The sequence below is a fragment of the Eucyclogobius newberryi genome, unplaced genomic scaffold (genome assembly GCF_026437365.1).
Source record: "Eucyclogobius newberryi isolate DKJ021-1_F unplaced genomic scaffold, fEucNew1.0.hap1 SCAF_2, whole genome shotgun sequence".
NCBI classification, from domain to species: Eukaryota; Metazoa; Chordata; class Actinopteri; order Gobiiformes; family Gobiidae; genus Eucyclogobius; species Eucyclogobius newberryi.
The window spans coordinates 16728817-16790023 of NW_027315834.1; the positions used below are offsets into that span (position 1 = coordinate 16728817).

Genomic DNA, 61207 nt, shown 5'->3' on the forward strand with positions numbered 1-61207 from the left:
GGATACAGTACCAGATTCTACAGAGCTATGGAAACAGAACCAGGCTAAGTGTGGAGTTAGAGATGGTGGAAACGGGCTCTTTCAAATGTGAGTGTGGTGCTTTTTTTCTGCATGTTTGCCCCTTTTCCCCAGAACAACAAATATTTCACTTCTTGGGAATCGTTTTAATCTTGGGAATAAAACGATAACACAACACTTAATAGAAATCAATTAGTGAGTCCTCAGGGAGCTGTGTGGGCTGCTGGTCAGAGTCATTCCCACCAACTACATCGCACACGCAGATAATCAAACACACACACCACTAATTGAATCAACTCGATAGATCGCAATTATCTTCTTTCTGTGTTCCTGCCCTAGACATTTTGTCATTTTATCATTTAACCTCCTCGATGACTTGATGTTTTAAGATTGATACGGCTGAACAACACAATAAAAAAAAAAGAGTGAATGCAGAAGAATGCAGCGCCATTATATTAATATTAAACTGACAGCATTACTTGGTATTATAATGCTAATACTAAAACTTTTTTAAAACAAAATAATAAAACAATAATAATAATATAATAATAATGATAATAATAATACATTTTATTTTTTCAAGAAAATCTCAAAGTGGACTTAATTACTAGTCTGCAAAAATATCATTAATAGTATTGCTAAAAAAAATACTAAAAGAGAAAGTATTTCCTATAGCATGTGTCACTAAAAGCAATGATTTATTTTTCACATCTCCTTCCCCAGTAGATTGCATTGCTGGTTTGCCTGGGGGAATTACTAAACCAACTGAGCTTCCTTCCTTTTCATGTTACAAAGACATACAGGAACGTTGCACACAAATAGTACAAAAAATATTGCAAACATGATTGAAATTGCTGTTGGGTTTGTAGTACTCGTACAGAGTAAATAAATCAGTCCATTACATTGACGTGTTTGCATAAAACACACACAATGACACTATGGGATTTCGGTTCAAGCTGACACAATAATCCTGCTTTAGATGCCGTGACGCGACAGCTGTACCGTTTTCATTCAACAGCAAAAGGTGATACTATAAGAGGCTTTAAAAAAAAACAGCTGCTTAAATGTGTTCACGATTACGGATATAACCTTTCTTATGTATTCTCTCAACTCAACATTATTTCCAGAGCACTTTGAAAACAACACAGTCAACCAAAAGTGTTATATACTTTGGGGCATTTATGGGATTTATTGTTATTATCACTGAAACATTTACAATGCCCTGCAGTTGATTTAACAGTAGAAGTGTTGATTGTAATTGTAGTGTTGAATCATACCAATGAAGAGGATGGGGAAGGTGATGAAGAGCAGAAAGACATGAGGAACCAGGTTGAGAGCATCTACGAAGCAGCCGTTGTTGAGCACACCATCGTCCACATTGTAGGCATTTATAATCTCCTCGTTGCCACAAAATGCCAGGGCCATTCCACTGTAACAGCTCGCCCCACACAACTATGGAAACAAAAGGCTGCATGTGTATTCCTACTGCTAGTGACCTACAATGCAGAACATTTATACTTTGGCTTGAAATTAGTTTGCTTTCACCGTTGCCTTTAAATGGGTGACATTTACAGAACCTATGTAAGGAAGTGTCAGCTGTCTTGGAGTCACTGGACAGACAGAACACACAAACAGGTCGGAGGTAAATACTGGATTAATGTTATTACTACTGATACGTAACTAGTTTTTGTTACTGCAGGAATCTATACACCAAAAAAGCCGGGGTGTAACAAAACAAGTCGACACTATGTAGTATGATGATACACTCATTTATGCAAACACCAAAAGAAAAAAAAAGTTTTATTTCGGTAACTAAGTAAGTAAAATTAGGTTGAAAGTCATATATTTAACATATAAAAACATATATGAATAACATAAAACTCACTAAGCATGTCACATTTGCCACTTCTATGTACAGTAAATGCCTCACCTCCAATGATTTCCAGTTGTCCTCACGCGTAACTGTGCATTCCAAAGCTCTGGGAAATAAAAATAAAAAATAAACAAAATATTTACATAAAATAACAAGTCCTGTGTTCAAGTCGACGGGCTTGGTTTGATTATTTTTAGCTCTGCAAGTACTTCAGCTGCTCCGTTCACTGCTGCCTGTCAAACCCTGGCGTTAAGTCACAAACCATAAGCGTCGCTGTGCCCGCTCCGTGTTTCAAAATAAAAGCAAGAGAACGACGCGCGGATCAGCCACACTTTGGAGTTTTAGCCGTAATACTGACTGAACTTTATCTTAGTTTAAATCGTATTCATTGTTGTGTTGTATCTGTGGTTGAATTTGTATTTATTTATTCTTATTTTGCACTCTTTCGGGCCCAGAGAGAGGTTTTATTGCATGAGTAAAAACTCGTTCATTCCGGTTTTGTTCCGTATAAATAAAATTCACTTGACACATTATTTTCTCTCTGATATTAGATTTCTTAACTTAAAGCAGTTTACTGATACTGGGATGATTTTGGTGGATTTTCTACGGGTTTGTCACACATTTTTGGCACGTCTTGTGCACTTTAAATAAAATATTGCCACGGCAGTTCTCACGTGCGCGCCAGTCTATAAAGTGTCTTTCGACAACGGCAAAATCGAATCTAAATTTGTATTTTATTCCCACCAACAACAAAGCACATACAGAAGGCATGGGACAATACATGCCATTGCGCTTGGGTGGACCCTCTGTATCCCCCCGTGGTAAAAAGTCTCTGTAAGACCTTGGCCGGCTAAGATGATGCACAGATCGTTTACCATTTGATTTCCCAATGTGTATAAAATACTACCCCCGTGCATAAACTACACCATTTATAGTGTAATGTAATGTAATAACTGTCTTTCAGAATTCGGTGAAAAAACGGTGATTAAAAGTATGTGTTGTTTTTACAAAATTAAACTGATTTGTTTTTGATCTGTCCGCATGGGGATCAGTAAATTCTATTCATCGCTGTAGCTTGCTGATAAAAAAAAATAAACACAATTAAATGAAGAAACCATAAAATCGAGATTACGTTGTCAGGTTGTGTCCAATAGATTCTAGTTTGACCTACATGGCACTGGCCAGAGCGCAGAAGACGTCCTGACGCTGCACCGCCGGAGATGCGTCTAGATTCGGCCAACACAAAAGCCTCTGCACTTACACTGACCGGCGGCCTGGATCCCCGGGATGTCTTGTTCTGCTGCTCGTCCCTGCGTCTCTCCATTGTCCACGGCGAGCTGGGTCCCAGAGGAAGGGCGATGTGCCCAAACGCAGGCCTAATACGCCGCCTTAGTGAGAGCAGTGATGCGGGGAAGATGCCACGGACGCAGAAGCAGACGCGCAGCACGAGCGGTCTATGTTTCTATATTTGTGCGTGTATAACAGCGTCATTTTTGATGTAGGTCGTTGCCCACTGCGTGATGTTTCGTGCTGTTGTTGCTTATATAAATGTTGACTGCATAATGATGACATTTATGAATGAAAACATTGGAGCCACTGGATTATGGGCACATTCATATACATGATGTGGCCGTGTTTGTCTAAATGATTATGTTTGTATCGTTTATAAATGCATGTGCATTCCTTAACAATTGTAGGGCTATAGAGGGCGCTATTTACTAAGCTATAAATCACACTGGAACAGTCCAGTGATGAGTAAAGAAATTAAACTGCCTTTATTTTCTTAAAGACAGTTTAGGAAATTAAACTGTTATACATGACCAAGAGTTTGGTCATGTATTAAGGATCATCAAGAGGCTTTAACTGAGCCAGTTCTTTGGACATCAGTAATATGTTTGAGAGGGAAAGGCTGCTGCGTGAGGAGATGATCATAGATAAACAGACATGAGTTGTTCATTTGAAACAAATTTAGGATATAAGATTATGTAGGCCAAAGTGTTCCCAAGACACTGTAAAGGAAATGTGGTGACTTTGGGGTCTCTCTGTGCACACTAGCTCCCTCTTTATCTGTACACACATATTATGCACTCACAGTAGACACAGGTATTATTGTAATAACAATGATATGATGCCAACAACATTTATAAATATTTTGTCATGATGGATTGTGGCTTACGACACACAGACAGTGACCACACGTGCTGTTATTCTGCTCTTCATCATTGATGTTGTAAGTGACCTGTAGTGTATTTGTTCTCACAGTGGCGTTGGTGCTGAGCGTGAGAAAGCCTGACCCTGAGGGATGACTGTGACCTGAGCACAGGAAGTGGACGGGACCCCTCCACTGAGCAGTTCTTTGTAAGCACCATCAATTTACATGTGCACTGTATGTGACACTGGATCATGTTTTGTGATTTTATGCCCAGAGTCACTTGTTGGGCTCTATGAAGTGGAAATAATGACATTTTGTATCATATTTTCTGCCCTGACATCACCAACACAATAGATAAAAAAGTTAAATTTACAGTTGTCTATGTATATGTTTTAACATGGCATTTTATGGTGTTACACATAAACGTTTAGAGTTATCATTCGATATTCCCTTTTAATTAATAAAAAAATATTGTTTGGTTTGCTTTAGTCTTAATTTGAAGGGACATCATCATAAAGAATGATCTTTAAATTGAACAGTTAATTTTGTGTACAAATTAAGCCTATTTTCATAGCAGATTTTTAAAAAAAAATATTTTTGATTTTATACAGGTTGTGTTATCATTGTTCATTGTTTTATGCTGCACCGAATCACCAAAGCAAGTTCCTATGTTTGTGAATTCTGTCCATTAGCATTGGAAATAAACCTTTTCTTATTCTGATTCTGAGGAAGATGTTCTGCACCAGATTGCAGTCCCTGATTTACAGGAATATATCAAATTGTATTAGCTCAGAAATAGGAACCAAACACACACATCACACATGCACACTATACAACATTCAGTCAGTATTAAAAAACAAACAAACATTAGTTATATTTGTCATTTAAAACAGCCTATACCGTCATATGAATTGCACTGTTGTATTGTCCTAAAAAATAAAAAAAAGAAGCTTCATAATGCATGAAACACTGAAGTACACACACAGTGCACGTCATAATGCAAAAAAATAAGGTGCTTATCACGGTCTAATATTAGGGGGACAGTTTGATTATTCCACACACATTTTTAGCTCTACCGTAAACATTGCATAGTTTGTTTGACTTAATATTTTAGGCTGTTTGTGAATGAAATGCTGAGATTTTATTTATATTTCCAAAAAGAAAGAAATTAGGTGAAAAAAGGAGTAACACACAAACAGGTCTCTGCTGCCTCCTTTTGGAAGTTGCCAACGTTTTTTTTTTTGTGCCTTCTCCCCCCCCCTTTTTTTTTTCCCCCTGAGACTGACATTCAACAAGTCCAGGATCAAACCATATGTCAAAGTGAGATGTTAATAAACTCCACAGACTTTAGTGGAGTTGGAGGATCTGGCGGTGTCATCTTTCCTCCTTATGCCCCAGAGATGAAAGTGTCTCTTTTGACAGATGAAGGTTTCGAGATAGACAGCAAAGATAAGTGCAGCGGGAATCCTTACTTTCAGCTGCTTTCTATGGGATTGTTCTGCGTACTGAATGAAATGAAAGGATACGAATGTCATTTCTGCAGATTAAAGAAACTCGGTTGAACGTTTAATCATGATCAAAACCAGATGTGACAAAGTCTTCTCAGGGGACAGAGAAGAACCACTATTAAGGGAGTTGAAGTGGACCCTGGAAGAATGATGACAGTCGCACTCCTCTGAGATGGAAGAGACACAAAGACACATTACATCCTGTATTTAAACATAATGGCCAAATTACAAAGGGGATTAAATTGACAATTAATCTATATATCGAATCAAAATAATTGATTCAAAATTAAGATAAAATATTTCAAAATACGCATAACAGTGTGTAAGTTGCTTAAAATTAACCTATCCAATTACCCATAAATGGTAAAAGTTCGAATGTAGTTTTAGAAATAATATTTACTGTATAAAAGCTAGACACTAGAGGGCGCTACTGTTATAGCTTTACCTACAGCAACCTCATTCACAATTAACTCCAGCTCTTTCCCTAAACCCAAATTTGTGTTGTTTTGTAAGTGTTAATGTGAATTTGTAAGTCTGTGTTTCAGTCATGTAAATAAATTGTCTTAAAAACATGCACACACATTTATGAAAAAGTACTGTTACATTTTGGGCTATAACCAACTGAAACTAACGCATACATGTGATGAAACAACTATTAGTACATTTACTTGTATTTGTACTTTTCTTGCATTTTTGTTGAGAATAATTATTACTTTGACTCCATTTGAAAGATCAATAAAGAATAATTCTTTCTACTCCAGAGTACGTCCCGTTTAAAGCCTCACGATGCTCACTCCAGAGACTTGATTAAGTCTATTCATCTTGTCTTCTTTAGTAGAAACGTGTCATACATACATTTCTTACTTATTTTCTGAAGAGAAGAAACAACAAGACTTGATTTGTGCAGATGTGCTGTTACACTCACAGTGCCACTGACAGTTTGAGGTGACTTGGCTTAAATCTTTATTGTGTGGACAATAAAGGAATATCTTATCTTATCTTATCTTATCTTAATAATATGTGCAGTTCTAATGAGCAGTGGGGAAGCTTTTGTTCATAAATATAAGGCTAATAGAGGCAAGGCAAGTTTATTTGTAGAGCACATTTCATGCACAAGGCAATAGAAAGTGCTTCATACAATAGGAAAAAAATGCATTCAAATCACAAAGAAATTACAGAAATCACAAAACAGTTTAAGACATGAAAACTGTTTTGTGATTTCTGTAAAGAGTGCTAAGAAAATCCTTTCAGTCATGTGCACAGCTAAACAAAACAGTTTTTAGCTCAGATTTGAACATTGTCAGAGAGTAGAAGCCTGTCTCACATCTTCAGGAAGAATGGTCCATGTTTAGTCCTGACTCTGGGCACCAACAGGAGGTCGGTCCATGTTTAGTCCTGACTCGGCACCAGCAGGAGGCCGGTCCCTGAGGTCCTCAGAGTCCGAGATGGTTCATATGGCACTAACATGTCTGAGATGTACTTTGGTGCTAGGCCATGGAGAGACTTGTACACAAGCAGAGCTGCTTTAAAGTATATTCTCTGAGCCACAGGAGCCGGTGCAGAGACCTGAGAACAGGACTAATGATGGTACTTCCTGGTTCTAGTCAGGACCCGAGCAGCAGCGTTCTGGATGTACTGCAGCTGTTTTACAGCTCGTTTGGAGAGACCAGTGAGCGGCCGTTACAGTAGTCTAATCTACTGGAGACAAACGCATGGATAAGTCTCTCTAAATCTGGTTTGGACACTATATTTTTTTATTATGGCAATGTTTTTTAGATGGTAAAAAGCTAAGAGGACCAGGACCAGGACGTTTAGATGCTAATCAGGTGCTCAGGGTGGGTGAGCCAGGGTCTCACAAAGACAAAGGGGATACTAATAGCCCACTAAAGGGCTGAATAGATTAGCTCGGTAGTTACAAGGTGTGAGTTTCTGTTGAAACAAACAACTCGTTCCACTTCAGGAAGGCTCCTCCCAATGGGCTTGACTTACCACAGAATAGTACAAATATTGGAGTTCTCGACCTAAATTCTCTTATTGACAAGGACTCTTGGATGAGAGTCGAAATGTCTAATTTTTTTAAGTCCAGATGACTACAACTGAAGCTTTTTCTACAATGGAACACGCTTGGACGAATGAGGGATTACACCGACATGGTAAAAAGCTGCTGATGTTATTGATTTGACATGGCTGTTAAAGTTCAAGTCTGAGTCCATTATTACCCCCAGATTTCTAACTTAAATTGTAGGTTTTAAAGCAAGACTCTGGAGGTGACCGCTAACACTTTCTCTTTGTTTCTGTGGCTAAATACAATGTGTTCTGATCTGTTGGATGCAGTGACAGAGTGAATCCACTGGTCCGTTTTCACCTGCCGACAGTGAAACATAGATCTGAGTGTCGTCTGCATAATTGTGATATGACACATTTTTGCTGCGTATCAACTGACCTAACGGCAGCATGTAGAGGTTGATCAGAAGGGGACCCAGGACTGACCCTTGGGGCACCCCATAGGTCAGGGTCATGTGGTCTTAGACACAGTTACCAATTTCAACAAAGTACTTCCTGTCTTCCAGATAGGACCTTAACCAGTTTAGAGCAGTGCCAGTGATGCTCACCTCTAGTCTCTGTAAGAGGATCCCATGAACGACAGTGTCAAATGCAGCACTCAGATCTAACAGAATTAAGATTGAGGCTTTGCCCGTGTCAGTGTTCAGGCGGATGTAATTTGTGACCTTGACAATAGCAGTCTCAGTGCTGTGATGAGGTCTACAACCTAAAATCTGTGAGCTGTTGGTAAACAACCTTTTCAAGGACTTTGCCCCAAAATGGCAGATTAGAGATGGTCAGGTAATTACTCAGTACTGCGGCATCAATACTGCTCTTCTTTAGGAGAGGCTTTATGACCGCAGTTTTCAAAGACATTGGGAATGTTCCAGATTGAAGTGACATGCTAACTATGTGAGTGTGTGCAAGTAAACTGTTCAGCACAGACTTTAGAAATCTGGTGAGTAACACATCGAGGCAGCATGTAGATGAACTCAGACTGGTGATGATCTCATGGACAGTTTTGTCAGTTACAGGTGCAAAGTGATTTAGCTCAAAGTGTCTACGTGGTTTTAGGGTTTTAATTTGCATTGTGGGATTTATAGCATTTTTAATGCTCTGAACATTGTCATTAAAGAATAATGCAAACTCGTTACACTTGGATGTGGAAATTAGTTCTAACAACAGCTGAGCTGGAGGGTTTGTTCATCTGTTATTTGTGGCAAACAGGACATGCAAGTTGTTACTGCAGCTTCTAATTATTTCAGAAAAATATATTTCCCTAGTTTTACATAAAATTAGGTTGTACATGTACAACCTCTCTCTGTAAATCTCTTTTTAAACCTGGTGCCTCGACTTGCGCCATTTCCGTTCGGCCCAACTAGCCAATTAGCCTTCATAGGGGCAATGGTGTCAGAACATTTAATAATAAAATATATGAAATTCTTAATTAAATATGTCTCTTGTCTTTTTCACTTAATTTATTCTATAGTTTTACAGGCTGGACTGAGTAGACCAAAAGACAATCATCATCTTGTATTTTTAAGTAAACGATCTGTAAAAAAAACAAAAAGTACTTTCAATACCTAAGAAATTACTTTTTTTTTTTTTTTTAACTTATTTTGTGAATCTGTGCTTTTACTCAACTCATACAATCTGTTTAACATGTGTCAAATCAACTCAACTCTAAACAAAATTAACATGTGAGATGAGTTTGTCTCTTATCTGGCTTCCCCTGCTGCCTCAGTCCTTTGCGGTTTGTGGAGGTGTGTTTTTTTAAAGTCCTTTTTCCCCCTTGCTTTGATTTATGGCTTCAATATGATTATGTGGCACAACAGAAAGGATGAACGCTGCGGCCACGTCTGTAACACTATACACATGGTTGTTTTGTGAGGAAGCAGTGATCAGCTCAGCACACATCTCGTTTTTCACCAAAGTCCCTGCAGCCTCGGGCACCAGCAGGACACTTTGAACCCACAGGACACAGTGTTCCGGTCAGCAAACATCAAGGGCAAAACGCAGACCAGAATGGGAAAGAAACTACCTCTGTTCAAGACAATTTAAACAATGCCTTCGTAAATAATCCATTGCACAGACGTTAAAAGTGCAGAGGAGGGGTTAGACTTGCACATGTAGTTCTAACACAATTGTATTTAAGATTTTAGTTGGACCATTTTCATGAGTTTTAGGGCTAATTTTACTTCCCGATTGGACATGAGCACCAGCAGTGACGCATAGATTGCCAAAGTAGTAGCAGAAGTAGTAGTGGTAATTTCTGCAACCAGAGTGTAATGTTTGGGATGCAGATTTGGTTTTGTCCTGTCTTAGTCCTGGTTTAGTCCAGTTTTATGATGCGTTCACACATTCGCCACATCTAAATCAGGGCGAAATGCAAAACTAAACCAGGACTAAACAAAGACTGGGACAGGAGCAAACCAGGTCCACATCAGGACTAATGTGGCTTAGTTCTGGGTTTAGTCCTAGTTTAGTTCCAATGTTTATGTGGTGATTGACAACCCATATTAATTCCTTTTTGTAACTCAACTCTACCCCCTGTATTTGTATTTATTCATTCATTTTTTACTTTTCCCTTCCTATTTGTCTTTGCAAACGTGTAACAGATGTGATTGTGATGAAAAACTAAGATAGCTAAGAATTTACCACAGGAACTATACCACAGAATACTTACAGAAAACGCACTTTAACTCGCTTCACCTTGGCGTACATAGTCGAGAGAATTAACCCAACATGACAAGAAAGATCCTTGAGCTACATGTATCAACTCTGAGATTTAAGTGTTGTTTCTCAAGTTGTTTCATCTTAGATTTTAAATCAAAGGAGCTGCTTCTTTCTTGTTTTTCATCATTATTATTTTATATATTAACTTCATGCAACATTTTCATTTATCATTATTTGTTTGTTTTGCAAGAGCCCCACTTCCACAACCATTCATGTATAGACTGTGACCTCTTGAGGGCCTTGGATTCAACATACACACAATATAGTCTGGCTTCAGGGTTCATTAGTTTACTTTAATTATACTAACTAATGATTTTCTTATGAAACTGTTGTACTGATGTAATTTATGTTAACAGAACTGAGAACTTTTCATCACAAACAACCACTCCCTTGTGTGATTAAAAAAAGGAATGTTTTGTTTGTTTATAAAGAGCCGCTTTAAATGGAACCTATCAATTCTTGTTATTTGAACAATCAAAAGACCCTGGGTGGTGTCTCTGTGAATACATTTCCACACTCATTTTCATAACAGGATATATTGGGAAGCCAATGAAAACTCATGCACCTGTCATCCATCTTGTTAAATATGAACAAATCGCCCAGTGTTTACAAGCGGCACAGGACCTTGGGTCAGAGTTGTGGGGATGCGCTGCTTCTTCAGGCAGAATACTAAACAAGGCACTGCAGTGGCCCTGCAAAAGCATGGAAAGGAATCAACATTTAGTTGAAAAAGTTTAAGAAAACTAATCTTCAGACAGGCCCAATATTACAAAAAGGAAAGAAAGAGTTGACCTCTCGGAGTAAAATTGTACGGCCCCTGCACTCACATGTTCCAGTTCAAAAATAAATGTTACTACAAAGGGAGGAGGTTAGTGTCATCAAAATGGTTTAGCCGACAAATGCCAGGAAGCCCAGAAGGTTTGCAGATCAATCCCAGCTCCAGCCGGTGGGTACTGTTGTCGTGGCCTCGACTATGTTTGCGATGTTTTTTCCGTTTTACGTACGGTATGTTAATGATAATATGGTCCAGTTTTTTTTAGATGGCCTTTTTCCCTGATACCTCTGCCTTTTTCAGAGGTATCCATTGACTGTGTACATGGCTGGAGTTTTGAGGCCCAAATACACAGTTCTCAAATCCAGTTGGATGATGATGTCAAAAACTGTTTGTGGCACTTTATTGATCTCGATCCAATATTTCTGAGAAACAGCAGAAAAGTCCCAAAACACATGATAATGGTTTGCTCCCTGGCTGCCACATTTTTAGATTTAACCTGTGAATAATGTGCACTTTGACATGGTGTTGTGAAGAAACATGACGCATTTTTCCAACACAAGAAGGAGACAAGAAAATGTGGACACAACGGCTGATTGCAACCCAGCAGTGTGTCTACAGGCCTCGTCTATGATCATCGCATTAAATATTCATTCATCCATCCTTCTTCTTTCGCTTATCCGGGGCTGCGGGGACAGCAGTCTAATTCCTTCTCCCCAGACACTTCTTTCAACTCCTCCGGGGGGATCCCGAGGCGTTCCCAGGCCAGCCGAAAAACATAGTCCCTCCAGCGTTTCTGTGGGACATGCCCGAAACACCTCCCCAGGGAGGCGCCCAGGAGTGTAGGCCGACACAACAGTGAGAGACCTGTCCCCAACCCGAAGGCATTGGGACGCGACCCTCTCGTTCACTGGGGTGAACTCCAACACGTGGCGGCTGGGCTGTGGGGCTACACGCAAGCCCACACCAGCCCGCCGCCTCTCCCCGCGGGCAACATCCGAGAAGTGGAGCCTCGAGATGGGTTCCAGAGCCCAAACTGTGGCGGTGAAGCCAACTATATCTAGTCTATACCGCTCAACCTCCTGCACAAGCTCAGGCTCTCCCCCCCCCATGCGTCCGGAGATCTGGTCGACTGCCACCCAGATCTCGCTGAACCTAAATATTCATAGTAATAGCGAGACTTAATCGAAACATCTACATCCGGTCATGTTGGTGGGGGCACATTACATAGCATAAGTTCATACACTGGCACAGCTTTAAGACCATTTCTCTCTCTCACACACACACACACACACACACACATACACACACACACACACAAACACACACACACACACACACACACACTAGTCAGGCTGGCAGTAATCAGAGAGCAGTGTTTTTTACTCCGCAGTGTAATTCATCAAAATGACGGCTGCCAATGAGCCTCAGTCAGCCAGAGAGCCCCGTCTAATCAATCATCAATCTACCTGCTCGTTGTTTCCCAGTCCTCGGCACTCACCGCCACCATATTTTCACAACTTTCGGTCCCTGCTCCATCACATCTGAAGGTGGCCCTGCAGGAGTCATTGCACAGAGCAAGTCATAGACCTGGGTTAGGGGTTCAACTCTGCAGCAAGGCCTTGGTCAAATTTGCTGCGTGTATATTAATGAATGTGTTGTGCTGATGGATCATGTGAAAAGGCATTTGCATTACACAGATTTTAAGCAATGAATGGGGAAAAAAAACAACTACACATTCACTTATTTATGTGTTTTTTTGTAAGATGATTTAATTTTGGGTCTTTTACATCCGTCAAGAATTTTAAGATTAATTTTATAGAATGTATTAATTTTTTTTCATTTTATTTATTTATACAGGGAAAACCCAATGAGGAAAGTCTGTGTGTTTTGTTCCACAGGAGCAAAGTTGAATGAAAGCCTTTTTTCCTGTCTCTGTGTTGATACAATAGGATTGTTAAATAAAAATGTCCTGAGACCTCAAACGGTGAATACCTGAACTGATGTGCAATGAACTTGATAAATAATCAGGCAAAATGCCAACTAGAGCCTTATACACTTTGTTTTCCACTGCAAATAACCAAAGAAAGAATAAAGATGACACCAAAACGGTCGGTTGACTCATTGTGCTAAACACCTTGGCCGTGTAGTTAGTATGTTAAGTATTGATGTGAGTGAGAAATGCCATTAGTTAGTAAATGGATCTGAGGAATGGCTCAATGTGTAGTATGTACAATTACCAAACATCAATGCCATATTCTCTATGATTACCTCGGATCAATACCGCCTCTTCGTGTCCTGCTTTGGATAAAACGCATGTGTAAATGAGTCAGTCGGGCTATTTATTACCTGGGCTTGGTTCTTTCTCCGGTTTACAATCTTTTATATCCCTGACCTGTTTCAAACTTTGCAAAAGCTTCCTGTTTCCCCAAAGCGCATAGAACAATAATACTGATGTTCTTTCAAGCTTGGCTGTTCTAAGAAGGATCATTGCCTACCCTTTTTATTACTTTGATTTTTTTTTTTTATTCACAAAGCTTTTATTCAGTTTCTTTTCTAAGCTTCATTATGGAGGCTATAAGAGGGAAGATTTATACCACGTGAAATGCAGCAGTGGGTGTAAGAAAAGTGCATTTTTAAACCATGTTATCAGATAATATCATCTCCATCGTGCCAGATTCTGTATAGTGGTGTGCTTAATATGTGTGGCAGTCTCATATTCCGTCTCTTTCTGGATCAATGTTGACCTTACATCTATGACAGCCGGTGCATTTGGGCGGGAGTAAATTCTCCTGAACTTGCGTCTTATCATCGAGCCATAGGAAAGGTCAGCTTTGTACTTTGTCTTTTCTGACAAGTGACTATGCAAATTTCTGTCCCTCGCACATATTTCTGTTTCCTCCAGGCTTCGGAAGCGTCAAGTTGCATCATAAATAGAGAATATGAGTTGGTGATTTGTTTACCATTTGGTGCTCGACCTTTAACATTCTCTGCATCATAACAGGAATGTAGATGTCAAATTATACCTCTTAGCACGCAGAGTTCTGTATAATGTGTTCACGTCCTTGAAAGTGCAGGGGGGCTTCTTCTACAACTCTGTGGGAGATTTATTTTTTTGACGTTTGAGACGTTTTTTGACGTTTGAGACGTTTTTGAAACATCGAAAGCACCGAAACTTACTATACATATTTGTTTGGGGTTAGCTCCACAAAATGTCATATGTCAAATACAGCTTCTTACTTAATTTCCTTTCAACTGACAACAAGCACATCTTTTTGGGTTGAATAATGGCACCACTTTCTGGGTCTATTGTGAAAAGAAAATTATTTATCTTTTCCTCATTTATGCTGACAAAGAAGACATTGAACCTTAAACTCTAAACCAGATCAACAAACAAACACATAGAATCTGACAGTTAAATAACAGATTCTACCTGAGAATTCTGACCAGATCAGTTTTAAACTATAGTGTTTAAACTATTGTTGACAGTTTGCTGTTGATACTATAGTCTAGTACATTTGAGTGGCACACACAATAACCTAACCAGTATTGTGGGTCAAGGTTACAGCTTATTTAAACAGGTTGAAAGTAGTCAGGCTATGAATTGCTCCCCAGATAAGAGAATGTGACAGGTGATTGACATGTTATTAGTGCCGAACAGCAAACACCTAACACTGGACTTCTCAGACCCCTTGAGTGGCTTGAGAACCTCAGCTATTGTGTGAGTTCAGAAGAAAAGTTGGAACAATTCTATGGAAGATTTGCCCTTGGCCCCAAAACTTGAGTGACATGGGTCATTTTGTGATCTGAGTTCATCCAGGCCCGGTGCGCATGTAAACCCGGTGCACATGTAAACCCGGTGCACATGTGAACCCGGTGCACATGTGAACCCGGTGCACATGTAAACCCGGTGCACATTGTGAACCCGGTGCAAATGTAAACCCGGTGCACATGTGAACCCGGTGCAAATGTAAACCCGGTGCGCATGTGAACCCGGTGCACATGTGAACCCGGTGCGCATGTGAACCCGGTGCGCATGTGAACCCGGTGCGCATGTGAACCCGGTGCGCATGTGAACCCGGTGCGCATGTAAACCCGGTGCACATGTGAACCCGGTGCACATGTGAACCCGGTGCACATGTGAACCCGGTGCAAATGTAAACCCGGTGCACATGTGAACCCGGTGCACATGTGAACCCGGTGCAAATGTAAACCCGGTGCACATGTGAACCCGGTGCAAATGTAAACCCGGTGCACATGTGAACCCGGTGCAAATGTAAACCCGGTGCGCATGTGAACCCGGTGCAAATGTAAAACCGGTGCGCATGTGAACCCAGTGCACATGTGAACCCGGTGCACATGTGAACCCGGTGCAAATGTAAACCCGGTGCACATGTGAACCCGGTGCAAATGTAAACCCAGTGCAAATGTAAACCCGGTGGACATCTAAACCCGGTGCACATGTGAACCCGGTGCAAATGTAAACCCAGTGCAAATGTAAACCCGGTGCACACGTGAACCTGGTGCAAATGTAAACCCGGTGCACATGTGAACCCGGTGGACATCTAAACCCGGTGCACATGTGAACCCGGTGCACACGTAAACCCGGTGCACACGTAAACCCAGTGCAAATGTAAACCCGGTGCACACGTGAACCTGGTGCAAATGTAAACCCGGTGCACATGTGAACCCGGTGGACATCTAAACCCGGTGCGCATGTGAACCTGGTGCGCATGTGAACCCGGTGCGCATGTGAACCCGGTGCAAATGTAAACCCGGTGCACACGTGAACCTGGTGCAAATGTAAACCCGGTGCACATGTGAACCCGGTGGACATCTAAACCCGGTGCACATGTGAACCCGGTGCACACGTAAACCCGGTGCACACGTAAACCCAGTGCAAATGTAAACCCGGTGCACACGTGAACCTGGTGCAAATGTAAACCCGGTGCACATGTGAACCCGGTGGACATCTAAACCCGGTGCGCATGTGAACCTGGTGCGCATGTGAACCCGATGCGCATGTGAACCCGGTGCACATGTGAACCCGGTGCACATGTGAACCCGGTGCACATGTGAACCCGGTGCACATATAAACCCGGTGCACATGTGAACCCGGTGCACACGTAAACCCGGTGCACACGTGAACCCGGTGCGCATGTGAACCCGGTGCGCATGTGAAACTACACGTGCCATATTGTGTGTATCATTGGTGTTAGTGATGCTGTTGTGGTGTTTTGGGCCTTGATGTGCAGCAGAAGTATTCAAATAGCTTATTACAGGTGAGCAGAGAAAGTGAGTGAGAGAGAGCAATGTCCAACGTGAATGATTTATGAGAATGTAAATGAGACTGTTGAATGGCTGAAGGACAGTGCAGCACACAGTCCAAATCCACACACTCAAGCAATATTCCTTGGAGTCAAGGCTGCCAATCTGAAAGTCATTTTACCCTCAGATACATTTCAACCAGTCAAAGGCTCATGATGGACATTTACCTTAGAGAAGAGGGCTGAAGCTGCATTTAAAGCAAGTCATTTGTCTAGGTAAAACAATAGATTCATCAAGTGAATTCATCAAGTTGAAATCCTTTTTTCCTGTCTGTGTCGATACAAAGGGGCTGTGAGATAAAAATGTCCTGAGACCTCAAACAGTGAATACCTGAACTCATGTGCAATAAACTTGATAAATAATCAGGCAAAATGCCAACTAGAGCCTTATACACAAGCAAAAGGCAGAAACAAAACTACTCTTTTAGTTTTAGTTCTTAAGGAAAGATACATTTGAATAGGATTTTTTTTTTGGAGATATCTACTAAAAACTTCTTCTGCAGTTTACTCATATGAATGCATTAGTTTTTCCATCATGTAATGATTTAATGTAAAAAAAAAAAAAAAAGATAGTATTTTATGTGTAAAAATGGACAAAGCGCATATGTGAGGCATATAAATCTGAATAATTGATAGAGCCAGGTTTAAATGCATTTCTTAACATTTCATTTCATTTGTTGACACATAGCCACACAAAAATTACAGAGGGGATATTGTACCGGTATTATTTAGTATTTGAATAAAACGTTTGCCTGCAGTTTCTCGACTCAGATGAAATCTAGGCTTTAACCAGTCTGTACTGATTCATGTAAAAGTGTATTTCATACAAACACTAGAGGTACAGTGTGAGGCACAGTGTGGCAACTCAACTGAGAACATAAATCTCTGACTTTAAGGAAAGCAAACTTTATTGAATAGTTGAATACATGAAATCAAATATTAAAGTTATTTGCAGTAAATCATCAAATAAACAATTTTATGAGATCTAAGGACATGTGCTTATGATGTGATGGGCGCTACAAATTACAGTTGAATTTATTTAAATTCACATGCATGACAATAATGGACACTTTATACTAAAGAAGATCAGAGAAGGGGATGGCATGCAGCTATAGGAATGTGTTATCTTTTGGTGGGTGACCAGACTTTTTGGTATGTGAGAGGTCGGCACACATGGGGTTAGAGGTAAGGGGTCAACTTTGAAGAGGGGCAAAGACCTAATCCCTGATGGTTCATGGACAGAATATCTGTTAAAAAAAATAAAGTTTTCAGAATTGGAAAATTATGCATACAACAATGCCATTCTCCAGTAGTTCGGTTCTTAGGTTTAGATCACTTGCACGTGCACAAGCAGATTCACTCAGACAAGCAAAGTCTTCAAAAAGATGATGCAGTTTAATACAGAAATACATGGCTTGTATGTTGTAACAACACAGATGTCTTGAAAGCTTTGATAAATGAACATACAACATCTGGAATGTCATTATAGAACCTTCAGGGATTCACTTCATTTGACTGGGCAAACCCCAGAAAAAGCCTTTTGACCTCAAGGCCAACACACACGAGCTTTAACATCTTATCTTTTGACTCAAAGCACTTGCATTTGTTTAATGTTCTGATGCTTACTGTACTATCCAGAAGCCGTATGAAACAAAAGGTTAGGCCCCTCAATGGCCCAGTGTCAAGGATTACTTTTCGGACAAATTCTTCCTTAACAAAGCCCCCATTGTGCTCCAGCAAGTGCACGCTTAACTAGGCTTGACAGGAGACCACTTCACCACATGCTTTTAGATTTGAATGCACTTGAAGAGATTAAAGTTGAATTGTGGTATAGAAAATAAAATATAGGCCCATCACAATAACGCCCCCAATCACTATCCTACAAAAAACGTGTTTGTTTTATTATAAATATTGATGCAGCTACATATGTCCTTTTAAGTCTTGCGTTTGGCACAATCAGTCTCATATTCATAAGAGAAAATGAATGACAAACCAATTACTCATTTCTTTTGGAAAAGCTTCTTTGTCGATTTTCAACGTGAACCCGTGGGACTCTTTGCTTAGATGTCAAGTAAGAAAGCTTATGATTGTGTCTTTCAAAATAAAATGCAATAATGGTCTTGACAACAATACAATGGTCTTGACAACAATACAATGGAAAGTCCCTGCTCTTGTAAAAGGACTGCATGTGGATTGTGAACAGTCTGGTAGAAAGACGGGGGTTTTACAGCTTGTTTAGCTAAACTGTCATCTTTTATTGACAGTAGAGGGTGTAGTCTGTCCACGCACCTGCTGTGGGCGACACACCTGCTCTTTTCAACTGCATGTTGTAAAAAGTGTTTTCAAAATATACATGAATTCATTCAAACTAGGCTCTAAACGTCACGAAATGAAATGCCAGACACAGAGACAAAGATCTACACTTCTACACAAAAAGTATGGTCAACTGTAGCAGACGTTGAAGTGTCCAGAACTTTCCGTCGACCATTAAACAAGGCCATTTTTTTGTAGGTAGATAAAATGTATGTAATGTTTCTGAAACTTAAAGGCATGCCTGTAAATTGTAGCGTATGTATTTTTTTTGAACGACCAGGTCTACACTGTTTCGTAGCCTGGCGCCTCCTTTTACATTGAAAGGCAAGGCCCAGCCGGCGCTTCCTGTGCGGTGCCTAGTTCAGCTTGACGGCGCAGTGAGAGCGCAGCACGGATTGGGGCTTTTTTAAGGAGGAATCACGTCCAACTCCAGTCACTTTGGCAGCTCTCGTCCACTCCGCTCGTGCTCGCAGACCGGGGCGAGTGTTTGCGCAGGATGTTCGCACGGGATTGACAAACCCCGCACTTCAGCTCCGTACGCGGCGTGCGTAAAGCGGCTGTACCTGAGCCGGGGCTCCGGGGCGTGGGAACAAGCCAAGAAACTAAAGTAAAGCGGCTTGGCTACTTATGTGGCGAGGCGTGGGAATATTGTGCGACTAAAACTTCAGCTCCATCTGATTCCCTTGACGCGCATCGTGGACATTGATGCTCCCGGACTCCTTCGCCTTGTTATTATTATTAAAGAGACGGACATGATGTAGGTTAAAAATAATCTGGGAACTTTTCGTGGACGCTGCGGACTTTATTTCAACCACTTTGGGGGAATATTGCGAATCCTGAACACATTCCGAGAAAGGTAAGTGCTTTCCAGTTAATTCTCGACCAACACGACCATCTAATACCGTTACGCACATGTTCAGTCCTTCCCAAACAGTCCCGCAGTGGACGGGACACTTCCAGAGGCGTGAGTTCTGTTATCTTCACTTCACCGCTAACGGATCACCAACTTTGAGCGAGTCTAATGCAATCAGCCCTGATAAGTGTCGCTGACGTTGCTATTGGCGATGATAACAGTTTGAATCGATGCTTTGCCCATCGGTTCAAGTAAGAACGCACAGAAAGCCCCAGTGATCCAGTCAGAGAAAGCACTTCAAGCAAACATCCAGCTACTTTCTGTTTCCTTTTGAGGATCTGAAATATGAACCCAGATCAACTTGAATTTCCACTTATGATTCCACGTAAAGTAAAGCTTGTACAGTGCAGGCCTAATAATAATAATAATAATAATAATAATAATAATAATAATAATAATAATAATAATAATAATAATAATAATAATTCTGATTAATTTGAAATGAGGTCATGCATTCTTTGGCAACTGACCAAATCTGTCTTTACAAAACTTTGCTAAATCCAAAATGCATTTCAACGTGAATTCCTGCCCTTTGCTGGCGGCTCGTGTGGTAATTGTGGTGTCAGTTTATGGATTTGACTGCACCTTGAGCTGAGGAGCATAAAACCATTACAGCAGCATTGGCACAGATTTGTTTTGGATAGTGTTACACAAGATTTACATTTTCAGTTTTCATCTACTTGGCCCATGGTTCCACTTCTGTTCTGTAGTTCTGTAAATTAATATTATGCCAAGTATGAAGTAGTCTGAATGGAGTTTATTTTGCTACATTGTCTTAAATATTGTATTCACAGCTGATAATTGGATGAATAGATCAACAGGTTTGTTAAATGTCCGGATATTGATTTGATTGCTGTTGGTGTCTGAGGATGGCTCATGTGAAGGAACAACAGGTGCATTAGTCACATTCAGTGATATGTTTGAACACGCATTATCCACATGAAGTTCTTCTCAACAGAATCAATATCTCTTTTTGAAATAGTTGTGTATTTAATGTCTCTCGTCACTTCTTTGGAGAGTAAAGTCTGTCACTGACGACACTGGACTGTGATGACCTCCAGCTGAGCCTGATGGTTCCAAGTGGAGGTGCATCTTTAAGTGAGCCGTGCGTCTGTGAGCAGTTGGTGCATGTACAGTTGGTCTGTTCCAAACCAGTTTGAGTGGAATGCTGCTGAGCTGCTGTTCGTCATGTGCTGTTTGTTTTGCACAGAGCTGAGCCTAGAGCAGACTATTGGCTTCTACTATAAAAGACATCTTTGCACACAGGACACTCTGTAGAATGCTCTTTGTTTCTTCTATGTGAAGTTCAATAAGATCAGCGGACAATTCATCATCAGTCTTGTCACACATCTTTGTTGTGTTGTGTAGTTTGTGTTTTTCATTATGATATTTATAATAAAGTATTTAAAGGTGTAGCTGTGATTGTGGCTTTGTACAGTTTTCTCAAATTTGATGGATTCATTAATTAATTGATGTCGTTGTCTCATTCCTCAGCCTTAAACACTTAAACTCCTGTGCCTCTTTTTTCCCTCTTGCAACTTAAAAAGACAGAATCCATGGAGGGTTTTTAGAGATAAATTAATTGTCTATCAAACTGTACCAAGACGTATAAGGCCATTATGTAACCAGAGCCCCATGTCCTTAATTGTAAGTGCTCTCATTGGAACCATGTGTTTGACTCCTAAGTTCACTGCACAACTTTAACAGAATTATGGTATAGGAACAAGGGGCATATGGTATTTGCCATGTTGCAGTGATTTAAAACCGGATAAGTTGAAAAGTCAAAGGGCAAGGGTCAAAGGCAATAGTCTGAATGCCGGCGCACATGTCTTTCATACGCAAGCCACACTTTCACGTCAGCGCTTTGATCATTCATTTCATTCATTAATTCTTTCCCACTTTACTTTCTATTGGTGGAGCAATTTATCTCGTCAAAAACACTATGATTTTCTTTTGCCATTTCAAGAAAGAGCACATTTTAAGATTGAGAAAGTTGATGACTGTGAACAAATATGTTTCAAGTCTGTGTCATTGTGGATGTACGAATCTGAAAACATAGTCGTGGTACTTTTTTTTTTTAGTTTCAGCATTTGCAGACGGGGGAAAGGTCTACTCTGCTGTCAAACATACTGTCATGTAACCTGGCTCTTTCTTTTGTTTGGTAAATGGGGATTTGGTTTCAGAACTGCCTCTTAAACCCAGAGGATATTGGCTGTTTAACGGTCAAAAACCTACTTATAACCGTACAATATCTGCATCTGGATCTCTGTTTTCTCTGTAATTAATTCTTTGGGTGAGATTGTTGTGTTCCACGATTTAGAACAACATTCTTGACACGTGATTTTAATTGTTTTAGATGTGATTTAATTTTTTTTAGATGTGATGATCGTAAGCAAGTGAATCCAAAACACTGTGAACATTTATTGTCCGTGCATGCAAGATCAAGTTGACACGGATGATTCTACGCAACATAAATCATAAGCAGCAGAAGAAGAAGAATGAATAAAGTGTAGAGTTTAGTCATGACATAATGGGAAGCGCGTCGATAAAGGTATTGATGCCCTTAATTCCATGAAACAAATGAGTCCACTTAAACATTCAGTGTATTCTTGAACCTAGTGCAATGTGAACAGATTGTGTTTGTCCAGCTGCTAATGTTGTTAGCCTCATTATGCTGCAGTGTGGAGGGTCTGAGCTGTGATTAAAGGAGTCTAACGCGCTGATTAACAACTCTTGATGTTTGCATTTGAGTTTTACACAACCTCTAATTCGTTCTTTTCACTTTGAATATGCGGCCGATTTGTTGCCTCAGCGGTACCATGTCCTTAAAAACAAATTAATTGCTCTTTTCATGTTTTCCTTTTTGAGTCATTTTTCTCACTCTCAGTTACTTAGTGTGCCAAATGTTAGTTTAGTTAGTGACTTAAAGGTTGAATGGACGATTTTATTGGCCCAAATCTGAGTCTTATTTCCTCATGGCGTGGACTGCCGATTAGTCCTGCCAGTATCAATCATAAAACGCACCTAACGCTCACCTGCAGCCGCGTGCGGATCGTCCCACGTTTCCGCGTGTCTAAGCGCATTGATCTATTATAATATAGTTCCCTCAGTGTACGGGACAAAATGAAGACGGAGAAAGACTGTTCGAGCTGACTCAGAAGAAGACGGAAATCTACGGGAGACGAGAGATGCGATGCGATCCGTCGCGCTAATAAACAAACGCATGCGTGTGTTGTATCAGTCCGCACCAAACTTTTTTAAAATTGTGTTTTTCTTGCACTTTTACGCTTCCCAATCTCGCTATGACGGGAAATGGGCCTCGCATCAAATCAGATTGCGTTGTCTTTTAGATTGAAATGTCTTTTCTGAAAACTGATTTTGACACCACAACCCCGTGGACAATGCCCGTGGGTGCGCATCATTTATTTTGCGCCGCGATCACATCTGTTCACGCACATGGCTGCTTTAGCGCGCTCATCTGGTGTGCCATGTTCTGATGATGGATATTTGCAATCTGAACGAAAAGCGGTCCACAGCCATGTCCCCGCCAGTCTCCCAACTCCCCCGCTTAATTCAGGGCCACGTCAGTCAGTTGGTGCGGGGAGTAATCATCGCAAGAATAAAGGGCCGCGTCATGATTTGTAGAGAATAAAGCGTTCAAAAAAAAAAGGACCAGTGCCACAATGGCTAATGATTCAAGCCTACGTTTTCTATTTCGATTTGATTTCATACAATGCCATTAATTACTTGCTATTCTAGTTTCTTCGGGCTATTGTGAGAGCTTATTACAAGGGGCTGGAGGTTCACTATCCACAAAGGATGCACATCGAAGCACTCTCGCACTGTTTTTCACAAGATTTTCAAGAGTTTTAATGGAAAACTTTTAAGCTCAAAACGTACTATTTGTGTACAGCTTTTAATGTTACTGTCCTTAGCTTTGACATGGGAAGCAAGTCAGTTTCCCTTCTTTAATTCTTGATTTGCTTTTATATTTAAAGCCATAATTAATATGAATTAATCAAACCATAACAAGCAGGGTTGCAGCCGCTTGCATTGATCATCAATGTCATTACATCATCAATGTTTTGCTTTGTAGGACTTTTAATGGGGAAACTCACGAAAGGTAGACACTTTATTTTAGACCTTCTGTGACATAAAAGCTTGGCTGTGTAGCCATGTTTTAAATAAAGTTATTCATGTATTTTAAGAGTCGTTCAAATAGGGCTCAAGAATAAAGAGTCTCATTTCTAATCACTTGGGTCATTTTAATTGCGAGGTTTGGGGTTTGGTGTCCAGATTTTGGACATTTTTCAATTTGTTTTTGTGTCGAATTTATTATTATTACTATGACTATTATTATCATTTACTATTATTATCATTTACTATTATTATCATCATTACTATTATTATCAGTACTATTATTATTATTCAGCAAATGTATTTTGAAACTTTGTTTTTGATGAGACCAAATTAATCTAAAATCGTGAGCGCTCAATCTGAGGCGTAAAGAAGTAATATTTTTGGCTACAGCCTTCAGTTCAAAGGTTGTGTGTGTGTGTGTGTGTTGTTTATTTAGGAGGGTCAAAGAGATAAAGGTGAAGCTGACGGGGCTCACTGCTGCAGCACAGAATTCAGACAAAAACAGTTAAAAGCAATACATATTTGTCTATTATTAAATGAGCCCATCTGTATGAGATTAAGATGAATTGTTTACTTTCACGACTGTTGGTTTGAATGAACGTGTGAAGGTGTTTTTTTTGTCGCTGGATGGAAGACGGTGAGTTTTCAGATGTCTCTGGATGTGTGAATTTCCCTGCCTTGGGTCATTTTGGGGGATTTTGTTTAGGGTTTTTGAGGAGCTATGTGTAAATGTCAATGAGATAATTTATTTTGAGAAGCCACACGCAGTATCTTTGTTATTTGACATTCAAACCGTGCGTTAAGGTCACCGCGTGTCACTGCTCGGATGATGAGGTTTGTGTGGGCTATAATTAAAGCCACTTGTTTTCCACTGAACAGTATCGTGTCTGTCGTCTGGAGCTGTTTGTCAGGTGGAAGTGGCAGGGAATTGAGCCAGAAGGACGAGGCCGGACCTGCTTCATTCATTGATATTGAACGTTTTTCTGCATATCACACTTTGATAATATGGGAAATTTGTCCTCTGCACAGTGTTGTCAGAAGACCCAAAAAATAATTATCGAATTTCAATAAATATATATTTTATTTGACCGTTTTTGTCACATTTAACTTTATTTTATTTTTCGGAAAGTTCTATTTTGTAAAGCTGGTCACAAACTTGACGAATAAACGCAGTAATAAAAATAATCTCAATGTCAGTCTCAATAATACATTCTGATATTTTTTTCTCATAATATTCTTCACAGTCGAATTTGATATCGTGCCTAGTGAGGACTACCGTAGCTGGAGGGCTTTAAATATTGCGAGGAAAACATGCAAACTCTGCACACAAAAGCGCGAGCACTGGCCTCTCAGCCACTCTGCTCTTTAATATTTATGATTTTAAAGTTGAAATTTGGAGAAAAAACAAATACTTGAATGGTATATTATGTATGTACTGAAAGCGCTACGTTTAGCATGTTTAATACCCTTTAATTGAACCCATTAGCTGTGCCCATCTGCCTGTTCTTCTATAGATGTGGTCCTGAAGTGTGAGCACAGCCTGGGCGCATGACGGATGTTTTAAGCATCTCATTGGCACTGCTTAGTTGAGTTATAGACGTGTTTATTTAACAGGGAACGGCCTGTAAGTGTTGCTCTCACATATTCAGACTCCGCTCCCAACGTGATTAAGACCTTTGAACTGCGCTTGATGCCGTGTGTGGCCCGTGTAATTGACCTCTTGATTTACCACAGAAAACCTCAGACCACAGTCCTCTTTCCTCTGTTTGGTCTTATTTGTCTACTCTCTAAACTTTCTCACACATTGCACTGACTTTTGTGTTTATTGAATCCCTGTTTCTTTTGATTTCCCCCTGACTCAGAGAACAGACTAAAATGTCCCCACATTAGAGCTATGTTTTGCTTAACAGTCTTATTGGTTGAACATTAAAACAGAAAAGTTATATATTTCATAACATTATTACTGTATCATTATCGGTTGTTTAGTTTATTTAATCAATGGATTTATATAATATTGATAACAATAGACTCCATGATTCATCAAACGGTACCTTTTGGATTTATAACCCTGAATGTGACTTTTAGCTTGTTGGAGACTTTACAAATGTGAAACTTACATTAAAATTGTGTTTCTGCCATTTTAAACTAAACATTTTACCATATGACATCTCAAAATCCATCCGTTTATTCCTCCCCACACAATGCCCAGAGTGCAGGACTTGACATGACCTAGTTGGCTGTACGACCCGAGTCTCTTGCTGTTTATGTCTGGTTTGGTTTGGTCAAGCTGAACTGTCTGTTTCTCCGAGTCTAAATCCAGTTACCACGGTTAATGGACTCCAGCGCCAGGTCGTCTCACTGTTGGACAGTGCAATGTTTGTCAAGTGCTTCCCACTTGTCGCTCTTTCAAAGGCCGTCACATTTTATTTGTACAGTCTGAAGCTTTCTCTGGGACCGACTGTTGCTCATGAATAAACCAGTTTAACAAACCTGCAGATGCTGGCACAGGCACACTTACCTGGGCGTGTTTTTGTGTGATCCCAGGACACTAAACAGCTGCGCCACTTTGTTTCTCATCTTTATCATAATTCAGTCATAGGGATGTCATGATTGATTACAGGTCACAGTATAATCGTAAGGGCAAAAAAAAAAATCACTCTATTGCCCAAAAATGCCGACTAGATGTCGCACTAAGCAAAAAATGCATAATAGAGAAGAAAAAAACATATAACATAAGTATGAAAATAACAAATAATACCACATATAAGTCGCTCCAGAGTATAAGTATAAGTCGCACCCCGGCCAGAACTATGAAAAAAGGTGCAACTTATAGTCCGGAAAATACGGTAGACAAGAACCTTTTTGTCTGGTGTTTTTTTCCAATTTAACTTTATTTTGTCTTTAGAAAGTTCCATTTAATTAATCTGGTCAGAAACTTGAGAATTAGTAACATGTTAGACCATGGGATTGAACTTGATATGGTGACATCCCTTTTCAGTCGTTTAATGTTAATTCAAACTATAACCACAGTCTGTCTGTCCAGTATCTGTTATGTTGGTTTGCTTTTTTGTGTCTTCCTTGTGTTTATCTTCTAAGAACTGTAATGATTCAATTCTCTGTTCACAGTTCTTCTCTTAGCTTGCCCTTGTGTTGTGCTTGATTTCCTCTCGAGTCCTTGTGGAGTTACTTCCTTCTGGAGTGCAGTGGTCTCAGAATGATCTCATTCTCTGATTACTTTCAGAAACAAGTTCTCCACTTATGAGTCAGACTTAAGGGTTACGTGACCTTTGGAGAGGAGTCTTTGGGACCTACAGTGAAGACGATATTTCAAACATGCATCGTACGAGGGCTGGACTGTATTATTTGTGCTGAATACACGTTTACCCTTTTGTTTTATGAGCTGTTCATTAGTTAAATATTGACTTGCTCCTTCCTCATTGCCTCTTTCGTGGCCAACACCCTGCTTTCTAGTTAATTGTATCTGACACACAAACCACTACACTCACAATATTCGCCTGACATACTTTGTGTAATGTTCAGATGAATCACTATGCTTATAATAAGACGTAGTGTCTTAAACATAATCGAGCCACACCCATGGCTGATTTGCAGATGTACATTTTTTCTCCCTTCCTTCATTTTTCTGGTTTGTGTCCGTTTACCTTTCTCCTCCTCTTTGTCTTTGCAGTGAAATAAATAAGCTGTACTTCTTCTCAGGCCCATTGTTCCTCCTAATCGAAACCAAATGTCAGCTTTCAGTCTAACGCTGCTGTGCGTGTGTGCGTCTGTGCTCTTGGCCCTCGTTGGGATTTTCCTTCACTTTGATCCATGCTGCATTTTGCCTTCATGGTCATGTTTGTTTGTGTGTTTTGGAGTGCATCGAGTGTCAGTGTCGCTTAGGCCTGTCAGTTGTAATTATGGACCGATACAGATGAAAGGAGAAGGGAAGGTCGCCACATTTATCTGCTATTAAGAGCTGTCTCACTCTTGTATTTGTCACATTTGTGCTGCTATACTCGAAGTACGGTGCGTTTTAAGTATTAGCCGTCATATTTAATGATGCCGTTCAGTGTGGTTAATCATATGTTGCACTGTGTCCTTGACGGCAAATTTAAAGTTCAGTCTGGTTCTAGACTCCAAGCTGAACTTTAAAGTTGTTTTGCATCATCGTTGTTCTATAATTCTCATTCACTGTGGCTGAGCTTTCTCTGAGCGGGCGGAAACGGAGAAGTGACAAGGCAGATATTCACAGATTTGGCGTGATTATCCTATTTAGAGTCGTTTAAATTTACTTACTTCTATTTATTGAGCTTACAATAGGCTGAGTCAAGCCTCGGGTCAAAGGAATGCAGTGTTAGACAGTTGGGGGTGTGTTGTGTTTACAGCAGTTGTTAGTTACTTCCTGTTACTTCCTGTGTTGTTGGGATACCTCAGATCACTAGTATTTCCTGTTTGTCTAAAATAAGATTCATTTACTTTCCTTCCATGATATTTACCTTGAACTTGGTGCGCTTTTTTTTTTGCCTGCTTGTGTGTCTACCCTGTGTGCGGATGTTGTAGTAAATTCCTGCTCCGGTTATGAGGTGATTACTCATATGGTATCAGTTTATTTGCCCAGTAATGGAAACTGCTCGCTGCCAGGAACGCCCCTTACTTTTCTTCTAAACTTTCTCCTTTGCCCCCATCTTTAATTTCCATCTCCTCCTTCCTCACATACTTCCAGTGCGTTGTTCATTTTCTTTATAGCTTTAAAATTTCCTCTAACCACCCTGTTTATTGATTTGACTTTCACCTCACATTCATTATTTTCTTGCTTTGTCTCTTGTCGCCTCCCTCTATGACCGGATTCTTCCTGTTTTTACCCGATGACTAAGCGTCCATGCCCCACCCTGTGGAAACTTTAACTGTGAGTATAGTTTTTTTTGACAGTTAGTTGAAAGCTTGGGTTCATCAGGGAATGGGACAGGCGGAAAGAGCAGATCTGGCTGGCTACTGGCCACTGGAGTGTTTATATTTCATGCATGCTGGTTTGATTAAAGAGGAATGTAAGGTCAGCAGAGGTCGTGCTAGTGCTAGATAACGAGTGAGGAAAGGTCCTTTTAAACTAGATCCGGGCCCTCATGTTATATTGCAAAGATGCACTGAGTTTCAGACCAATTAAAAGAACACCAGTTCATTTTTAGATTAATTTGGCCTTGGATTTTTCATTTGGTTTTGGATGAGCACAAAGAGTACGCCCTGGCACCCTTCTTTCTGGGCATGTGCACGTATCGGTTTGTGTCGCATTCATTATACTTATTGCACTGATTAAATTACTCTTGCAGATTTTTATTGACTGTAGGAGTCCAATAGCCGACACATGGGCCCAAAGTCATTTGTTATGTTATTGAGCTTTTGTTGTTAATCTAATCTATTAATTTAAACATTTGTGTGTGGCGACATGAGCAGATGACGAGCCTGAATATAAATGAATATAATGACTGTTTGCAGAGCTGTTGGCTAATTAAGAATCTGAGGTCGCACAAAGGGTGTTGGTTCAAGGTCCAGTGAGCGCCCTTGTGTTTGAAGTGGAAATGCGTGTGCGGGCCTGTGGCATGTGCGCGACTCTACAGGAGGCAGACATGGCACACTGAAGCCGCATCTCATTAACAGCTGCCCGTGCTGCCAAACTGCACCACGTCAGTGCCAACAATGGAGACGCACGTTCCCAGCGCTTCAGGGAGGTTCTCAAGGACGTGACGCCTGCGCTGTCTGCCGTATGTCTCGTATCAGTGAAAACAGTGCTGAAAGGTCAATTACTTCAGGGTCAATCTTTTCTTCTGGCAGTGTGCAAAATATGTAGATTTTTTTGTGTGGGAATAATAATCTAGTGACTTTTTATATGCGTTTTGTCTATTCTACCAATTTCTTCTTTCTGTCAGACTTGCTCTGCTTTAACTAAAACGTTGAACTTCTTTATAACTCAAAAAATATGAAATCTTGAGGTTAAAATGTCTTAGAATGTAACTTTTTTTTGCAATTATCTCTTTTATGTGCCTCAAAGTGCGTGAGCATGTACTGTATTTCCCTCAATTTTAGACTTGCGCCCAACTGAGGAGAAGACTCGTGCCGGTTGAGAGATTTTTTTTTTTTATTAAAAGAGATCGTGGCAGATTACAGCGGGTCCAAAAAAGGCTGTACAAATTACAACATTTAGTCAGATTTCTCATGATAAACGGTCAAGGCTCATTCTTGTTATTAATAAAGTCCAAGTTGCTGTCCAGCGCTTGCTCTCCCAATTGCAGGGGACACAATAGCAGGGGACACAATAGCAGGGGACACAATAGCTTGCGTCCGTGTGGAAAAAAAAGGACGTGAAACGTTCATTAAAGTCAAAGTTGAAGAGTATCTGCAATGGCGTGGGTTAAATGACTATTGTGGTGTGTGATTGAGGAACACAGGCGGTTTGTAGTTTTGTGTCAAGACTGCATGGCTGATTATAATAACACGTTAAACAGTGCGATGCTGACTGCTCGTTCTCTCCAGGGTCAAAGAGGACTTCCACTGAGGCCTCACTGTAAAAAAGCAGGAACTTAAAAATCCACAGCTGTGTCCTGTCGCAAGCGTTGGGCCATAGTTAAGGATAAATCTCCAGCCTTCCCCACAGTAAAAGGATAAACCAATTCTCCTTTTCATTAAGGGAATTGGGACTGACGGGTTTTTTTCCCCATTAAATTCCCTGGTCCGACTGCTTTTCATTTGTTTGTTGAGATATTTTATTATGTGTATTATTATGCGACTTCTGTTAAAACCCAAACGGACAATTTCTCTATTCTGCACCAAGATGGTTTAAAGTTTAAAGTCATATACTGTCGATACTCCATAAAACTAGTCATTGGAGCAAGTATCGGTAAAACTAATAAGAAACATTTGACATTTTTTGAACAGTTTTAATTTGTAATGTTGAGCTTTATCAAAACTAAAATAAAATGACATAACGTAAAGAAAGTTATTAAAGCAATTGTACTCTTGATATTGAGCCTATTCCCTTGTATCAAAATCAATACTAGTTCAAATGTTTTTATCATTCGAAAATAAATGAATAGAAAAATAAATACGTTGAAAAATATCTAAATTGAAAAACATGGAACAATAAATAGAAAAATAGAAAATTGGAAATGTAAAGCATCTTTCTACTAGGTTTTTAAACAATACACAGCATATTCACAAACTATCTGCAGTGAAACATACCCAGTTGTCTTCGTCTTTTTAATCTCTCCCTGCTCTCTATATATATGTTGTATAATATATATGTTCTCTCTCCACCTTTTGCTGTCTTTTTCATCTTCATTTTCTTACTATTCTCAGTCATGTCCATCTCTGGGCTGATCGTAGATATTTGTGCACCTCACACGGAGCGTTCTGCTACACTGCCCAGGAAATTGGACCGTCTATTGGAAAGATGCAGACCTCGCATGAACCCGCGAGCATATACTCAAAGCATTTGTTTTGAAGTCTGTCTTTTCCCCCCCAGACCGTTATCTACAGAATGACTATGAGTAGCTTAAAGATAAGATGACTGTGTTCTTCTCTCAGTCTGTGGATGGCCGCTGTCTCTCATCCGCATGAGCTGCTGAAAGATAAGCCACTGTTGTTAATTACACCACGATGCTGACTGTCACATAGACTAAACTGAAGTCGTTGTGCCGGTTACTGCGCATCTGATTGCTCTTACTGTTATTCTCTTGTGATTTGGAAGCAGCCTCTGTTCAATGCCCTCAGGTCTATAATTTCCTCTGGAGTAAATTTACTAATAGGCCCTCATCTGTTTGCAGTTCTGAACTAGATTCCCCATTAACCCTAAGGTTCGCTCATTTTGTCATTTCCATTAACTTTAAAATTGATAATCTGTCTCTTTAAAAAAGCTCCTTTTCTTGATGTTTCTATATAATTTTTTTTTTGTTTAACTAGAAATCTGAAGTCTTTTGTAGTGTAATTTTTTCACAATTAATTACACAAATAGAGCTGTAGATTAGTGAGGCTATATTGCAATTTAGATGCTATCATGATGTTGTTTTGAAGATAACATGTGTGTATTGAGTATATAGTTTATAGTGAAAATATTGTACACTTTCAAATAAGGGTATGTGGTGATATTTTTGCACTTTTCTGTTGGGCTGGTGATAAACCAAAGAAATGTATATCACAATTTTGTTTTTCTTTTGGAACCAGATCACAATTTCGATTTCATCACAATACATGTAGAGGTGGGATATTTATCTAAAAATGTATGATGTTCCAGTTGTTTGTTGAACAGTTAAACATGTCGCCCAAGTAAGACTATTATGTGATATTTCTTCACTTTTGGGGTTAATTTTATGGTCAACTCGCATCATGTGCAATACTTGAACCTCAACCAAGACACTTACGGACACATTTTGCACATTCAAGAAAAAATCACTATAAAAATGTCAGATTGTCACAAGAATGAGATCACAATTACATTTTTATCACCATGTTGCCCGGCCCTACTTTTGTTAATCATTTTACAGACAGTTCATATTTGTCTGAAACCTTAACTAATGTGCTTAAAAATAATCTTAGTTGGAGTGACATAATCATTATTGTATACTCTAAAAGAATATATATATATATATATATATATATATCAGCTCTAATGTCAAGATTACTCCGTTAATCTTATTCAGGTCACAGCATAATCATAAAAACGAGTGCAGTATAATTGTATTCAGCAACAGTGAGTCATTTCTGTTTAATCTTCATCCCAAAATAGTAAAAATATGGGCATAAACTTTTTTTATCTGACTATTTATGTGACAATTACTTTTTCATTCAGAAAGTTTTAAATCATAACGCTTGCAAATATTTGAGCTTTTAGACTTGCAAATGAAGCAAAATAAAGTATTTCACTGTTTGCTCATGGTGCCAACAATGGTGAATAATCATGAACTCGTCATGTTTCGTCTCACAATAATCGTTACACAAATAATATATATATCGTGTCTCTGCATCGTGGCTCCGGTCCAGCGAAGTGCCATCATCCAGCGGCTCATGCCTCGTCGAATAAACCCATGAGTAAAGCGCGTTGGGAGAGATTAGTTTGCTCTGGGAGTGTGTGAGCTCTGAGTGCATACTTCTGTGCCGTGTCTCCTGCTCGCTGGTGTGTGTCCGTCCCTTTGCCTGTCCATACACGCACATCTCGGGGGTCAGCGGCCATGTGAACGGAAATGTCGCGTCGTATTCGTACAAACAAACCGATGTCGAAACAAGAGGGAATAAAAACATGGTGCAGATACGAGGAGGCAAAATGGGTATAAACTGGCTCGAAATTGGGATGTAAATGGATTTTTAAGAAGTAAATCGAAATGAAACATGACTGTAACTTTGTGACCTGGAAAATAGTCATTGAAGAGATTTGAAGAGAATAATTTATTGCGATTTGAGAATGAATGGTGCTGTTCCGGCAAAAACAAAATAATAGAACATTGATTTCCTTTCCAATTGTTAAAGTTTCTGAGAGGCTTAAACCTCTTATGCAAACAGAGAATTATAAATCCACTGGGCCTTTGGTGCATTTTGCTCTTTGACTATGGCTGAAATGTCTCAATTTAACAAATAAACATTTGTCTAGGGGCTACACTGTTGTACCGTTAATTAATCAGTGGCTTTGGGAGCTAGCATATTTCTAATTAATGCATTTTGCTGTTTATCGGGCTATAGGTACCTTGTTGGTAATTTTCTTGTTTTATTTAGCACTTTTTCGCTGCTTGCCTAGCTACCTTAAAGGTTGAATGGACGATTTTTTTGACCAAAATCTCAGTCTTATTTCCTCGTGGCGTGGACTGCCGATTAGTCCTGCCACGTATCAATCATAAAACGCACCTACCGCTCACCTGCAGCCGCGTGAGGCTCGTCCCCATGAGCAGCATGGTTCCGCGTGTCTAAGCGCATTGATCTATCATAATATAGTTCCCTCAGTGTACGGGACAAAATGAAGGCGGAGAAAGAGAGTTCGAGCTGACTCATAAAAGACGGAAATCTACGGGAGACGAGAGATGCGATGCGATCCGTCGCGCTAATAAACAAACGCACGTGTGTGTTGTATCAGTCCGCACGGGGGAGGACTGATACTTCCGCCTGCGTTCTCAAATCACCGAAAAATCGTCCATTGCACCTTTAATTCACGCAATCTCAATTTATTCACCTCAACTTTGAAACTTAATTGTGCACCTCTTGCATCAAACAATACTCAGTTCTAGGACTAGGGCATTTCTTGACGTCTAATTAAAATGAGAGCTAGTCATTTCAAATGGTCAATGATCAGTTCTGGGCTTTTAATTTGAGGTCTACAGCCGCTGGCACTAATTGTATGATTGGCACAGACTTCAGAGGAATCAATTTGACATTTTTTGGGTTTAATTTTACTCTATTAAAGTAAAATGATTAGTTCTATTGAGACTTTAAATGCATTTTCAACCAAATAAAGGCTGTAAAGGGAAAGAAATCCCGCACACTGTCAAACTTGCAAAATAAAAGTTTAATAGTAAAGAGGCAACGTTTCAGCGTCTAGGCCTTCGTCAGGCAAAATCAATTTTGCCTGACAGTGTGCGGGAGGATTAACTAGACTAACTAGACTAAGACTAATATCGTCTCATAATTAAAATGTGTCCTGTAAACAGAACCTATGGGGTTCAGAATGATAATTTGAAACAGTTATGACAATTAACAAACACAACCCACAGTGAAAAGACATACATAATGAGTGATGTTTTCTCTCTGCATGTATCACATATGTTCTAATGGATTCCAGAGTGATGGACTCCCTTGAAATGAGATGATGCATCTCGAGGTGCAAAATAAATAAAGAATGAATAATTAATATGTAACACTGTTGTCATATAAATTAACAATACAAAATACAATGTTTTGAAAGTCCTCAGACTATTGCCAACCAGCAGAAAAGCTTAAACCCATGAATAGATGGTTTCTAGTAGTTTCTTTTCTCAATCTAAAACACCAGTATCACATTGTGTGATGCCACAGTCATCAAAGACACAGCAATGGTAATGTTTTGGGAAATGAGGTGCGACAGAAACACTTCCTTCTTAGATGCCTCTTGGGTTTGTGAGCTCAAAAGCCCATGAGAACATAAGTTTAAATGGGTTTGAGACAGGGATTGATACTGTATTGAATAAAATACTGATGCTTTAATTGGCATAAAGGCTACTAGTTAAAGTATAAGTATGAAAAAAGATCATTTACTGAAATAGCCCCACAAACCTCCAAAGAATTAATGGTTATATTTGCTAATGTGTTTCTCGTTCTCTGGTTCCTATGGGTGTCTCTGTGCTCTATTTCTTGTCTAATTGATGGAAATCTGCCAACTTGGAAGTCTCAGAAGAGCAGTAACTTGATTCAGAGATGTCAACAAAGGGCTTGTTGTCATTGTGAAAATTGTCTGAATACGAGCTGTCCGGTCAACTGAACCCATCAAGAGGACATTTTCTTTCTGTCAACTGCTGTTTTGAGGTTCACTACACTACTTATAATATTACTGTTGCAAACGTGTAATTTCTTGTGCGCTTGTGTAGCGGATCAATTGAACTAATGGAAGCTAAAATAATAAAAAATAATTGTGCCACCATAATCATTAAAATAACAATTTAATGATTACTCCATCATCAAATCCGAATCTAATCAGTTGTGTTAATCCCCTTTGATGTTATTACATCATGACTTAAAACTGATTAGCATATTATGGTACAAGACGGTGCTGCTAATCCAGTCTATCAGGTTTGCAGGAGGCTTAATCGATGCTTTTGGACTCAGTTGTGACGAAAACATGCTCATGATTACCTTTTACTTTGGCATCTCAGATTTTATTATGTATTTTATCGATCTTTTACTTTCTATCAGTCAGGCCTCATCAGGATTTGCTAGCACGCCATCTACAACTTTACAAAAAGAGGAGATTAAAAAAAAAACGTACACAATAAAGTACAAAAAATAGCACAGGAGACGTCCAGATCTGTAACTGCGGAAATGTGGAACCAAGTGTTTTGTGAGCCTCGGGGCCAAAATAACAGGATTAATGAAATGCGACTGAAGCTAAATACGTTTTTGATGAGGGAACGATCTTCTATCGTGGTTTAAAAGCTTTAAGTAAATTTTGCATAACATGTGACGGGTCCTAATAAGGTTTTTCTTGATAAAGAAAATGTACTGTAGAATTCGAAAGCTAAGATTATAATTAAAGCTGAACATGTTTCCCATGCATTCCTAACACAACTCCATTGACTGAAAAGTGTACATTAATTGGACAAAACATTTGTTGAAACAATTATTTATATATATATATATATATATATATATATATATATATATATATATATATATATATATATATATATATATATATATATATATATATATATATATATATATATATATATATATATATATATATATATATATATATATCAACAAAAAGTGCCAAATGATTTATTGCTTTTGAGAGTATAGGTTGTGGTTCCAAAAGCAGAGGTGTGAATGAAATTGTGAGGTTTGAAAGCAAAAAATCTTATCAGAGTCGAGTAATGGTTGAGAGACTGCTGGTATTGATCAAGTGCCCCATCAGCCTGTGGAGATATACTGTGGTCATTCTCTGCAATGGGCCGCCACAAATCTTTGTTTTTGCCATCTTGTGATATCACGACAGGGTTTGAAGACATGAGACTTGTCTGTCTCTGGTCTAGTTTTATGCTCTAAAAATGTTTCTTTGTTGTAAAAAATAGATTATATTTGTTTTATGACACAAGGAATACTTTTTCAGTCAGGGTTTATCAGATTTTATTAAGATAATTTCACTTTTCATGTTTTATTTATTTATTTGACAGGGACAATGCAATCATACATAGTTACAAATAAAGCTTGCAGCCGATGTGACGCACACAAAGTTTATAGCCAGTGCTAATTTTCAACTCCCGTCCCTGGTTGGGCTTTTCTAAATCCCCCCACAGATATAAAAGGGATTAAAACACATTTCCATTATTGTAAATAAATCAGTGATGAATGTACACATCTACACAACTCATTCTTCTTCACTCATGCAAGTCACTCATACACGTTGAAATGAAATGATTCGCTCTCCTTTTATGGTGTTACTAATGTAATGTGTGTGTGATGTGCTCTCATTGCAGGATTATAATGCTTCTGGCTTATTTTAGACTAGCTACTGTATGTTTATAACATAGTTCCCACTTCCTTCTATATAGTTTATAAAAATGTTTTTATCAGTGCAATTTCATGTCACAATTAACATAATTTTGTTGATCAATGTCTGTATAGGCCTATAAATGCTGAGACAATTAACTATGGACAATGCATTGTTTAATACTAAGGAAAAGGCTTTATATACTATTTATATTTATTTACCACAATGATAAAAATATATTTTTTAGATAAAATTTGTTTTTTGTTAAGTTGTTTTTGGCCTGTAGGCTTTATTAGACTGAACAGTTTAGTATGGCATGGTGATGAGAGAAAGATTGTAGAGTGATCTGGGGGGAAATGTTGAGGTTTTTTTTCAACATATTGATCGATCTCGATTTACGATTTTATTTTATTTGATCTTTTAAAAAACAAAGTAAGATGGCTTTTAGTAAGGATTTCATGAACATAAATGCTTTTAATCTGTGGCATTTAACACAAATAATACTAAAATGTTGGCTTCCGCCCAAGCCAAAGTTGACTGAGTCTGTGGAACTCAAATAAAAAAAAACCTTCCAAGTAATTGATGATTTCACATTGATGAAGGACAGTCAGAAAAATGTCGAAGCCAGAATCAATTTCACAACACTGCGACCAGCTTCACATAAAGCGCAGCATATGTGCTATCCACCGGCCTCTGTGCGCCACCAGAATGTCATTTTGCTCCTAAAGGTTGATAATGATCTCACCACATGTCTGTATAATAGCTCTGATAGGTATGCAGACTATTGTTAAACAGTTTTGGAATTTGCAAATGCTATTTTGTTTGAGTATCAATATATATTATTCATTTTAAAACGGATTAGTGTCTGGAGAGACGCGAACATGAATTAAGTATCAAATGTATTCTGAGTTCTGAGTTTGAGGCCAAAGGGGCAGAACAGTTGGTGAGGATGTAACAAAACCCACAACAGAGGCGCACACAGAGATGAGAGGTGTCGGATGTGACCTTATCCCGCCTCCTGAACCTCGTTATGGAGAGGAGCCAGGCTTCACAATCTGTCTTTGTCTATTATTTGTGACGTTTTTGTCGGCTGGGAAAAGTTTAGTTTCAAATAAAAAAGAAGAGGAAATGTAATATGTCCCCTTGAATTTTTGTGTTTTTTTTTTTTTTTTTAAATGCTGAAAAATATTAGAAAATTCTGTCACTAATGGTGTTAATCTGAGCATCTAGAGGTCTGTGTGCCCCTGAAACTTTGCAAGAGGATGTTATACTGCGCATATTTTCCCCTTTTAATGGACTGATGGTGGTTTCTAAAAAAAGTGATTTAAAAATTCAGAAAAGGAACAAAACATCTGGATTTAAACTTGCCTTTTACGCACTTATTCCTCAGCCTTTCACATATCCATCTTAGGACTGTCAGCTAAATGGCTACAAGAGTTATCCCTTCCTTATGCCACACTTGGATGACCTTTTGACCTTTTTGTTCAGTAGTTCAACTGATCCCTCCTGCAGTTGTGACCTCACTCTCACCCCCTGATGACCTTTTTAAAGCTGGTTCTTTGTGTTGTAGATAAAGCTCAAACACAAGTTCCCCTGTAAACACACTCCAGCCATACCATTGTTAACACATAGGTCACGAAGAAGATGGCAGGCACTCACTTTCACACCATCACTACAAGTTGGTTTTACTTACTGCCTCATTCTGATACTCCAGAGATGACATCTATTTCATTAGCTTAGACTAATTTAGAGCTTGTTTTGGTCAGATGGACAGATTCTTTCAGACTTGCATTAAATTCTCTGGCCAATGCCATCAATCATTTCATGTGTTCTTATCTACACTTGGTCTGTGTATTGTGTCATCATCCCTGGTCTGGTGGTCCAACGTCTCACTAGAGCCTGGGAACCATGGAAAGTCCCGTGTCCCCTGAAGAACGTTGTGGTTATGGCCTCATGTAAGACGTCATTACAAACATGTTTGTTTTACCAGTGCAAAGGACTGGTGACCTCAACATGAACCATTTTTGTTTACTGATAATCTGAACTGATACTCAACCACACAAACGTATTTATTTACGCACACCCCTTCCACATGCCACCAAAACATTGCAAAATAACATTCCTAAACAATAAACTTAAAGGCTTAACCTGGAATAGTACTTTTATTTTATTTAAACCCAAGAACCAAAACGCAGTAAGTTGGACTTCTTGCTGAATCATTCTGATTCTCTGCTCGGGCACCGACTCTGTTATTGCCTTTTCTGTCCGAGGATTATGGGATTTTTGAGCTCTCAGTGGACTTGATGATGCGTAGCGGCAGAAACTGTGGAATCTGAAAAGCTTTCAATATGCTGCATGATGAAATGCACCAGTGTGGTCAGCCATCGTGATTTTATGAACCCCCATTTATGCAACAAGTGGGTTTGTTTGCCTGCCTGTGCCTGTGGGGGGCATCGCTCATCTAAAGGAGGGGAAGGAATACAGTAATATGTATTCAGTTTTAGATTATGATAACATGCATCTGTTGCCACTGGCTACCAAATGCAATTGGTGGCATGTAGACTTCAATTATATAACATTTTCTCACAACAAAATTATTCTCTATTTCAGTGTCCCCCCATTTGTTATTTCATAGGGCGCAATGTCACAATTGGAATGTGAAATATTGGTTTGTGGGAAACTACTGAATATTTTGTAATCAAAACAATCATAAAACTAAGGGAAAATCAATACTTCTTTTGTAAATCCCACTTGTTTCTCTCCTTCATAAACATGCCTCGTGCTCCAAAGACCAGCGGCACACTATTGAACACAGAATCAGTTTGACTACTACTGTTTCTTTTATTGACTAAATAAAATGCATAGAAAATGTGTTTTCTGGGCTGGTATTCAGAACTTGACTGTAATGAATGAAGTCTGTTTCATTTAACACTTTTAGTTAGGCCTGGCAAATGTAGTGTATTTTCCAAGTAAATTATGGGGCACATTTGTTTCCCATCTGTGCTCGGTGTGCAGTCTGGTTTCCGAGGCAGGTTGTATTGCTCCCGTCTTCAAAAGCGAGCCATAAAAACCTGTGAATGTTCATCGGATGCACTTCAGACTCCACATTGTAATTAGGTCCCATCACATTCCTGTTTGCCCAGTGCTACAGACGATGTAGGGGAGCACCACAGCCGTTTTTGTATTCTTTCCTTAGGGGGTTCTGAAGCTGCGTGTAGAATTGTGTTTACATTGTGTTTGAGCTATTGATCTTTTGTATTCTCAGCTTGTGTCTTTGCACAGATGTTTGTGCATGTTTGGGGCTCATCTTTTCACACTCTTCTCCACAAGTTTCTTTTAGTCTCAGTTGGATGTGAAAGGAAATCCCATGTCTGCGAGGCTTCCAGTGCAGGCGCTCATAATGCCACCGTAGATTAACCACAGAGTCGAAGCAGCTGTGAGCAAAAACAAAAGACGTAAACTCAGAATAGGTGGAAGGAGTACACGACTGACAATAAATCATGCACAGAAATGTCCACAAAACTTGAGAGCATTTATTATAGAATTGACCTGCTATCGACTTGAAATGTGAAGTATATACGTCAAAGAATATATTCAGGACATATTTATGCAACACATATATTACATCCAGTGCAGTAGATATTAATTGTACGATTGATGTTGTTGGTGTGTTTGTTTGTTTGTTTGTTTGTTTGTTTGTTAAGGGAATTATGAAGATGAAGGTAATTGCCTTTGGGGGGAATAATACTATTTCCTCCTGGAATTTCTCTTTGATTTAAGAAGTTACAGAGAGGCTCTCTGAATGAAGATTTTTCCGAAACTCTATGGTTCAAGTTTAATTTAATTTTGTATTTGTTTTACTTTGAGGACAGCGAATGTTAATTAATATACATCCCATCTGTCTTTTTATTTTAGTCAACTGCTTATTTTTCATGTATGCCTTACTTTTTATCATAGTTTATAATGTACTATTATTCATTGCTTTATGTGGCGGCATATTGCTGAAACAAGTGGGTTTGGGTTACAATGGCAATCTTTTTCTGATTGTGAAATACCTGTAGTAAAAAAACACTGCACTGGTCTGAGCTGAACTTGGAGCCACTGAGCCACTGGGTTTTATACTGATACTGCATTTGCTGTTTGTTATGCCCCGTTTGGAAAAGGAGAACCTTTTGTAGCAGGCCACACATATTTGGTGCCCTTCTTTCATCATTTAAGATACCTGTGTGTGACCCCATTCATTTAGACCTGTGTAATTTCCAAACAATAGTTGCAAACCTTGTTGTTTCATTCCGTTTCATCATGAACTGCAGTGTTAACTCAAAAACCTCCTTCTGTAGCAAATTCATGCAAACCATTAGAAGTGCACAGACTCGCCGCGGCTCCCTCTTCCTCTCTGCTCTCATAGCTGGCATTTCTCAGATAAGACCAAGCCAGAAAAAGTGATTTACAAGCCTCCTCTTCTCCCCTCTCTGTGCACTTGTGGGTGCATGTGTGTGCTCCCTCATGATGTTAAAAGACTTGCAGTGTAATAAAGCATCACAACATACTCTTCGATCAAAAACACATCAACCTGAAAATGGCATCACGGTGTTCAGCTCTGGCTTTTGGCCCGGCTGCGACCGTGAAGACAAGGTGTGTGTTTACTGAATAACACAGGTTTGAGTTTGCCCGTCTCGCACCTAAATCTCCCTCCTCTGGTTTTGTCAGGGCCTGTAATGTTCCCCATCCTGAGAGTATTGTGAACACTATCTGGTGTCTAGTTCACTCCCATTTCTTTACACTCCAATACCTCTCTTTGGCCTTTCGCTCTCAACCGTCATCTGATACCAGCGTCAATATTACAGGGCTGAGGATGCCAAGAATGCTCAGTAACTCCTCAACTTATTGGATTTACATCCTTGAGGGATAAAGGCAGTAATAATGATTACACATGTTTTCAAGTGTAATCCAACACCAAAGAGAAATATAATATTTGGACACACCCAGCAGTAGGGTTGTAAAAAAAGAATAAAAAATCTCATACAAATTGATACTAAAACTATATCTTGAAGCGTTTTAGAATAAGCTTGAGCTTCATCAAAACTATAAGACCACATGGAGAACCTACTATTATTTGTGTTGAAAATGACATTCTATTGTCTTAATTTTAAGGCATCAAAATCTGTATTCTTTGGTTTTGAGATATAGTTTGAAATGTTGGTATTGTTTTTTATTATTTACTCCAGCCTAATTTGTGTCGCAACACTGGAATGTCCCCATTGTGGGACAAATATCTTATCTCAAACAATATTTCAACTTGAGCATTTTTGTGATACATTTTTAAATCACATTCAGATAAGTAAAACTTTGCGCAGCTTTTCAGTTCTGAAATGTTTTATTTTACCTTTTCAGCAACAACATCATGGTTACGGTTGATGGCGCCATTGAATGCTGAAATCGTTATGAAAAACTGACTACTTTCTTTTGATCTGAGTATTTTCTCTTTTGAAAGCTGACTAATGTTTTACCTGAAAAGAATCTAATTTCAGTGTTTTCGCGGCTAATGCGATAAACTTGGAAACACGGAGGGACTTTGTTTGACAGCACAGGATGTCCTTGAGACTTAATCCACTCACGCAAACTTTAATTTACTGCTGGGTCGATTAGCAGATGGCTGGATGAATGCATAATACCAGTTGATTAAAGCATGCCCAGTAAAATAAATCCCACAACCCCTCTTACTTAAAACACTTGGTTTAGTTTGCAGAGGGAAATGTGGAGCAAAGATAATGAGAAAAGTGGACAGGGCTATGAAGAAGGGGCAAGTGCGTTGAATTCCAATGAACTGAAGCAATAATATCCTGGACTCACACAAAACCACCTTTTGGGGTGTCTTTCTGCAATTGGGTTGTAATGAATTGAAAACTACAGAAACTACTGTCCTAAACCTGTATTTAACAAGGCAGCAGAAACGAAACCAAACGATGACTGAATTGAGACTATTCAATCAGGACTACTTCATAATCCAGGACTGTTAGGGCTTGGTACCGTTTAAATGTACTAGAAGAACATCACAAAAGTTACAGTGGTAAATTTCCCCTCTCTCCAGTTTTAATGTCAAGTGGTGCTGAGCGAGCACGTTACAGAGTTTCTTTGCAGTGTGATCACAAATGAATGATGACTGCTACATGGTCTTTACTCAAAGTAATGGTACTCAATGTAAATTATGAACATTTTAATTATTTCGTTTTCCAGATAATGATTAATGCCGGATAAGGTACCAAAAAAATAAATACCATTCAGGATATCAGAGTTCTTCACATGGATCAATCTGGGAAGGCTCTCACCGAAAGCCGTTGAGACGTTACAAATACATCATGCTGATTGGTCGAAGCGTCACAACAGCGGAAGAAGCGGAATAATCTAAATTGTGTTAAATCCAGTGTTCAGAAAAGCATAGTCCTATTTCTCATCCACAACTGCACAACGTGTCATTTTGTGCACGTTTTTGAAAAACAAAGCAGTCCGTACTTCTCCCAAAATAGTATGAAGTACGGCCGTCATATTTGTATTTTGTTGTTTTGACTTCCGCCCAAACCACAATGCTGCTCTGTGATTGGTTCCAGTCCTGCCTGTGGGCCCACGTGATTGGCCTGTTTAAGTGCGTATGATGCATATTTTCTTATTTTGACTTTATTTGGTGTATATTGCATTTTCTTTTTCTCGTTGTGTGCACTTTGAATTGCCTTGTGTACAAATTGTGCTCTACAAATAAACTTTCCTTGCCTGCATTTACACAATTAATTTTTTGACACTCATTCATCCATCCATCCATTTTTTTCCGCTTATCCTAAAGATTAATTCAACAAAATATAGTCGCTCTTATATATTTTTATTTGTCAAAAAAAAAAAAACGCGTGACATCAGATGAGTTTTTGCTCAGTGTTTGCTGGGTAATTTCCTAGTGTGGTGTCATCAATTATAAACAGAAAGTTAAATGTATAAACCTAAAAAATGACCTTTTCTGTGATAAATCAAATCAAATCAATTTATTTTTGTAAGGCCCAAAATCACAACAACAGTTGCCTCTGAGGGCCACAGGGAGAAATGAATCAACAATGTCTGTGGTGGCGATGAAGTCAGACAATGTCTGTGGTGGCGAGGGACGATGTCCCAGGGTCCTCTGTCCTTAGACTCTCCTTCTCGGCCAGGAAAAACTACAAAAAAAACCTCTTTGGGAAAAAAGCGTAGAAACCTGGAGGAGTTCCAGTGAAGGAGAGATCCGACTCTCACAGACGGACAGACGGACACAAGGAGACTGGACCCACTCTTCAGGCAGAAGAGGGACCGTCTGAGTCGAGCTGGACCCACTCTTCAGGCAGAAGAGGGACCGTCTGAGTCGAGCTGGACCCACTCTTCAGGCAGAAGAGGGACCGTCGGAGGCGAGCTGGACCCACTCTTCAGGCAGATGAGGGACCGTCGGAGGCGAGCTGGACCCACTCTTCAGGCAGATGAGGGACCGTCGGAGGCGAGCTGGACCCACTCTTCAGGCAGATGAGGGACCGTCGGAGGCGAGCTGGACCCACTCTTCAGGCAGATGAGGGACCGTCGGAAGTGAGCTGGACCCACTCTTCAGGCAGATGAGGGACCGTCCACACAGGGCAGGGACCACTTCACCAGGGGAGGGGCATCTGGGTCCACAGGTCCTCAGGAGTGAGAGAAAGAAAAGAAGGCGGTGAACAGTTTGCAAGTGGAATCAAAAAATAAATATTGTTTGATAGCATAAGTAGTCAGAAGAAGAAGAGGATAGTGCTCAAGCTGTCATACTTCCCCCAGCATAGTTACTCCTAGGGCAGCGTAGCTGAAGCTGTGGGTTTATGTTTCTGTTCCTAACTAGTCTGACCATAAGCGATTTCGAAGAGGAACGTTTTAAGCCTGGACTTAAATGAAGAGACTGTGTCAGCATATTTAACATGGGTCGGGAGCTGATTCCATAACACAGGAGCTTGGTAGCTAAACGCTCTACCTCCTACAGTACTTTTAGAGACTCTTGGCACCACCAGAAGGCCAGCATTCTGAGAGCGAAGAGCTCTGTTTGGATGATATGGTTCTATAGCATCTTTGAGGTAGGATGGGGCCATGTCATTTATGGCTTTGTAGGTCAAGAGTAGAATTTTGAATTTGATTCTAAACTCGACGGGGAGCCAGTGAAGAGACTTCAGCACCGGCGTAATGTGCTCTCTTCTTTTTGTTCCTGTTAGTAATCTTGCTGCTGCATTTTGAACCAGTTGAAAGCTTTTTATGGAGCTTTTAGGACACGCTGCAAGCAGGGAGTTACAGTAGTCTAATCTAGTCGTTACAAATGCATGGATAAGTTTTTTGGCATCGCTTTTAGGCAGGATTCTTCTGATTTTGGCTATGTTGCGCAAATGGAAATAGGCTGTTTTACAAGCTTGATTTATATGAGCTTTAAATGAGAGCTCCTGGTCAAATAAGACTCCAAGGTTTCTTACAGTAGAACTGGAGGCTACACTGACATTGTCCAGTGTGACTATCTGCTCAGATAGAGCGTCTCGTAGATGCTTAGGGCCAAGCACAATGACCTCGGTTTTTTCAGGGTTAAGAAGCAGGTAGTTTAGTGTCATCCAGGTTTTTATCTCCTTCACACAAGTACTAAGTCTGTCTACTTGATCGCTCTGATCAGGTTTCATTGATAAATACAGCTGAGTGTCGTCTGCATAGCAGTGGAAGTTAATGTCATGCTTTCTGATAATGTTGCCTAATGGTAGCATATAAAGAGTAAACAGAATTGGACCGAGTACCGAACCCTGTGGCACACCGTAAATTACTTTAGAGCATGGTGAGGAGCTCTGGTTTACATTAACAAATTGGAACCTATCAGATAAATAGGATTTAAACCAGCTGAGGGCTGTTCCTCCAACACCTACATCACATTCTAACCTCTGCAGTAGAATGTTGTGGTCGATGGTGTCAAACGCTGCGCTGAGGTCCAACAGGACCAGGACTGAGACCAGTCCATCCTCAGCGGCTAATAACAAATCATTTGTGACTTTAACTAGTGCAGTTTCAGTGCTGTGGTGGGCTCTGAACCCTGACTGGAAAACTTCAAATAAGTTATTGTCCTGCAGGTGGCGACAAAGCTGTTTTACTACAACTTTTTCAAGGATTTTAGAGACGAAGGGAAGATTTGAAATAGGTCTGTAGTTTACCAATAGGTCGGGATCTAGATTAGGCTTTTTCAGAAGAGGTTTAATGACTGCATGTTTGAAGGACTGTGGAACATAGCCACTTTCGAGTGAAGTATTTATTATATTAAGAATAGGGTCTATAATTAGGGGAAGAATGTCTTTGAGGAGTCTGCTTGGAATGGGGTCTAGGACACAAGTTGAGCTTTTAGAGGACATAATGGCTGAAGTTATCTCTGCTTGATCAACAGCTGTGAACCTTTCTAGGTTTACAGGTGGATTTATATGGGACGTTAGATTTACAGCTTGGGCTAGTTCAGGGCTAATAGCGGGGGTAATTTCATCTAATTTATCTCTGATTGTTTTTATTTTATTATTAACATAATAAACATTTTTATATATTTTTTTAGCTAAATTCCAAAATAAGTTCTACACAGAACTTATTTTCTCAAGGTCTGCAGTCGTATGTTAACTAATACTAGAAGTGGAATGTGGAATGCCGGTGCCCAGACGGGCTTCTGGAATAAAGTGAATAAACTGACTTAAAAACAGGTACTGATGGCTGGCTGGGGAGGCTGTTTGAAATGAGAGTAGTTGATAATGGTTTGCGAGTTGCCACTAGTCTGATTAGACTGACTCATAAAATGGCTCCATTGAGGGTAATTTGTGTGTGTGTGTGTGTGTGTGTGTGTTAAACCCGCTGTGTGGGTGTCGCATGTTTCAAAGTTGACATGCATTGCTCACTGGTTTTCTTGAATGATTAATGCTGTTCACAGTGGTTTGAACCTCCGGGCCTCGTGTTTGAGAATTTGCATTTTTCAACGGGCCGTATAAAAAATGGTTGCCATGGAGAAGTGTTACGCTTAAGAAATCAGCATTTTACCCTAAGTCATTTTAACTGAGCCTTTTCACCTGACATCATTAGGATATAATCTCTTATTTTTTGTGCAATATTTTGTGTGCATTGACTGTGTTGTATAAAAATCCATAATAAAACTATGTTTTTCTGTTTTTTAGGAGCGTGTGAGGCCGTTCATCTGGCCCTGAGGAAGTAAGAGCATTTATTGTTTTACCATTTTTGACATTAAATTTCTGTTAAAAATATGTATTTGTCACTGGCCACAATGGTAGGAACTGGCAAATGAGATGTAGCCTAGTATTCTGAAAGTGATTTGCAGAAATACAGTTCAAATAGCATGAGGACTTATAGTACCAGTTTATATTTCTATGTAAACTCTACATATTTATTTCCTCTTCTGAGTAATAAATAGCTGGTTTTCAAGATTTGGAATATTTTTTTTTATAAAAGTACCAAAGGGCAGCAGTGGTTCTGTGGTTAGAGCACTTGAAGGTCAGAGTTCTTCATCCTCCTTAGTATGAAAGAGTGCGTGAAGACCAATGCTGATGACAACGATAATAAGAATGACAATGTCGGTAATAAAAACGATAATAACAATATTATAGGGCTGCAACGATTAAGCAAGTCATTCGATTACAAAAAACTTTTATTTTATTTCCTCGAATAATTTGTTTAATTGACATATTTAATAAAAATCCTATGAATCTGTGGCACACAGAACACATGAAACAAAAGCACAACAGAAAAGAAAGCGGCATATTTTAAACTTGAGTGTGACTGGGAAGCAGAGCTTTGTTGTGTGAAAGAGCACAGAGGACCGCGAGTATGAAACAAAGTCCTCGAAGGCGAAGACACAGGATAAAGTGAACGGCACACAGAGCTAACACCAGGGCTGCTTGTCCAAATGTCCACACTCGTCCCCTGACCACTCCTGAGAGAGCGATTTGGACACACTTTCTCCTCGCCGCGGGTCATTTGACTTTGGTGTCAGAGTGGGGAAAAATTCAGCAAAGTTCAGATAAAAAAAGTATTTCTGTAAAAAAAAAATTTTTTTTAAATGGACAAATAATCATCATACATACGGTTCTCACATTCAACAACAAACGGAGTGGATTGTTCAACTTTTGGCCTGTGATGTGAGCTCAAGCTGAAGTAAGCAACTAACGCATACAACTTTGTTTTTTTCTTTAATAAAACGGTTACTCTGCAGTGTGATTTAAGAGTGTTTTGTTCATATTCACAAGTCAACAGTGCATTTAAACAGCTCTTCTGCTTCCGTCAATCTGTTGTGTCCAGCTAAAGACCTGCCACTGTTCGCTGTGGTTTTTCCAACTCTCGCAATGTATTGTGGTGTATATAGACCGGTCTAGTGACCATCGCTGGACACTACTTTTCAAGCTGCATTGTTGGAAATTTTGAGTGCACTACTTTTCACCAGCTGGACATTCGGACACCACTACAAAAGGGAGCCCTAAATCGTGTCCTGTAGGGGACAATGTGGACAGCCCTGGTATCACTGGTCTCACTCAACATACAAACAAGTTTCTAATTTTAAGTGATGTGACATGAAACACAAATTTAATTTATAGCTACTATAACTGTCGGTGTAATCCCTCATTCGTCCAGGCGTGTTCCATAGTAGAAAAAGCTTCAGTTGTAGTCATCTGGACTCAGTTTGAAAAAATAGACGTTTCGACTCTCATCCAAGAGTCATTGTCAATAACAGAATTTAGGTCGAGAACTCCGATATTAATACTGTTCTGTGGTAAGACCCGCCCATTGGGAGGAGCCTTCCTGAAGTAGAAAGAGTTGTTTGTTTCAACAGAAACTCCCCCTTGTATCTACCGAGCTAGCCTATTCAGAATCTTAATGGGCTATTAGAAACCTCTTTGTCTTTGTGAGACCCTGGCTCAACCACCCTGAGTACCTGATTAGCATCTGAATGTCCTTTACCTTTCCAGGGGTTCAGAATCCCATTATAAATAACAGGAAGATGAAACCTAAGCCCTCCATTTCTGTTTAAAGAAGGTCTTTCTTTTTTAACAAAAATAGCTTCCTTGACTCCTCTTTCAAACCATCTTTTCTCAACAGTCTTGCAAATACACAAAGCAAAAAGTTAACAAAGATGTACATTGTGTTGCAATTTTTAAAAATTGCATTTTTGCAATGAGGTCCAATATTTTAACCTTGCTCTGTTAAGCTTCCAAGCCTCTGGTTATGTCTTCTATGTCATGCTGCGCCTCTCACCAAGTCTATTTTTGGCCTGTTATAATTATTGCCACTTGAGGAGCAACAATATTTATCCACTCAACTTGGGGAGATTTATGCTGCGTTATGAACAATTATAGCTCAAGGGGCGGTTATCATGGTGGATTTAATGGAAAATTCCATCACTAATGTGAGGCCGTGTGCCTTGTTTTCTATGTGCAATGTCATTTAAAAGTCTCATAAAAGTCTTTTATTAAACCAAAGCTGCTGTGTCAACATATATTGGAGTTGTTGGCTAATTAAGTTGTCTGCTAAAACACAGAAGAATGGCTTCTGTCTCCTGTGTGAGGTGGTTAGAGCATGGGATAAACAACAAACAGGAAGAGCTTGCTGTTATGGCAGAAAATTGTGGTTAATGTATTTTTGTCAAAGCCCCTCAAGTTCACCTTGCATGAGGCATCATATGGATTGGCCACCACAAAGTCCTTTTGGAATATTTGTCCCACAAGGGAAGAACAAACCCTCTATGGAATAACCTGGTCAGGCTGCGAAATAGACGGGGGCCGGGGGGCCGGGGCCGGGGGCCCGGGGCCCGGGGCCCGGAAGCAGTCAAATCTCCGGCGGGCCCGGGGTTTGAATTAGGAGGGGGCCCGTCGTGCCCCTGTATCTAGATTCCTCGAAAAAAAAATCAAGATTTAACTAGTAATTTGGTCATATTTGGGGCATTTTTTATCGCTTAAGTTTCGTTTTGACAGACATGCCCACTTCACAGTCTTCTTGCTTCTCATTGGCCGAGCGGTGTCCGTGATCTAATTTCGATGAAAGCGGGCATCCGATTGGCCGCTGCGTTCGGTATTGTTCGGTTGCACTCGGAAATGCCCGGTCTAATTTTGCCCCAAACGTGAAATCTAGGTCGGCGGGCGTCAATCTACTCAGTCCGCAATTCGGTCTTTTTAAAGTTGTTTGCAACAAAAGCTGTGTCAATGTGGAAGTATCCAAAGCGTTGGAGTTGTTAGCATCGGGGCAATGTATATATGTTAGTTTATTTTGTAGGCTGTGATTTTATATTTTATATTTCCACAAGATCTCCTTGTGTCAAATGCTGTATACAGTATTTATTTAGTATCTAAGAAACATTATTATATTGAACTAAACAGCATTGAAATATCATGATCTCTGGTTTATAGGAATTCAGTATTTGTGCTCTTCCTTCATGTCAAATAAAAGATGAAAGTACTTTAAATTGTTTTACATGCTAATAACGAGGTTTATAACAAAAAAATGTATCTTGTTCTTATGACGCCGCAATGCCGCGCGCGCTTGTGGGCCCCTGAAATTGCTGGGGGGCCCCTAACTTTTTTAGGAAGTGGACCCCCCTGGCCCCTAACTTTGAAAATCTATTTCTCAGCCTGCTGGTCATTATTATTATTAGGACCACTGAGATTAAACATTTAAGGCAAACTATTATATTATATCTTTTGAATAGGGACAAGTTTTGAAATGTGAAATGCAACAGCAAGCTAAGCCTAAGGACTAAGGACTGGACTAACATAATGACGATTTTGTGATTTCTGTCATGTCTTTGTGATTTTAATGCAATTTTTCTTGTTGTGTGAAGCACTTTGACTTGTGTACCAATTGTGCTCTACAAATAAACTTACTTTACCATCATCAACATGCGCAATAGAGCAAAAAATCTATGTTGAACTTAATTAGAAAACAAACATTTTACAGACACTGAACTATAGGGACCTTTATTTTGGACTTAATCTACGAAAATGCTTCGTGTTCTTAAAGAATTAATTTAATTGACTTAATATGCGTTAACAGTCTTTTCTTTGGATCTTCTAATTTTAATGTATTTATTTATCTTGTTTCTGTCTGGTCCTGCCCAGTTTTGTTTTGGTTATTCTTATGTTCTAAAAATAGCTAAGCAGTGTTTTATTGTTCTGGTGTATAATAAAGAGATAATTGGTGCTCTCTACATGTGAAATTATGCCTCACTGGTGTTCATACAATACACATTTATTTTACTCTCTGATGAGCTACATACACTGTATTATGCTTTTCACCCACCACTGTCCTTTTTAGGCATGTTTTCCCCCAGAGACGAACGGGAAAGCATGAGTTTGTTTTGCGGGGCTTGTATAGTCCCGGGTGGTGTTACTGGGGGCGTTTGTGTCTCAAAGGGAAGCTGCTGCTGTGAAGGCAGGCTAAACCATCACACAAATACTCTTAACTCACTTAAAAACCAGAGAAGAGATGACGGGTAATGTCAGTATCTCTGTTGCCTTAGTTTGGCGCGGAGCTCTTCATCCAACAAACAAAAATGACTTGCAACAGACAATTGTGTTTTTGTTTCTACCGGTCATTAAAATCCATATCTTAAGTATTATACATTACATATATGTGGGTTGTAAGCAAAGTAATTTTAGGTTCATATGACTGTAGTTTACTAAAGTCGTGGCCTGTGCGCAATGAAGTGTGGTTCTTGCCCTCAAAACTATTAAGCATTGCGTATTTGTATGTAAAAAGGCATAAACTCACCTAAATTTCAAGCTAAGTCATTCGTGCATTCTCATTTTTGCTAAGAACGAAGAAAAATGTTGTACGACTAATGCCACCAGCTAATGAATCAACTAACAGACTATATTTTCCTGGTGGGTTTGCAGGAGGTCAATCACAAAAACTTCAGATCCCATGTACATTTCTGCGCCACTAATTTAGCTGCATCTCCCACGTCTGTCACACTTGTACCTCAGCGTACATAGAGATGGGTACAGTGTGAAGCTTGAATGCCGTGCTGATGAAAGCCTGTGCTGATGATCGCTTTTTCATTACATCCTTAGCCAGGCTTGGCATTTCATTTTCTCTTGCAAAAGGAACAGAGGAGTTTAGAATTCCTCCTCTCGACAGCTCGGGCTCTGGATCTGACCAAAGTATGAATGTGTGATTTGAAATATTGTTTTTTCATTGCCTTTATGCTCAATTAGCCTCAGCTGGTTGATGTGTAGTTAAATGTATTCACGCCTGAAAATTAGTCTTGATTCTTTTTGTAAATATGGCTGTGTTGTACGTTCAAAAAGTATTCTTGAACGTTGTTAATGATCTGCACAGTTTTTTGTGTTTTTTTTTTGGCTTTTCCTTTCCTCGTTCAAAGAGTAAACTCTTACCTCCAAGTAGTTTCAGTTTCATTTGAACATTTGAGCAGATAAAATGTCCCGCTGTGGCCTCACTTTGGTATGAATGATATGGCAATTGTGTCTTGTACTGTTCCTCTTTTACAAGCCACAGAAAGTCCTCTTGAGCATCCTTATCTGAGCTGTGGAGGAGCCATGGAGGCTGTAGGTGGGGGTTTACTCGCATCTGGATTCACTCAACATGACTGACATTCCTTAGGGAAACTGGAAGTCAAAGAGTGCAAAAGCAAAATGGTAATGAACTAGTCTTTAATGCCAGTGTCAGTCACCCATGCACGGTCCCACTGGGCAGCTGTGCACATCACAAGAGCGAGGTGTTTACCATGTAAACAAAATCCCATGACTCTAGCTCCGCCGCAGCCCTTGGGTGTGGGAACGCAGGGCTTTCGTGTAAATGTAGGACTGCCCTTAGTGTCCATTACTTAGTCAGATGTTTTTGTGACTTCAGACTGTAAAAATGCTCAACTTATTGGCATTATTTTTCAGGAAATTGCTTTGGAAATCTATCTTGCGTATATAAGCAGTGTTTTTATTGTGTTTTTTTTTTTTTTACTTACAACTCTTAAAAAATACATACACATTATAACTGTATTTATAGTCTCATGATGTAAATATGTTGATAGGATGATCTAAACATTTAAGTTGACAGACTGTAAATTAAAAAAAAATCTACTCCTAAACTTCTCACCCATTTTCCACTTCATCGCAGTGTTTTCATGCAAAAACTTTCACTTTTTGATATTTTCTTCCTTGACATTAAGTGCAAGACTAATTTAATATGCAAAAAATACTTTAGTTTGTGCCCCTGTCTTATGTACACTTAATTAAGTGCTTACTTTATATAACTCTTGAAGGCTTAAAGATGACATTATAATACCATAATAATAGGTAATTAAAACCTTTTGTTCAAAATCTAATGGCAGAATTGGTCAACTAAAGCTACACTGCAAACAATCATTTGTTTTGAGTTGATGTATAGAAAGTGATGTCATGGATGGTCTTTTCCCCGAGACTACCAAACTAAATGGGACACAACTAAATATGGTAAATCTAAGATTTTGAAAAGACTTTGCTAAATTAATTACTAAATTAATTAATCTCCATACTGCCAGACTGTGTGATCTTCTAAGCATTTCTCCACAGAGGCAAGAGGGTAGCGGAACCTCCACCAGAAACGTTATACCTCTTGAACATGCCCCTTCACTAATAAGCAAGTCCAAACGTTTGTTAAAGTGTTCATTCACTTCGCTTGAACCCGGCTTGGTCCCAGACACAGTTCAGAGGGAAGAGGCCTGTGGGTCTTTGACCACATAAACAAGCTAAATCCTGGATGTCTGTTGTTTCTCCTGGTCGTCATCATGTGACACTTGACAAAGAAGTGACAGATGAGCTGAGGATGGTGTGATGCAGAGGAATTAATTGCGAGGTGTTTGTGAAATGTGTGCGTTTGTGTGCGCGTGTGCTCTGCAGCTGAGGCTCCACAGTGTGGGAATTGACTTGGGTGTCTCAGTGGTGATACTGCATAGCTTTATTCCACTGGGACGCCAAAGTAATGATGCCTCTGCGTCCTGCCCTAATTGCTTAGAATCCTACACAAATAAGCTCCCACTGACAGCATACACTTTTGCCTGTAGGCTTTTTTAGACCGGAGGGGAAAGTGTAAAATTGGGGATGAGAGAGAAGGGAGGACATGCAGCCATGAGTCGGGATTTGAGCTTACAACACTGCGGCACATGGAGCCATATTTGTGCTGTGACTAAACCACTCGACCAATGGGCAGCACTTGCTGCTTACATTTTCCCATATTAGTCTAAATCAACTTTTGTAAGCTTTTAACATTCAATTAGTGTTAATTACCACAAAAAGTCCCTAAAGTATTAAAAGTTGTTTTCATCCTGTCAGAGAGACCATGTCTGCATCGAAGAAGCTGATCCAAACCCACACTAGCTGTTTTCATTTCTGGGTAGATGAGCTTGCTTCAAGAGATGGGTGGTATTTCATAACTATTGTGTTATGCATGTTACACAATGCAAAATATTAAAGATACTTAGGGAATGGGAAATGTAGTAAAATATGGGACCTTTAGACCTAAACATGGTTTAGTCTCCATTATATCACAAACAAATGTATTAATCTAGTGGGAAGTTTATAAAGTGCAGTTTATAAATCCAATTGACAATAACATATTTCCTTCTGTATTAACATTGTTAAAGTTGTTTCCTGTTTTTGTTTTTTAAGTGGAGCGTTCTCTTGCTCTCTCGATAAACTGCGTGCTTCTTACTGGAGGGTCACCGAAACTTAGGCATGTTCAATCCAGTGACTGGTTCCAATCCAGTGGAAATGTGCCTTTTACATAACCAATTAACAGCTCTGCACATTAATTCTAATCTCGGTGGATAATTAATTTTCCCAAAGGACGGCATGAGAGCTTGCATAGGCGTGTAGCATTATTTGTATCATTATGAAAGGCAGTCAATTTAGCGTCTTAAATAACCGCTAACATATTTAAAGCCAAAGCTAAAGAGAAACGGTCTCTCTTGCTTCTTTTTCTTGACTTATAATTGAAATGCAGTGTGTACATAATCAGTTGTTTCCTGACAAAACTCTTCAGTCTAGCCGGCTTTTTGCAATCAGCAGTGTCCCTGTTAAGGCTGTGTCTGATGTGCTTTGCTGAGTTTTTGCTTGTCTGTGTTATAGTCACACTAGTCCCCATCCAACCCTCTGTTTGGTCTGGTCTTTGTTCATTTTGGTCTGGATTTGATGGCGATGTTTACATAAATAATATCTCTGTTTACCAGTAACAATATTCAGGCAATATTATGTCAATCCAACAGAAATGGCTTAAAACGTGTCTTTAAAATGTTAGTTTAGGCTGGGCAAAATGCAGTTAAGATAAATATATTTTAAAAACAATTAAATATCATACAAATTTCATCCCAGAGTTGCACATTTTTAAAGTTTATTATTTTACTTCCCGTTTGTAATTGATGACATCACACACTTTTTTTCAGTTGTCAAATAAAAATATGATATGTAATGTAGTTTCTTCAGTGTAAATTATCCATAATCTTATGCTTTTTCAACTTTTCTCTTCAACCGGCCACTCGATTGGTGTAAAACTGTAATTTATATTTACTGCAAGTACAAATACACCAAATAAAGTCCGAATTAGAAAAGCATAAAGCAGACTCTCCAACCACTCTCTTAAGGATTGTTGATGAATGGACTTGTGTGTTCATGCCGTGAAAGACCCTGTCAGTCTTTACCATTGTCTAACTGCCTGTGTCTTGGCACATGACCATTGTGAGTGTTCAGAGGTCAGACAGGGAGCAGAGGGCGTCGCTGTCTGCAATCTGGACCTGCTGTGTGCGTCTGCTCATCTGTGTCCACCCATGTGAAAGCAATGCCAGGTAGTGTGGCATAGTGTGGTGTGCAATTAAAATTACAAGCAAATGTATATCTACTGTATACACCATTACTTAATTTGTGTGTAAAAAAAATCTACTTAAAATATAATAAATGTGAGGCCGCTCTCTCATGTCATTTAGATGCCACTCAGGCATCTGTGGAATTACATGTAGGCAGAGATGAGTGAAAATGAAAGTCGTGCCGCAGAGGGCAGTGCCAGGTGACCTGAAGAGGATTGCATTGAAAATGTAATAAAACCTACGGAATTTTTCTATTTCGTCATCGGTGAATAAGGTCTTGAGCGAGATGAATAGGAACTATATGGATGTGAGCTGAATGTCAATACAGCTTTAGTGACAATTGCATTCACTAAACTTGACTTGAAGCTTGACGTTAAAATGTATATGGCTAGATTAGATTATTTAAATTGGCCCGGTTAGGTCAGCTGTATAGGTTATGGCTATAAGCTTGTGAAGGGAAGCTTTCAATTACAAAATAAACTGAAAACTAAATATTCTGATATTCTTATAGTGTGGAACATACAATATAAAACAAGTAATAACAAAAATCAGAGATTTATTTCTGTTTTTGCAATGCATTTTATTTAGGAATGAACCAAAATGCACTTTATCATCTGCAGTTTGTCCAGAACGCTGCTGTATTATTGTTTTTAACATGGAGTCTTGTGGAGTGTCTTTGTACTGGCTTCCTGTTCACTTTAGAATTGACTTTAAGATTTTATTGTTTGTTTTTAAAGATTACATCGCAGACCTCATACAAATTTACACCCCTTCATGCGCTCTGATGTCCGAGTCCCAGCTCCAGCTTGGGCTGCCTAAGGGTGTTCTCTGTGGTCAGTCCTAAACGCTGGAACGCTCTGCCCCCCCAAGTCCGAACGACCCCCACAGCGGAAGCTTTTTTAGGCTCGTCTTAAAACAGAATATAAACCGAATATAAACAGAATAAAATAATAAAATACAAAAGGTTTATTTTTAAATTGTGTTTATTTGTCTGCTTATTTGTGTTGACTAGCTGGTTTTGCTTGACTCTGTGCAGCACTTTGGAAACTGCTTTTTGTTTGTAAAATGTGCTATAGTAATGAAGTGGATAGGAATTCCAATTCTCAAATTACCTGACAAACACGAAACAACAAGAATCTGTGTTAGTTTCATACGGAGTTCCTTGAATTTTGTTTACTTCGGTGCCTTGCATGTAGGAGTCATCCTTTTCTGGTGTGTTCTTTAGATTCGGAGTCTGATCTTCTGTAATTGCCAGGCCTGTGGTGTGGTCTCCAAAGCCCTTCTGATGAATATGTATTGTCTTGTTTCTTTCCAGTAATATCCTGTGACAGTAGAAGGAAGCATTGTGCCAAGTGATGCTCTGCCATCTGGATGGTTAGATTTTGGATGCTGCGTTTCAGGACATATGGGCCGACACATTCACAGAAGTGCAGTGTGCCGCGCTGAAGCATATGGTTCTTGGAGATAGAGTGGAGACAGACTGGCCTTTTCTGTTGGATTGCACCGTGGGCCTCAACACTGTTAGAAGTGCTGCCAGGAAACTCCACACAGAAACAGAGCCGGTTCACTGACTCTGCTTGTTTCTGTACAACCTTAAACGGTGGATCATTGAGTGTTGGAACAATGCTAATACAGTTACAGTTACTCGATTAAAAGCTCCTAAATTACACATTGCCAGTCAAGCAGAAGGAGTGCCATGTTGCCCGCATCACTATTAGATCACATAAAACTTTATATGCAAAATGAATGGTTTAAGGAGACCTTTTACACTGGCACTGGTCCAATTTCACACGGGGATTTTGGGTTTGTTGTTGACTGGTTTAATATAATTATTGGCACAGAATTCATGAAAACTGTCATCCAAGTATCTGACTTTTTATAATCAAGCAAGCAAACAAACAAAAAAGTGACAAAGTGCAAATTGTCCCTCCAGTTACGGGTGGGTGATATCCCCAACATTTTTATTTCATCACTGCTCGATTTAATCATACTTAACCATACTTGGTACAAACCTCATTTTTTAGATTCATTCAACTGAATTTACTCTTGGAATATAAACTGTTTTACTGATAAATACTTGGTTAAAGTCGGTTAAACTGTAAATAAACGTGAGAAAACTCTGCGGGAAAAGTAAAGTCTGTCTACAGATTTAAAACATTGATCATGGGCAACCACTATCTGCTTTTTCACCCTTTTTTTTTTCAGAATCAATTGTGAAATAGTCAACTTTGACATACGACACACTTAACCTGAGCATTACTTACGCCTACAGCCAACAGAATAGAAAAAAGTTCCAAATCCGACAATGACAGTATCTACTACTATATGCTTCTTCGAGTTCACGGTTTACTATTATTAAATCCAATTCTGTTTACTTGGAGCACAATGGACACTGACCAATAGAAGTACCTGGTGGAAAGAAGTGTGAATCCTGGCTTCAGCCACATCAAACTATGCTACTTGTCCTTAACAAACCTTTCCCTGGCACATGTTTCAGTTGCTATCACATTTAGCACCCTGTTGAATGTCATGGTACTCCACCAAAGCTGTTGTTCGAGATGATCCGATTATACTGCCTTTTACACCATTGACCTTGTAACCATATTTTGTGCCGGACTCAGACACGATCTCTGTGGACCCAGCTGTAACACCTCTCGTCTGTTTTTCACCTGCAGTTGGATCGAGGCCCTGGGGTGACTCATTTATCCTTTCATTCTGAAGAAAGCTGGGCTGAATAGATAGATCTATATCTATACTTGCATAACTATACAATCATGGAATGTCCATACAGTTTAGTATCTTTGAGCTGCCATAATCGCTTAGAAATTGTGTGTTTTAGTTATTTTTTCCTCTTTGTCAGATTTGTTCACTCTTCAGTTTTCATTTTGGAGCGTGGTTTCACAAATGCCAAAGGCTGTTTGTTTTGGATAGCTCTGCGAGTGTGCTCCTCCGTTCATAATTGTGTGTGTGCTGGAGTGGGGGTGGTTAAGGGGTTTTAAGGGCTTCAGGGTGTTTCTTGGGAAATGAATTCAACATAGGGGAAACAGGCCCCTCACTTCTCAAATATCAACCAATTACTGACGATTTGGTTGTGGGTCTATCGAAACTCATAATGTTTTGGGAAGGAGTCCAAGGCCTGATGCAATGTGCAAATGTCTAAAACTTAAGAGGGAGAAGGTCTCACCTTGTAAACGGCATTTACACATAATTTGAGCATGTTAAGTGTGCACATTGATATGGCACTACACACGAGTTGTTTTCATTGTGATTTTAGTTATTAAATCCTGATGCTCAAGCAATAACTACACATTGTCTGTTTTGTTCTTCTTGTTTTGTTTTTCTCAACACATTTAGTAGATTATTTAAAATCTTATTTCAGTTGATAACCCCTTAAATGTCTTTGCAATTGTTTTCACCATGAAAACTAGTTTGACTAAATTTAGCAGTAAAATGTTTTGCGGTGCTTATGTCCAAACATGGATTGGAGAGTGTTCAGAGATGAGACTTTGAATGGACATCTACTCTGAAGGAGCTCTCCTTAAAATGATGTGCTTCTGTCCTCGACTTCCCACTTCTATTAGAGTCATTCTTGTGTTTATCTTCCCTCGTGCTTCAGCCTGTCTCGCATCCATCTCTTCACTTTTTCAGTCTTTATCTCCACACTTTACAGAATGTTCATATACTCGACAGGCATAGGAACTGCCATCTCCAAACTCTTATAAAATCAAGACCAGATGCTTTGTGAGAGAGATCACTCCACGCACGCGCACGCACACGCACACACTATTGTTTTTTTTATTTATTGTCTTTCAATCCAGGTTTCTTTCTGCTTCTTCAGTCTGCTGCAGCCCTCACTACAATGACACAAAACATTAATCCTGGACTTTTAAAAACTCTGATCCGGCCAGAAATGATTCTTAAGCCCCTTTTTTACTTTTCTGTTCAAATTGTTGAGTTGAGATCTATTATTTTAAATTTTAATGCATTTTTTTGTGTGTGTTTTTTGTGTTTTTTTTATATTCTCATTTCCATCCTGCTGGGTCGACTTCCTACAGGAGACCACGCCAGCAGATGGCTCTTGAAGGGGGTAGAGCCAGACATGACTGTGGCTGCTGGGGGAGGAGAAAGAGTGCAGGGAACGAGGCTTTGGAGGTCCCTGTAAAACAAAGCAAACTGCTTAGGAACCAATTCACAACAAGGCCAGAGTCCTCTTTACGGAGATCAGATTCAGGTGTTTTTATCTGGAAAAGTGTTCCTGGATGCTGTTCCATGTTACGTGTTACGTTTGTGCAACGTACCGGTAATTTACTAATATGATTATTGCTCTAAAGATGAATTAAAATGTGTTTAATGCGTATGGGATTCTTTGAGTGGAAAAGTTGCTCACGGATTGTACCTTTTTTTTTTTCTTAATATGTTTTCTGTCTATTTCTGCGAGATGGATACTTCATCTTCTTTTATTTCACGTTTGTTCTTCTCATTTTTGTCTTGATTTAAATTCGAGTTTAATATTGAGCCGCTCTATGCAGGTTCAGCTCTTTCATTCTTACCCTCAACGTTTCAGTATTTGCTAACATGAATGATGGTAATACAACCACATCAACATTCAAACATTGCACTACAATGAATAATAGACTTGAGAGAAATCCCAGACATTAATGCCACGTTTGACTGGTTCTACTATAGCAACAGCAGATGCTACATTTTCACCACAAACCTGTCTCCTCTAAACAATAAGACTTGAGAAATAAAGCTCAATTTTCAGTCCTCCTTCAGTTCGTCTCACTCCTGTCTCAAACTCGGATCTGTTTTTACACGTTTCAATGTTGTATTTGGGTTCTGTCCCAGGGCTGAATCACTGTGTGAAATTGGATGTGTGGCTTTGACATAGCCAACTTTTAGCACAGACAGTAGATCTGCCATAACTCGGCATGGGTCCATCGTTTTTCATTTAAATCTCCTTAATCAGCCGCACACTCATAGCAACAGTACATCGAATTGGAGGTGCGCGCACTAAATAAAGTAGTGGAAAATATCAGATTTAAGGGCACCAATAGAAAGGTCTATGATTAAGGGGAACACATTAAGCCGTCCAAGCGACATAACATAATTTAAGGTTTACAAAAGAACGCAAATGGAAAGAAATTAAAAGATATTGGGAGTAGAGTTATTTTAAAACCAGGCAACTTTTATCATCTGCCAGGCCGTGTTGTGGTATGTGTTTATGGTTAAATGATGGAGTTCTTTGTGGGATTTCTGCCAGTGCTTTTTGAAAGACTGGGATGACTGGAAGCTCATGTTGCTCTATGATTTTCG

General features: G+C 39.4%; 1 protein-coding gene and 1 long non-coding RNA gene across 2 annotated transcripts in view; one reads left to right on the forward strand and one right to left on the reverse strand.

The window, feature by feature from the left end:
* The window catches only part of abcc9 (ATP-binding cassette, sub-family C (CFTR/MRP), member 9), a 20230-nt gene extending 16960 nt beyond the window's left edge, over positions 1 to 3270 (reverse strand). The window contains exons 1-3 of the mRNA XM_072453823.1: positions 3153 to 3270; positions 1949 to 1997; positions 1296 to 1470 (exon numbers count right to left, since the gene is read on the reverse strand). Of these exons, the coding sequence (XP_072309924.1) occupies positions 1296 to 1443 (148 nt within the window). The 5' untranslated portion in view covers positions 1444 to 1470; positions 1949 to 1997; positions 3153 to 3270. The remainder of the gene's footprint in view (positions 1 to 1295; positions 1471 to 1948; positions 1998 to 3152) is intronic.
* A 15887-nt stretch (positions 3271 to 19157) lies between these two features.
* Positions 19158 to 58626, forward strand: LOC140368065 (uncharacterized). The gene is made up of 3 exons (XR_011928145.1): positions 19158 to 19598; positions 47214 to 47247; positions 58567 to 58626. It is a non-coding gene; the product is annotated as an uncharacterized lncRNA (long non-coding RNA).
* The last annotated feature ends 2581 nt before the right edge of the window (positions 58627 to 61207 follow it).